This window comes from Brassica napus, chromosome A5 (genome assembly GCF_020379485.1).
Source record: "Brassica napus cultivar Da-Ae chromosome A5, Da-Ae, whole genome shotgun sequence".
Classification (NCBI taxonomy): domain Eukaryota; kingdom Viridiplantae; phylum Streptophyta; class Magnoliopsida; order Brassicales; family Brassicaceae; genus Brassica; species Brassica napus.
Genome location: NC_063438.1, coordinates 8,687,011 through 8,737,861, shown reverse-complemented (window position 1 = coordinate 8,737,861; position 50,851 = coordinate 8,687,011). Strand labels below are relative to the sequence as shown.

At 34.2% G+C, this 50,851-nt stretch overlaps 8 protein-coding genes across 13 annotated transcripts; 2 read left to right on the top strand and 6 right to left on the bottom strand.

Annotated features, from left to right (window-relative positions):
• Positions 1 to 1,009: 1,009 nt before the first annotated feature.
• On the bottom strand, positions 1,010 to 2,586 carry LOC125609466 (putative methyltransferase DDB_G0268948). The gene is made up of 4 exons (XM_048780929.1): positions 2,246 to 2,586; positions 1,497 to 2,123; positions 1,315 to 1,408; positions 1,010 to 1,216 (listed from the first exon to the last, which is right to left on the bottom strand). The coding sequence occupies exons 1-4, from the start codon at positions 2,393 to 2,395 to the stop codon at positions 1,152 to 1,154; spliced, it is 936 nt and encodes a 311-aa protein (XP_048636886.1). The 5' UTR covers positions 2,396 to 2,586; the 3' UTR covers positions 1,010 to 1,151.
• Positions 2,587 to 6,881: 4,295 nt separating this feature from the next.
• LOC125575074 (KIN17-like protein) lies at positions 6,882 to 8,394 on the top strand. The gene is made up of 2 exons (XM_048780927.1): positions 6,882 to 8,248; positions 8,344 to 8,394. Exon 1 carries the CDS (start codon positions 7,006 to 7,008, stop codon positions 8,182 to 8,184), a length of 1,179 nt encoding a protein of 392 aa, XP_048636884.1. The 5' UTR covers positions 6,882 to 7,005; the 3' UTR covers positions 8,185 to 8,248; positions 8,344 to 8,394.
• Positions 8,395 to 9,296: 902 nt separating this feature from the next.
• LOC125609465 (protein MET1, chloroplastic) lies at positions 9,297 to 11,153 on the top strand. Its single transcript, XM_048780928.1, has 7 exons — positions 9,297 to 9,780; positions 9,929 to 10,035; positions 10,127 to 10,221; positions 10,312 to 10,388; positions 10,464 to 10,584; positions 10,658 to 10,717; positions 10,800 to 11,153. The coding sequence occupies exons 1-7, from the start codon at positions 9,401 to 9,403 to the stop codon at positions 10,938 to 10,940; spliced, it is 981 nt and encodes a 326-aa protein (XP_048636885.1). The 5' UTR covers positions 9,297 to 9,400; the 3' UTR covers positions 10,941 to 11,153.
• A 125-nt stretch (positions 11,154 to 11,278) lies between these two features.
• On the bottom strand, positions 11,279 to 14,834 carry LOC125609464 (ruBisCO large subunit-binding protein subunit beta, chloroplastic-like). The gene is made up of 15 exons (XM_048780926.1): positions 14,640 to 14,834; positions 14,058 to 14,280; positions 13,861 to 13,986; positions 13,640 to 13,777; positions 13,467 to 13,562; positions 13,142 to 13,384; positions 12,834 to 13,068; positions 12,578 to 12,747; positions 12,415 to 12,492; positions 12,253 to 12,324; positions 12,068 to 12,172; positions 11,907 to 11,999; positions 11,740 to 11,832; positions 11,532 to 11,655; positions 11,279 to 11,436 (listed from the first exon to the last, which is right to left on the bottom strand). Exons 2-15 carry the CDS (start codon positions 14,271 to 14,273, stop codon positions 11,423 to 11,425), a joined length of 1,803 nt encoding a protein of 600 aa, XP_048636883.1. The 5' UTR covers positions 14,274 to 14,280; positions 14,640 to 14,834; the 3' UTR covers positions 11,279 to 11,422.
• Positions 14,835 to 15,398: 564 nt separating this feature from the next.
• Positions 15,399 to 18,540, bottom strand: LOC125609463 (TATA-box-binding protein 2). Its single transcript, XM_048780925.1, has 11 exons — positions 18,382 to 18,540; positions 17,588 to 18,279; positions 17,171 to 17,250; positions 16,956 to 17,043; positions 16,656 to 16,727; positions 16,501 to 16,551; positions 16,347 to 16,391; positions 16,133 to 16,225; positions 15,935 to 16,036; positions 15,767 to 15,843; positions 15,399 to 15,671 (listed from the first exon to the last, which is right to left on the bottom strand). Exons 3-10 carry the CDS (start codon positions 17,245 to 17,247, stop codon positions 15,769 to 15,771), a joined length of 603 nt encoding a protein of 200 aa, XP_048636882.1. The 5' UTR covers positions 17,248 to 17,250; positions 17,588 to 18,279; positions 18,382 to 18,540; the 3' UTR covers positions 15,399 to 15,671; positions 15,767 to 15,768.
• Positions 18,541 to 27,073: 8,533 nt separating this feature from the next.
• LOC125609462 (E3 ubiquitin-protein ligase SIRP1-like) lies at positions 27,074 to 28,640 on the bottom strand. Of its 3 annotated transcripts, none has more exons than XM_048780922.1 (2): positions 28,459 to 28,640; positions 27,074 to 28,237 (listed from the first exon to the last, which is right to left on the bottom strand). In XM_048780922.1, exon 2 carries the CDS (start codon positions 28,230 to 28,232, stop codon positions 27,225 to 27,227), a length of 1,008 nt encoding a protein of 335 aa, XP_048636879.1. In that variant the 5' UTR covers positions 28,233 to 28,237; positions 28,459 to 28,640; the 3' UTR covers positions 27,074 to 27,224. The 3 variants fall into 3 exon arrangements, with proteins under 3 accessions (XP_048636879.1, XP_048636881.1, XP_048636880.1); XM_048780924.1 differs by having other exon boundaries at positions 28,425 to 28,615; XM_048780923.1 differs by having other exon boundaries at positions 27,074 to 28,243; positions 28,459 to 28,604.
• A 2,247-nt stretch (positions 28,641 to 30,887) lies between these two features.
• BNAA05G13680D lies at positions 30,888 to 34,106 on the bottom strand. 4 transcript variants are annotated; one of them, XR_002664504.2, is made up of 6 exons: positions 33,772 to 34,013; positions 33,498 to 33,691; positions 33,085 to 33,424; positions 32,916 to 33,011; positions 32,584 to 32,814; positions 30,888 to 31,532 (listed from the first exon to the last, which is right to left on the bottom strand). XR_002664504.2 is itself a non-coding variant. In XM_013800966.3 (5 exons), exons 1-5 carry the CDS (start codon positions 33,862 to 33,864, stop codon positions 32,770 to 32,772), a joined length of 765 nt encoding a protein of 254 aa, XP_013656420.1. In that variant the 5' UTR covers positions 33,865 to 34,106; the 3' UTR covers positions 32,210 to 32,769. The 4 variants fall into 4 exon arrangements, 3 of the variants coding, with proteins under 3 accessions (XP_013656420.1, XP_013656421.1, XP_013656419.1); XM_013800966.3 differs by lacking the exon at positions 30,888 to 31,532 and having other exon boundaries at positions 32,210 to 32,814; positions 33,085 to 33,421; positions 33,772 to 34,106; XM_013800967.3 differs by lacking the exon at positions 30,888 to 31,532 and having other exon boundaries at positions 32,210 to 32,814; positions 32,925 to 33,011; positions 33,772 to 34,016.
• An 8,598-nt stretch (positions 34,107 to 42,704) lies between these two features.
• On the bottom strand, positions 42,705 to 44,806 carry LOC106359848 (probable WRKY transcription factor 10). The gene is made up of 6 exons (XM_048780921.1): positions 44,769 to 44,806; positions 44,230 to 44,597; positions 43,744 to 43,894; positions 43,475 to 43,682; positions 43,239 to 43,391; positions 42,705 to 43,152 (listed from the first exon to the last, which is right to left on the bottom strand). Exons 2-6 carry the CDS (start codon positions 44,590 to 44,592, stop codon positions 42,705 to 42,707), a joined length of 1,323 nt encoding a protein of 440 aa, XP_048636878.1. The 5' UTR covers positions 44,593 to 44,597; positions 44,769 to 44,806.
• Between the last annotated feature and the right edge of the window lie 6,045 nt (positions 44,807 to 50,851).

The window sequence follows — 50,851 nt, the reverse complement described above, 5'->3', positions numbered from 1 at the left end:
AACCTTATATATGTCAGGCACGGCCCTGTTAAGAGCTCTGGGAAGCTGAAAGAATCTTTCTAAAGCCATGTTTTTCTCTTTAATATAATTATTCAGACTTTATTATTGATCTTGTGCTCTTTGAATATCTCTGATCAATTTGCTGTTAGATTTAAAGTTTTTCTAAGGTTAAGGATGAATTGTTAGATTGAATAGAATTGTTAAGGTGATAATATAATTCTTCATCTGAATTTTTCTTAATGTTAGATTTAGATTGACAATATGGAATCTCACATTCTTTGTTATGATCTGCAAAAAAATGATATGCGATTCGAAATCAAAGGTGTACATGACCACTGGTTTAGAGTGGAGAAGGCGGACATACGTTTTGACTTTATGTTTATGGATCAGAGTGAGAGCGTCATGCACTTGGAGACTTGAAGTTGAATTCATCACTACTTTCTACCTCTAATGCATCCATGTTTTTTTTTTGTGTTTATTTGATCACCATACAAGTTATGCAAGCAGCAAGCCTCTTTGATATTCTCAACATATTACAACAAAGTTAATTACGAATGTAAGAAAGATATTAGCTAGCTATCTTTCTGTTATAAAACAGTCTCTGTTCTTCAAGCAAAGCAAGGACTTCAACACACATGGGACAGATTGCTCTGCAGCTTCTCAGTTCCGAGTTTTATAATGCAATGATCCATGTGACACGGGATAATCTCGACCTAGAAGCAACACGCTATCATCTTAAATTTGACTCCTCTCTTAAGGCATCTTAGACGTCAAAGATACTATGGCGAATCGCGAAGAGTATGATAATCCCTAACTATATCCATTTCAAGCCATCTAATGTCTATCTTACTCATTAGTCTGTTCTTATATATGGGTTTTGTTTTCTATTTCAGTTAATATTGGAAGTTTGGAACACATGATCAAGAAGACCATAAGCGATATCAATAATTATTAAAACCTTGCACCAACACAATGGTCTATTTAAAGTCACGCATAAATGGGATGGAGATGGTAAAAGAAATGTTCCGTTCAATGACAAACACACAAATACATGACTTACATGTATACATTCTCGATAGAGTTATTAGCAATAGCCTTCAAAAGATTTTATTAAAACGATTCTTGTCCATCAAAAGGTATATATCAATATGTTACGTGTTCTTCCTCGCAGAGTAGGCACAGTAAGCTGCCACTCCAGCAAAAGCAGCAGCCGTCACTACAAGTTGACAAACACAACACAACTTAATTTAGTTAAATCAGATTGTAATGGTTTAATTTAGAAATAGTTAATATTGAAGATATAAAGCCACAAACCTGAAGCAATAACAGCTGAGTTGTTACTATCTTTCAGTTTAGTAACCACACAGTTTGATTCAAATCTCTTTCGATGACGTTCTATATCTGCAGACTGCGCCATTAGGTATAACAAATCAGTCATTAGAAGATGAACAAAACATACTATGAATATCACCAAAGTGATGAATGAATCAATTTACCGAGAGTTTGCCAACAATCATATGAGCTTTGTAGAAAATATCCTTAACATCATCATCATCACCCCAAGCATCTTCGAACTGATTGATCAAATCTTCAGTTACAAGCTCAACACCTCTCTCTTTAGCTTTCATAGCAGGCTGCCAAGATCTCAAGAACCCTACAAACCCTTTAAGAGAAAGCTTATGTGGAATGTCAAGCTGTATAGGCTTCCCTTCTGACCCCATCCCAATACTTTCGAAAGGAAACGGCATCGTCTTATAGCCGTCAAACGCAAGATTCATAACGGGAGTTCTATACGGAAACGTGGAGTCCACGAGACGTTTCATGATGGCGTCGACTTCAGGGGAGATGACTAGGTCGTTGTATACCCAAACTGCGATTAAACCTCCTTCTTTGCGGAGAACACGTTTGGCTATGTTGTAGAATGGTTGGAGATCGAAGTAGTGAACGGCTTGTGCAGCGACGATGAGGTCAACGGAGTTATCTCCGCCGACTAGAGCGACCATTTTGTCTTCGGACAACTCTTTTGGAGTGTGATGGTAGCTGATTCGCTCGTGTTTCACCGCTCGTTTCAGTTGTGCTTCGTTTATGTCTGTAGCCACAACTTTCTCGAAGTACTCTGCGAGCTGTAGTTAAACAACAGAAGAAGTTATGTTATGTTAACTTCACGATCTAGTTCTTGTGTCATCATAATGATCTAGTGAAGGTAAAAAAGGAAACTTTTAGACAGAAGAAAGAAGAAGCTTACACCAATGGCGGCTTGACCATTTCCAGTACCGACATCCCAAGCCAATTTGTGTTGACCGGTTCGAGCAGCAAGCTTCGTGAACCAGTCGATCGGGTACCTTGGCCTTGCGTTCTGGTAAGCATCCGCTAGTTTATCAGACAAAGCAGCCATTCTTTTTTCTTTCTTGATCTAACTCTGTTATTCTTGTTCTTGATCTTGTCTTGCTTATTACATTTTTGAGAAGGGAATATAACACTGATATTTATATTGAAGAATGATGGAATGGAATGGAACCAAGTCAAAGTTGACAAAGTCAGATCTGGCGACGAGTCTTCTTCTTCTTAACCCACGAGTTGGTCTTTCTTCCATATTCTTAAACCAACTGAATGTTTAAAATATCTCGTCTGTACATTGTTGACTTTTCTTCCGTATCACAACTTATGATTGGTGGTAGATATGTAATAACGGGCCTATTCATTTAGTACTATCTGCGTTTTTAAGGTGCTGAACTAATTTTTATTCGAAAATTATTTACTAAAAATTAGAGATTTATACATATATTTTTATAAAACAATTGTTTTTAAAATATAGATAGAGATTTATACATATATTTTTATAAAACACTTTTTTTTAAATATAGATAATTTAACTGAAATTTATTTAAATATATATTTTATGAAAATAAAAACAATTCTTTTATACATATATATATATATATATATATATATATATATATATAATTACCTATGTTTTAAAGCTTAAAATTTCTAATATAATTTTTTTAATATTAGTCAAAATTTATTTTATTATAATATAAATTAATTATATATCATCTAATCTGTCTCATACTTAATAAATATTCTGTAAGAAACTATAGTTTGCATCACATAACATATAAATGTACCGTATTTATTATAATTTTATTATTTAAAATTTAATATTTATATATAATAAATAAAAATAAATTAAAATATATTATTAAATGTAATTTTGGAAAAAATATATATTTAAAAGTATCTTTTAAGACATCTTATTTTGAAAATGTTTAAATACTATGCTAGGCTTGATTGTATAGTTAATAAGTTAGTTATAGAGAAATAATTAAAAGTTAAACAAATATAACGATTTAACTATGATATTTAAAAAAAATTGGTGCTTCTTTTTAATTAATAGTATAAGTGATCTGTAATGTAGCTTGTGGGGCTATAATACTATTTTGGACCTTATTAATACTGAGCTTTAATGATATTATTAGATTTTGACCCGCGCTTGAAAAACGCGGATTTTTTGGATTATATTATAATACAAAGTCTTATTATATCGAAAATATAATTTTTAACAGTTATATAATCTGTGAATTAGTTTATTTGATATTTGATATGTACATTTTTACGTAAATTTCTTTTAGACATGAGAATTGTATCCGGATAAAAAAAACAAACCGAACCGATCCGGAAATGTAGGTTTAGTTCAGTTCAGAGAAGATAACCTATTAGGGATTTTTTTTGGACCCGCAGGTTTTTGTTTGAGTCCGGGTCCTATCCTAGACCCGATCATAAATATGTTGTGTTTATTAGGTATATTTGGATATTTCGAATATGTTTCCAGCAATATGGATATTTTTTTTTAGGTTTTTGGTTTACGATTATAGTTTTTGATTTCAGGTAAATTTTCAAATTAAAAATTTTTTTTGGGTATTTGGATAAAATTTTGGGTAGTTTCAGTTGAGTGATAGATTTTGAATAAAATTTTGAATTCTTAGGTATTTGAATTTTCTTGGATATTTGTTTGGAGTTTCAAGTACTTTTCGTGTTTCAGATATTTTTCAGATTTTTTAGATATTTCGAATTTTCTTAGAATCCTAAATACCCGAACAGATGTGGATCCATTACGTCCATATCAGGTCCAACAACCTTTTGATATAGATTTTTAATGTTATTGTACAAAAACATGGTTGATGAAATATTTTTAGAAAACTCATTTTTAAATATGAAAATATCTATCAAACTATAGACAGTTGAATATAATATGAGATTTTAGTAGGAAATTTTATATATGATATGATTACGTTATTATAAAGGAAAGAGGAAGTTAGAATGTACACATATATGTCATGTAACTTCTCTTGCTTTAAATCATATATTATATGATAAAAGTGATAATATAAAACATTAGTCTCAATGCTTTTATGATTAAAAGTCAAAATGGTAAATATAGTAATAGTAATGATTAAAATTTAGGAGTGATATTTGAATAAATAAAGGAATTGAATAAATTATTGTTAGAGAAATATATGGTAATATATTGTTAGTCTAAGTTTAAGGTAAGACCAAAAAATAATGAGTTAAATGAAAGGGTCCAAACAACTTTCATAGGTAGATTTTTTGAAGACTCCTTCCCTTTTAATAGTATTGATAGGCATAAACTTTTTAGAAAATGGACAAAATAATTTGAACTTTTAAATTTAAACCAAAAAAATCTCTTACTCATAAAAACACAAATTTAATCTTCAACTTTCATTTGAGAACAAATAAATCTCATATTTTCTTTAGCCAAACTATTTTACTCCCCTAAAACCATTTGGTTATATTAATTATAGCTAACAGTTGACTTTGCCATAATCGAGATAACTTATTCAACATAATTATAAAAATACATTAGTTTAAAAATTGAAGATTAAAACGATTTCTTTAAAAATATTTTACTTAAATTTATATCTTTTTCATCTTAATTATAATCACTTACTTAAGCATTTTTCTAAATATTTTAAACAAACTTAAAAATAATTTTTTTAAAATGAATCATATAATTCAAATAAATACAATGATAAGCAATGAATTAGCACAGTAATAGAATAGATGTTCGTTGTAAAAAAAAAACAATGAATGAGCCACCCTCGACGAACCATAACCAACAAAATTAAGATATGAACATATAGATCGAAAAACACATTCTAATAGACTAAAGACCTATTCAAAAGACATGCAAACATAGTAAGAGAAAAGACATAAAATCGGACTGACGCCAGCTAAGAGAGCTTATTCTACCGAATACAAAATGGAGAAATACAATCTTATCCTAGAGAAAAGGAAGATCAATAAAACGAGAGAGAGAGAGAGAGAGAGAGAGAGAGAGAGAGAGAGAGAGAGAGAGAGAGAGAGAGAGAGAGAGAGAGAGAGAGAGAGAGAGAGAGAGAGAGAGAGAGAGAGAGAGAGAGAGAGAGAGAAGAGAGAGAGAGAGAGAGAGATCTCTCGAGAGAGAGAGAGAGAGAGAGAGAGAGAGAGAGAGAGAGAGAGAGAGAGAGAGAGAGAGAGATTAGATAGTGTGGTCTCACTAAAATTCTCATATGAAAATTTAAACTAAATTTTTAATCGTGGGACTATTTTTTGCTTACAAATTTATTAACTTGTTTGTTTGTTCGCTAATAGGTTTAAGTATGGGTGTTCGGTTTTTGGTTTAGTTCCAGTTTTCTTTTTTTAGTTTTGGTTTGGTTCTGGTTTAGTTGTGATTTTTGGTTTTTCGGTTCAATAGATAAAAGAACCATTAGTTTTTTTTATGAATTTGGATTTGGTTTGGGTATTGTTCAGATAACAATGTTAAGAATCCGATAAATTTTCGAGTTCAATTAGGTTCAAGTTTGGTTTCCATTTTCGGATAATTTTGAATAATTCAGATAAAAAATTATATTTTAAACATTTTGGTAAAATACTGGATAAATTTAAATATTTTGGAGAAAATATTTTTGGAATTCGGTTCTATCGGAGAATTAAGATAATCTAGAACATTTTGGATAAAAAGTACTAGGGTAATCCAAAATTTTGGGTAGTTTAGTTTATAAATTGTATTTTACAATATTTGATAATTATAAAACGAAATATAAATATTTATTATTCTAGTCAATAACTAACTTTTTCTGTAAATGGAATCATTACACCAATAGTAAACAAACACTTCACAAGCATAACTAAGATAACTATTATTTTTATGTTTATGTTTAATTCGTTTTGAGTTTAAGCATTTACTTATTATATAGTATGGTTATATATTGTATTTAAATTACTTTATGTGCTGAACAAAACTTTTAATCTTCGATTCAATTTTAAGAAAATATTATTTTAAATTTATTTGAACATATCATTTTAATAAATAAGAAATTCCAAATTTTAATTAAACTATTTTAAATAAAGAATTTTTTTATTTTTTTTATTTGGAACAAAAAATCTTATATTTGTATTGATTAAACTATTTCGGTCATGCTAGAGATCGACCGTTAAACATATCTAACAGAATTAAATATTTGACTTTTGGCAGAATATAATGATTTTGTTAACGGGAGTACCAGATTTATTTGTGATTTACAGAAAAATTAAGGATTAAAATGACGTGGTGAAAGTTAAATTTAAAGGAAAATCGCATAAAAAATCTTGAAAGTGTCACTTACTAGCACTTTAAACCTTGAAGTTTTTTCACTAACACTTTTAACCTTCAAAGTGATATTTTTATCATAAAAAACCTCCAAAGAAAAAAAATGATCTGCTGAACAGGTTAAAAACAGTTTTTTTTTTCAAAAAATAATTATTTAATTAATAAATAAACAAAAATAATAATAAAATCGAAAAATTTAACAAAAAACTCATAAATTAAAAAAAGTGAGAAAAAGAAATAAAGATTTAGAAAAAAAAACTCAGATCGGTCTCTGCTCTCTGCAATAGTTTCCGCCTGAATCGATCGTTTACGTAAACCCTAGATTTCAATCCTAATTAGCTGGAGGAGATTGAGCGATGGGGAAGAACGATTTTCTAACCCCGAAGGCGATGGCGAACCGGATGAAGGCGAAGGGTCTTCAGAAGCTCCGATGGTATTGCCAGATGTGCCAGAAACAGTGCCGTGACGAGAACGGCTTCAAGTGCCACTGCATGAGCGAGTCTCACCAGCGTCAGATGCAGGTCTTCGGCCAGAACCCCACTCGCGTCCTCGAAGGCTACTCCGAGGAGTTCGAGGCGACCTTCCTCGATCTCATGCGCCGTAGCCACCGCTTCTCTCGTATCGCCGCCACCGTGGTTTACAACGAGTACATCAACGACCGGCACCATGTTCACATGAACTCCACGGAGTGGGCGACTTTGACGGAGTTTGTTAAGTACTTGGGGAAGACTGGCAAGTGCAAGGTCGACGAGACTCCTAAAGGTTGGTTCATTACTTACATCGATAGAGATTCTGAGACTTTGTTTAAGGAGAGGTTGAAGAATAAGAGGGTTAAGAGTGATTTGGCTGAGGAGGAGAAGCAGGAGAGGGAGATTCAGAGACAGATCGAAAGAGCTTCGGATATGTTCAATGCTGGTGATGATGGTGAGAAGAAGAAAGACGAAGACTTGAGTTTGAAGAGTGGAGTTAAGGTTGGGTTCTCTCTTGGTGGAGGGATTATTAAACAGGCTGTTACTACTAGTGGTCAAGCGAGGGGGGAGAGCTCGAAACATATGTTTGAGGATGAAGAGGACGAGAGAGGGGAGAAGAGGAAAAGAAGCGGAGGAGACTCGGAGAGGGGATCGGCTTTGGCTGAGTTGATGAGGGAGGAAGAGAAGATGAAGGAGAGGATGAATCGTAAAGCTTACTGGTTGTGTCAAGGGATCACTGTGAAGGTGATGAGTAAAGCTCTGGCTGAGAAAGGTTATTATAAGCAAAAGGGTGTTGTGAGGAAAGTGATTGACAATTACGTTGGGGAGGTTGAAATGATTGATTCTAAGCACGTGCTACGAGTTGATCAGGAGGAGCTTGAGACGGTGCTTCCACAGATTGGAGGGTTGGTGAAGATTGTGAATGGGGCTTATCGTGGTTCAAACGCCAAGTTGTTGGGTGTGGATACAGACAAGTTTTGCGCTAAAGTTCAGATTGAGAAAGGCGTCTATGAAGGAAGAGTCATAAAAGCCATTGAGTATGAGGACGTATGCAAAATTGCTTAGATCTTTAGACATATCATGTTTTTACTGTGCGTTGTACTTCTACGTGAACCTTTTTTTTCTGCAAGTGAGTTTCAGACACTCAATGTTGTAATAAACACAAAGTGTTCAAAATCTCTTTTGTTTATTTTCATTCTCTTTTGTCTGGTCAAATCTTTGTAGCGAACAGGGTTGCATCTCAGAGGTTGAAGCATTTTGATTTCGGACAGATCATCTCATGACCAAGGTACTGCAGATGACTCTATTTCAGACCGTATGTTCTTGACTGGATTATCTTTTGTTTTAATTGGTTTATTTAGTAGCAACCAGTATCTCTACTTATGCGATTTAGTTTCGTATGAATTTAACATCACCATGTAGATCAAATGTGTACATGAAACTTTAATCTGTCAGCATCTTGTGTTTGACGCAGCTCTTTTTACATTTATAATATTAAGACACTGTGTGTATATAGTTGTCAGGGATGTTGTGTTGGCGCCTTCCATATATAAGTTTCCTATTTATGTTGTGTCAAGGTTGAAGCAAATGTTATCAAAGTTTGCTTCATGTAACAAGCAAGGTTGATAGGTCGTAATGCAGAGTATTCGAAGCTCCTGTTTTGGTTTCATCCAGTCCACAAGAAGCTTAGTGAATTTCAGAAAATAATGTGAATTGATCTACGGAGTCCACAAGTATGTTCTTCGGGGAAATTAGAATTTGTTTTTGTCCAAACCGAGAAACTGCTTGAAAAGTGAAAAACTCAGGCGGGGAAATTTGTTATACAAATCCAAGAGGAAGAGGTGAATACATTCTTGCTATGTGATTATCTCAGTATCTTTCCTGAGTAATTGTTTGCAGCCTCAACTTAAGGATCATCATGAGATATTTTCTTTAGAGAGCCAGTGACACTTTCGCTGAACATACCACTTTTTGCTGTAGTGTTGTGTTTCTCTTCTTGCAGAATTGGTCAGTACTTAAGAGTGAAAGCACGATTGGTATTGTAATAAAAGAATCAAAGTGAGGGGCAGATGCGAATTTTTTTGTATGGTAGGAAAAAAAAAAGATCAACCTCATTGGTACCATTACAAGATGACACGTGGCAAAACACACCATAGCCACTAAATCATGCAAACTTGTAATCCAAACCACACAAGGTCTCCTCCATATGGCAAAATCCAAGTAAATCTCTGTCTCTTTACCTTGTGTCTGAGCTCGAACCTAAAGAGGATAAGAATCAACCATGTCTTTAGCTCCGACCAGTTATCCATCTCTCTATTCACTACCAAGAACCCAGCAAAACCCTGCCTTGATCACTCAACCCATCTTCATTTCCGCCAAAAGTCTCTTCCTTTCGAGCAATTCGTGCAATACCCATGTGGCAAAACGCCGGAACTTCGCTCTGAAGGCATCGGAGACAGAGCCCACAGCCAAACCTGAAGCAGGAGGAGGAGAAGAAGAAGAAGAGAAGTACGAAACATATGAGATAGAAGTGGAGCAGCCTTATGGTTTGAAATTCAGGAAAGGAAGAGATGGTGGTACTTACATTGATGCTATCTTGCCTGGTGGATTTGCCGATAAAACTGGAAAATTCACAGTCGGAGACAGAGTTATTGCCACAAGGTTTGCTCTCTTCTTTTCTCATCCTTTGAATTTTGATTACCTTTATAGAGATTGTGACTGGAATCTCAATTATAGGACCTTCGAACTTGGCCCTGTATCTATCTTTGCATTGTGTAACTAAAGAACGTTGAATATTTTGAGTGTGCAGTGCAGTGTTTGGAACAGAGATTTGGCCTGCAGCTGAGTACGGTAGGACTATGTACACCATCCGTCAGCGAATTGGTCCTTTGCTTATGCAGATGGAGAAGCGTTATGGTTTGTTTGTTTGTTTGTTTGTTAACATTCCCAAAAAACTACTCTCTCTCCCTTTTGTGGTTCTCTAAGAAACTTGTATTGTTTCTTGTAGGTAAGGTGGATGATTCTGGTGAGTTAACAGAGAAAGAGATAATAAGAGCTGAGAGAAATGCCGGATTCATTAGCAGTAGGTTGAGAGAGATTCAGGTTAGATTCTTATTGAAAGCTTCTTTAAAAGTATTGTTGTTTATGTTGTTGTTACACCAAAATAATGTATTGTGAAATGTATGGGGGTAGATGCAAAACTATTTGAGGAAGAAAGAACTGAAAGCTCAACGGGAGAAGGATCTTCGTGAAGGGCTTCAGTTTTCCAAGTTAAAATCCTCAAGTTCTCTTGTGAGTTAGCACTCTGAAAGTGAATGTTGACTTGTAATCTCTAATTGATGTAGGAATGGTAAATATGAAGAAGCACTGGAGAGGTTTGAGTCTGTGTTAGGCTCTAAACCAACACCAGATGAGGCATCAATTGCAAGTTACAATGTTGCTTGTTGCTACTCTAAACTTAATCAGGTAAAAAATACTATAATCTTTCAGATATTGCAGCATTTTGAGTTTTTAGAGTTCATAAGACTTCCTTTGATAGGTTCAAGCTGGTCTCTCTGCTCTGGAAGAAGCATTGAAGTCAGGATATGAAGATTTCAAGGTAATCTCGATGACTTGTCATGTTTCCCTAAAAGACATGTTGTTGTCTGTTGAAGCTGTTGAGGGATTTGTTTTGTTTGCAGAGAATCCGAAGTGATCCAGATCTGGAAAACATCAGGAAGTCGGAAGCTTTTGATCCACTCATGAAGCAGTTTGATGAATCTTTCATCAACGAAAGTGCCATTAACGCCATCAAATCCTTGTTTGGCTTTAACAAGAAATAGTTCACCACCTAAAGACTTGCAAGTTTATGTCTTTTTGATGTGATTCTGTTCATAGCTTCGCTTCTCCTCTCTTCTTGGCTTATATATATATATATACTCTTGAGGAATTGTATTCAATCTTAAAGGTGTTCTTTTACCTGTGAATCTCTCTCTTTACCATTGCAGTCTCAGTTGTATTTTTTCTCATATGAAATGAAAGTAAAACTCAGCCTCTTTTTACGACCAGACATGTAGCGTAATGGTTTGTATTAGTATGTCATGCTAAATTCAGATACGCTTATGTGCATGCATTAGTTGTAGACAACATGAACTCAAGATACATACATTATTTCCAAACATTTAAGGAATCATGATTTTATTAATAAGATAGATTCAAAATTTCAGTAAACAAATCACATTCTCTTGGTTCAAAACCATTACACTTAGCGCTCATCTATTGCAAGCTAAAAGGAATCAATATGCGGCAGAGTTACTTGATCCACTCAGTATCCATATCCTGAAACAATAGTAGTAAACAGAATCAGTGATGAGACATGAATTTTTTGGTGGATCTTCACCGGAGATTCAAAGTATCTGAGCGTCTGAACAAACCTGAGTTGTCCATTGGGTTGCCTGCGGGAACTGGCTCAGGTTCCTTGATCTCAACAACAACACAGTCTGACATCAAGAATGTCTTTGCAACCGAAGCTGCGTGTTCCAAGCAACATCTCACAACCTAAATCCAGACCAAAGCATACTCAGGTTCTCTGATGATCAAATTAGCTAGTGAAGACAGTTTATGCATATGCCAACTACTGACCTTTGTTGGATCAATGATTCCTGCAGCCATTAAATCCTCGTACTTGCCGGTTGCAGCATTGTAACCGTATTTCACGTTCTCGTTAGAAAGCACCTGACAATGAATAAAAAGACAGCTCTTCAAGCATCTGCCTTAAACCAAGAGCACGAGGTTATCGGTTAAACTACCTTCTCGCTAACTACGCTTCCGTTGACTCCAGCATTCTTGGCAATCAGTTTCAGAGGGTAACTCAGTGCTCTTTTCACGATATCCGCTCCAACCTGAAGTAAGAGAAGTTAGAAGACCTGAAGTGTTTAGGGATTAGAAACTGAATGCTTGATCAACTTACCTTTTCTTCATCATTTTCAAGGGTGGCTTTAATGGCATCAACCTTGGAAGCAAGGCGAAGCAGAGTACAACCACCACCAACGACAATACCTTCCTCAACAGCAGCCTGAAGAACAATAGACATCCTGATCAGTATTGTTCACGAGTACACTTTCAAAACCTCAGAATAAAAAGAAGATCAATCACCTTTGTAGCATTAAGAGCATCTTCAACTCTCAGTTTCTTCTCTTTGAGTTCTGTCTCAGTTTGTGCTCCCACCTTTAACCAATACAAAGTATCTTTAATTAAAAATCTTTCGAGCATATTCTTTTGTTATATTTAAGAATACCAATTGTGTTTGTAAGTAACCTGAATCACAGCAACTCCACCAGAGAGCTTTGCAATTCTCTCATTCAGTTTTTCCTTCTCATAATCTTGCTCTGCTTGCTGCACAAACCAAACACCACTTTACTATTAAGTACCGACCAAAAGTAATAGAGATTTCTACTACAAGTTAACTTCGAGTGAATACCTCAATAAGATTCTTAATCTGTGTAACACGCTTTTGCACTGCCTCCTGTGTGCTCCCATCACCCACAATGGTCGACGTCTCCTTTGTGAGGACGACCTTTGCGGCATGTCCAAGAACCTCTTTTCCAGCTTTGTCTAGTGAAAGACCAACTTCCTCACGAATCACAGTTGCTGCAAGCACAGATTGGAAAGAAAAAAAACAGGACATGATTAAGACCACAACGATTATGCCTAAACACAAGGGCTGAGCAAGTTACCTCCAGTGAGAATGGCAATATCGTCAAGGTATTGACTCTTGCGCTCTCCAAATCCTGGAGCTCTGAGAGCTGCAATCTTCAGTGTACCTCTAAGCTTGTTAACTACAAGGGTCGCTAATGCCTCCTGCTCAATGTCTTCTGCAATAATTAGAATTGGGTATCCGCCTCTAATGGCATCCTCCAGAACACCAACGAGATCCCTTGCATTGGTGATTTTCTTGTCAACAAGAAGTAACTGCAGTCAAAACAAACAATGCATCAGAACATTCATCTGATGGATTGAGGTCAGAGTTAGGAAACACAGTTACCTTGCAGTTGTCGAACTCAACTGACATTTTTTCACTGTCTGTCACAAAGTAAGGTGAGATGTAACCACGGTCAAATTGCATTCCTTCCACAACGTAGAGTGCGTTCTCTGCACTTTTTCCCTCTTCAAGTGTCACCACACCTTTCCTGCCAACTCTGCTCATTGCTTCGGCAATCATACTTCCAATCTCTTCGTTGTTACCCGCACTAACAGCTGCCACATCTGCAAGTTCACTGTCTTCAACCTACATCAGACATGTCTTACTTTTAAGTGATCATACTTTTGATTCGTATTATAGTAAATGAAAGAAAGATATGTATTATAACCTCCTTAGACATTTTCTTGAGCTCGGCAACCAAAGCCTTGGCTGTCTTCTCAATGCCTCTAGTGATCAATACAGGGTTTGCACCAGCAGCAACCACCTGAATAATACAAATTCCCAGATAAATATCACAATTTTTTTCATCAGAGAAAGCTGAAAGAAGAACGGTATGCATACCTTGACACCCTCAGCAATAAAACCTTGTGCAAGAACCACAGATGTGGTGGTACCATCACCGGCCAAGTCATTGGTCTTGGCAGCTGCTTGCCTGACAAGCTTTGCACCAATGTTCTCAACAGGGTCTTCCAGTTCAACCTACAGTTGAAAGTTTGGAGTTACAAGAGTCTATTCAATTAAAAATATAAACATTATAATCAGAGCGGGTAAGGATTCCATACCTCCCTAGCAACAGTGACACCATCATTAACAATTCTTGGAGATCCATACTTGCTCTCAAGAACAACATTTCGCCCTTTAGGTCCAAGTGTAACACCAACTAGGTCTGCAAGCTTGTTGACACCAGCCTAGTAGAAATGCAAAACCTTTAGTAAACTTTGGGAATACTAAAAGAATAAAAAAAAAACAGAAACCTCACTTGAAGTCTCCTAATGGTAGTCCCGTCTTTGTTGAAATGCAACTCCTTGGCTGCGCATACAATTGCAGGACTGGATCTTCTGAGCCTGGGGCACACGTTCTGCCTCCTTCCGAATGAGCTTGAAGACAACTTGTTCATAAGTTTCTTATCAGATTTGTGACCATTTGGAGCAACCATTGAACCAATGGAAGACGTTGCTGTGAAAGTTGACGCCATTTTGTCACTAAAACACACACAATTCGACAGTAAGATAACATTTCAAAGATATGAAAGAAAACAAAAAATCTCTTCTTTTCGTCAATATTTGGATAAACATAGTCAAAATAAAGGTAAACTGGATGAAAACTCGCAACAATGTCTGAAAAGAAGAAGAAAGGCAACACACATTTCAAAGCAAAGCTCACTAAAAACACTAAGGAAACAATCATTTTTATATCAATGAAACGTTAGGGAAATGAATTACTACTTTAAGGAAAAGAGTTATAAAAAGGTTACAGCAAATTCTCATCCAACATAACAACACCAAACATAAACTGAGCCACTGAAAATGATTATAAATGGTAAGGAAGAAAAGGAACTAACAGAGGAGTGAAGAAGCGAAGCAGGGGAGGAGGTTCTTCACCGGAAGGGTTTTTTCCGGATAAGAAAATTGGAAGGGAAGTAGTAGTAGGTTTATCTCTTTATTCTCGCTCGCTTGGAAGATGCCCTTTTAACGTTCCCTTAGCTCTTCAAGCTTTTGAGTTAATCATGGCCGTTGGTTTCAACGCTCCAGATTGGTAATCGTATCCTGGATCTATTTCCCTGGCCTTTGCTTCAACTTGGGCCTTAATCCTTGGCCCCTTTTCGGATACAACAACAAATCTCTCTCTTGCAAGATATTCACTCTCTCAAGTGTTTTTTTAACTACCGTTTGGTATGCAGCTAGAAGCTCCAGTAAGCAGAGTTTGTGGTCTACATGCCCACCAAGAACAAGGCAAGTCATGTCACTCATCATCATCTTGGTCCAAAAACCCATTTTCTTAGCAAATCATGTGTTTTCTTTTCACGTTTGATGCAGATTTTGGACGCAATCAAGTCGACTTTCAAGTACTAGCCGTTCTATCTGTTTCTTCACAAAACTTAAAGAACTATATAGTTTGTCTATTTACACGGTACTAAGTGTTTCTTGATAAACTAATAAGCCATTAATTGCCTAATACCATATGTGGCCACTAAAAGCTAACAAATAATCGTTAAAAATGATCTATGATACTCGAAACATTTAAGACACTAAAACTGCAAATCGGCTTAAAAGGAGTTTATTACAGAGTCTAGGTGTCTTATTACAAGATGGTTAGCACAGAGGTTCTAAGTTACTATGGTATTACTCAGTGAAACAAACATTACAGGAAACAAGATACGTGGAAGAAACATAGAACAAAAAGAAAACAAGAAGAGAGATTACATTGGCATCTCCTTTCGGTATTTACAGTTTTTGGTTTTCAATCTGGATCAAACCAAGTCCTTGTTGAAAGATGATAACCTCACCAAGCGCTTTTCCACCACCCTGAGATCCCTAGTTCTTGACAATCCAAATGTAAACATGCTTTTTTGTTTCTTTTCATAAATAGGGCTCTGCTTGTATCAAAGGATCATAATCAAACCATTGATTAGTTTAAGATGTATAAAAAAAAAATACAAAGAGAGATATAGAAAGTTGGAGGGCTTACAATTATTGCTGGATTTTCCTGAATTCTGTAAGAACTGGGTAAATATTCTCAAAGGCGGTGTAAGTCTCTTCTCTCATCTGATAGTGATTATCATCAGATGAGCCCAAGTATTTTCATAACAAAATGTGTTTAACTCTTTCTGAGAGAATGTAAGATTATTTATTTTACCTTGGCTCCAGTTATAACAATCTTTCCAGACACAAAAATAAGGAGTACTATCTTTGGTTGTTTCATCCTATATATCAGTCCTGGGAATAGTTCAGGCTCGTACTGGAGAGAGAGAGATGCGAATCATCAGATCAGACATTATTATCTCCAACAAATACAATGATAATACGATTCTTGTGGTTATCAGTTATCACTTACACTTGAGAAAGCACTGTGAGAGTATGCAAGACCTTCAAGCCTAATGGGGAATTTGACATCACAAGACCCTACAATGTTCTGAATCTTGAAATCCTGCAAAGTGTGTAATCAGCTTTTTTAATTACTAGACTTGTTTCGTACAAATTTCTGCTTAGAATGGCGCTGTATTAATCAGTGTGTGTTGGATCAAAACCAGAGATAGATCATTGAATACCTTGAACTTTGCAGGAAAGCCAAGCTTTTGGACAATCCGAGCGTACTGAACAAACAAATAAGACTTCTTTTTAACATAACAGAAAACAAAACACCTACTGAAATTCTATCATGTTTATGACCACCACAATGTTCCTAGAAGACAGAAAAATTACCTTTCTTGCAGCCAGCTTCGAAAGATGTTCACTCTTAGCTCCAGTACACACCTGAAATAAGACAACATAGAAGCCGCGTTAAAACGAGAACAGGGTAGATCGATCAATACAAGAAAAAGGTGAACAAATATGCTGTAAAGACGATATAGCATTACCATTTTCCCAGAAGCAAAGATCAAAGCAGTGGTCTTTGGCTCTCTTATCCTCATGATTACCGCAGCAAAACGCTGGAACATGAAACACACGGAACATTAAATTGAATCCAGAAAAATATAAACAAAATTAACTTTAAACTTCATTTGGCCAATCAGGTTCAGAAAAAAAAAACAAGCAAATGTGACGTGTGTAAAAAAATCATTTCATATGTTAAATACAGAGGTGAAGAAAGACAAATGGCTCTCAGAATCACTTTATTTAATTCAGGTCCAAATCAACAAAGAAAAAGGAATGAAAACCTTGGGGTTATATTCAGCATTACGAGCCTGCAAAGCTATGGCTTTAAGATCAAGCTTGCAGTCCAAGTTCACTGTCGATACAATGTTTCTGAAACACACACACAAACAATGACAAAAAGTTTTACAAAAAATCAATCTTGTCATTTCACAAAGCACAAACTCAAGAATCTAAAAAAAAAGGACAAGAGAGAGAGAGAGAGAGAGAGAGAGCTCACTGAAGAGTTGGAACGATCCCTGAAGGATGCTTGCTAAGGTCAACTGGCTGGCTCCCTTCCATTCCTTGTTCAGCCATTCTCTAACACAAACAAACAATCAGCTAGAGATCTCGACACAGACAGTATAACTGAAACTCATGTGGATCTAAGCCGACAAACATACACGAGACAACAGATGATTTAAATCGAATTCATTGACCAAATAAGGTTGTAATAAAAAAAGGGTTTTGATTACTGAATTTTACGAGCATAGAGCTTATACAATTGTTTCACAATCAGACACGGACCGTTTTTGTTAACAGAGGTATGAAACTAATCGAAAGAACTATGAGATCCAATTCGAAACGACAGCTTAAAAGGTAGGACGAAACTGAAACCAGATCCGAGTAATTGAACCCATAAGAAACAGAATCAGACCTTTCGCTAGTTTGCAGTTCGGAATCTCAAATCTAGGGTTTCGTCAGCCCCAAATGATTGGAAGAGAAAGATTTGAAAAAAGGGGTAGGCTTTATATACAAACAAAAGAAGAGGGGATTTGGAGAGGGAAAAGAAATTTGTAAAATGGGATTTATAAAGGAAGAGACTCGTTTTCTATATCGCTCCCTCTCTCTCTAGAGGCCTCTTGGGGATGAGATTTGTTCTGTGAGGGTCGCGTTTTGGATCTGATGAGGAGCTTATGGACTTCTTTGTTGGTGCCTATATATAATTTCCTAAACTACCCCTCGCTCATTATGTAGAACGAGGGTAGTTCTGGGAAATCACGTGGATATACCTAACATTACTGTCTTTGCTGGAGATATATGTCAACGACCACTCTTTGTCCGCCACGTATTTGTGCTCGTGCGTGTATTCTTTAATTTTTATTGCAATATGTATTTTGGTTAAAATAATCAAATCCGCTTCGGACACTAGTGTGTTGTTATGTAATAAACACGATTTTTACACCATAAAACAGAGTAACTATGATTAACGATGAATATATATAGGTTTAAGAAAACGTTAAGGAGATCAACGATTTTGTTTTCCAGGAGCCCCAGGTCCCTTTTTACGAGCTTGGCGCGATACACTCCCTGAGACCCCCACTTTTATACTTGCAGATATTCGTTCGTCTTGATAATTGTAAAACAAACCCAAAAACATAACAAAAACAAAATGAGATACATAATTGAATATGATATCTGTTTAAGAGAGGAATCAAAGCAGACACTTACTCGGCAAGGTTCGGGCCATCGTTGTGCTGTTGAACGCAGAGAGTAGTAAGAGAAGAATCAAAGCCACTATTGATAAAACCTGACGATTCATCCCTTTGCTTGCTTATTCTTTTGGTTAAGATTACTCTGAGAGAGGTAGCGTTATAAGTTCTATACTTATATAGGGAAGGAGGAGATGATGAAACATTTGGTATATATCAAGTTCGTTAAAGCCGCACCTTTTGTTATTTTTCCACACAGCTTTTTATGAATTTCCAACTACTAATCTAATCTTCACGCGTAAACGCGATCGTTGACTAAACAAGGTACTGCACTGTTAATTAAAGTCAAAGCGCAACAAACACCACAAGCTGACTTTTACAAAATTCTCCCAAGAACTGTTCAAAACAAATGATAAAAACTTCTGTTTTTCAACGACTAGCTAGTGTTCAACCAAATCTGAGAAGCTTTATGTACAGACACAAAAAAAAACAGCTTAAAGGTTGAACCGTGGTCAAGATCATATATCTATAAAGTCTTCTGTTGCCTCAAGTAACGTGTTTCAAGATCATATACCTAGAAATTCTAGCAAATTGACTCATCCAGTGAATCCACGGACCCATGACCCATCCGTGAAGACTAAAATATCATCCGCAAAACTCAAGTATTAGATTCACTACTCGACACTGCGGATGGTACTCAAATTCTCCATTGGCTTCTGCCTCATTTAAAAGCTTGGAAAGAACATTGTTCATGATCCCATATACATAGGAAGAGAGAGAGAGCAACCGATCTGATCATGTTGCACTCGTAAAGAATTCCTCAAAGCTCCCATTAACCGCCACCGAAAAGATGCCGTTGAAATATATACAAACACTGATCCAATGAATAAATTGATCGGGAAGATTCATGGCTTTCAAGTCGAATGTGATAAAAGGCCACCTAATTATGTCAAAGGCTTCAGAAATGTCAAACTTAATAGCACAATGAGGAGATGTAGATGTCTTGTGGTAACCAATGACCAACTCAAAAGCAAGCAAGACATTCTCCAAAAATAATCTTTGTTAGACAAAAGCACTCTGATTAGGTTTAATTGCTTATTGTATTAGAACCTTGAGGAGGCCAGCCAAGACCTTATGCAATAGATTACAGCATGCTATTGGTCTGAACTTTTTCATAGTCAGAGCATTCTCAACCTTTGGTATTAAAGACAAGATGGTAGCATTGATCCCTGTAGGGAAGAAACCATAGAGGAAAAAATATTGGACCGCGGTGATAAACTCACTTCCAACAACAGACCATGCATCAATGCAGAATTCCGTTGTATAGCCAACATAACCCGAAACTTTATCATTAGGGAGGGAGTGCAATGCAGAAAATATCACCTGAGGAGTGACATATGCCACTAAACTTGCATCTATTACAGCGGACCATCTGAAGGTCAACAAATTCTGGAGAGAGGGAATTGAAATATCCTCACTGACATCTTGATATTGTTGGAGAAATCTCTGAAAAATGCTGTACAACTTCTTTTTTTTTTAATATTTTGCGCCAAATTAAAAGACACACCATCCCCATTAATCAAAATTTTGATTGAATTCCTTGAGTTTCTAGCCTTGACTGCTACGTGAAAAAAGCAGTACTATGATCTCTTGCTTGAAGCCATCTGATACAAAACTTTTGCCGAAAGAAATGTTCTTCAATACTAGCCAATTTGTGCCTTACGTTTGAAATTTCATCAGCCACAGCAAAGTTTGAGGGAGTTGGATCTAGTAGGACCTGATTTTACCAGAAGCACAATGCCTCATACGCCTGTTTTGTTCTCTCCGTAATGTTACCAAAGTGATTCTTAATAATTATTCAGTGCTCCCAACTCCTTAAGGAACTTCAACTTGTGATGAAACTGACTGAGAGTAGTTCTAGAGTCGAATAAGGGTTCTGTCGTATCCTATAATGACTGTACAGTAGGTAGAAACTGCTCGCGATCTGCCAAAAAGGTGAGAAACTTAAACGGCCTTCTAACTTCTTCTCATATATCCGATAATAACACCATACATCTAGCATGATCAGAAACTTCCCCATTATTGCACTTAGCATAAGAATAAAGGTATTAATGCATCCAAGGACCAAGTCCCATTTATCAAAGTCCTATCAAGTTTCTTCCCTACTGGATTACCCTCTCTTTTTTTCTACCATGTGAACAATGCACCCACATACATTAAATCAGTGAGGTCATAGTTTTATCAAAATAATTTATTATGCTGGTTTTTGAATTAATAAAAAAATTATGCTTGTATCTGGGGACAAAACTTAAAATTATGCTTTATTTTTCTCATGTTTATTGTTTGGATATAAACATGTACAATAATATGATTTTACAACATAAGCGATAACTATGATGATCAACTATTTGGTGTTCATGAAGGTTAAAGAAAACTTTGAAGAGATCAATGATGCTGTTGTCCAGGACCAGGAGGTTTAGGTGACTTTTTACGAGCTGGCGGCGACACACTCTCTGAGACATCAATTTTTAAACTGGCAGGTACTCCTTCCCCTTGATAATTGTAGAAAATAAAATGAATTGAATAATGAAATCTGTTTACAAGTGATAATAATATTATATAGAGTTCAACAAGAAGGTCACTTACTGAGCAAGGTTCGGCTCATTGTTGTGTTGCTGAAGGCAGAGAGTAAGAGAAGAATCAAAGCGACTAATGATAAAGCCAGACGATTCATTATTTTCTTTTGGTTGAGTATTACTCCAAGAGAGGTAGTAGTGTTATAAGTTCACACAAGTTGTATCTCTTATATACTAAAGCACAAGTCACTTAACCAATCAAATTGTGCCACATAAGATATGTTTATAATTGCAAAAAAAAAAAATCAAACTAGATAATGCTTAAGGAGAAAAAAAACGCTTAAGCAAAAAAAAGTAACCGTATCTATCAACGTTTTTTGAAATAGCCCATGATCCACGATCTTACTCTTTTCAATTTTAATTGCTCCTATATCTTCCAGATTCAATACGTAAACAGAAGAAAAACTCCAAATCAGTCATAACAGAGATTTGCTCATTCTTCTATTTCAAAACCTAATGAATGTTTTGAACTAGAGCACGGTTCAATTTCAGAGTAAAGGGATCTCAACAACTCATATATAGCAGTGACGCTATCTTATTGCTTCATCAGAACAGGCTGGAGATTCATGGTAAGACCCGCCAGAAAGCGAGGAGGAAGAAGATAAATAGCAGACGACGTGGTAAAATCACAGGAAGGCCTTTTTATAAAAATAAAGAGGTTCTATTATTTCACCACCTAAAGGATCAGACTGTTAAAGGATATTTTTACTACACAGATATATCTTGAAAACACTTTTGGATTAACATTATTTCCCTGTAAATTCAATGTTTCAGATTTCCTGTAAATAAACAGGTTTATGTACGGTTGCAGGGACAAGAGAAACGTGAAGTGTTGAAGATGACAATGGTGCTGCTATAGGAACAATGATTAAATTCTAAAACAAAATTAACAGATATCTGTATATGTTAGCTACATGTATGTGTTAATTGTTTCAGTTTCTTGGTAAATTTGTCCATCTCGCTGCATTCAATTTTTTTGTTTGTTTGTTTCAGGTGTTTGATATCTCAAATTATTCTTCAGATTTAGTGCATCCTCTTAAATCCCATAAAATAGGAGTTCAAACAATCAAATTCATAAATGTTCTTAATCTCAAAGGTATTTTGACGGTTCTCTATGTATATAATTTCTCAACTTTGCTTTCACATCAACATACAATTTATATTTAGAGTATTTACTAGAGTCTGCATGGTTTAGTCAAGTGTAATGCATTGCTTATCATTTATCTTATATATTCAGATTTAATTATTTTTCATTGTTTACTGACTTTTACTTCTTGATTTGCTTCATAGATAGATGTTTCTCTATTACATGCTGATATTTTCAGTTGGATTTGTAAGCTTTTTTTTCATTTGAAGATGGAATAGTTAATACATTAATGGATATAATAAACCAAAGAAGCCATAAACTACATGTTAAACATGAAAGGCAAGACAAAAATAAATAAAACAGGAAACTTTAAACTAATATTTGTACTCAAAGATCAAATTTAAATCAATGTGGAATTTTATAAACAGATTTAAGTGATTTTATATGTTTGTGGTTGGTCAATTATAAGTGTGTTAACAATGTATACTCATCTCTTTTTGATAAGCCAAAGTTAGTTATTTTATACATGTAAATTTAGTTATCTATGTATAATTGAACTTAGGTTTTATTTTTAACAAAAATAATACCGTGCGAATGCACGGGGTTAATACTAGTACTATATATATATAGAGAAGTAGATCTGGATGGTCTATAAAAACTACAAGTTCGTTAAAGCCACACCTATGTTGTGTTTTACAAACGTGATACTCTTGGCTTATATGAATCCCCACCTAATAATCTTCACGCGTAAGTGTTTGAACCGAAATCGGTGCTGTGCGGAGATAGACAGATTTCGATGGTGGCGTTAGAAGAGGTCTTCATGCTGAGCTTGAACTGGATGGATAGAGAGTAAAAGAGGATAAAAAGAGGTTTAATGATTATTGCTGGACCCGGTGAAGGGATGCCTACGTACCCCAAATGGGGATCAAGCCAATCGTAGTTCTACCAGGTGGGATCACAAGTGCCTAGATGAAAGCATGTGGAGAGGTGTTTCTCTCTCTAGAAGTAGAGAGAGATGGGAGAAAGGCTAAAAGGAGTTCCCTTTAGAAGAGGAGTGTTTCCTTATTTATAGAAGGAAGAGGTCTAGGGTTTCCTAGTGACCTCTTTTTAAATGGGCTGAGCCCATTATTGTTGGGGGCAAAGCCCAGGTCCAACAGTAAGCCCCCCAGTTCGTTGAGAGAGATGAAATTGATCTCAATGAATTTTACGAAGAGGGTTTATAAGAAAATGGACTCAATGCTTTTACATTTGACGACCCAAGCGAGTAGTACATTTACTAGGCGAGTTGACTGTGAAACTCATGCCTAGGGCGCAAGTTGTACTCTTGCTAGGAGTTGACTATGAAATCATCCTTAGAAGCAGTAACTCGGCCAGTAACTCATGCCTGAGCGAGGGAGAGTAGATGTACTCTTACTAGGCGAGTTGAGTGTAAACTCGTGTCTGGAGAAAGACAAGTTTACTAAACTCGTGCCTAGATAGAGGCGAGTGGTACTTTTACTAGGCGAGTTGGCTAGCGAACTCATGCCTAGGACACGAGTTGTACTCTCGCTAGGGGAGTTTACTATGAACTCATCCCTAGAAGCCGTAACTCGGCCAGTAACTCATGCCCGAAAGAGAGAGAGTAGTTGTACTCTTGCTAGGCGAGTTGAGTGTAAAATGTGCTTGGAGAAAGGCAAGTTTACTAAACTCGTGCCTACACAGAGGCGAGTAGTACTTTTACTAGGCGAGTTGGCTAGTGAACTCATGCCTAAGACGCGAGTTGTACTCTTACTAGGAGAGTTTACTATGAACTCATCCCTATAAACAGTAACTCGGCCAGTAACTCATGCCAATAAAGATAGTTTACCTAACTAATGCCTAGGAACCGTAGCTCGGCGAGTAACCCATGCCTAGTGAAAGAAGGGTTCACCAAACTCGTGCTTGATAAATGGCAAGTTGACGGTAACTCGTATCTAGAAAAAGGTGAGTTGAATGTAAACGCATGCCTAGTAAAAGACGTGTTTTCTCAACTCATGCTTAGTAAAAGACGAGTTCACGACTAACTCGTGCCTAGTAAAAAGCAAATTTGTAAACTCATTCTTAAGAAAGGCAAGTTATACTCGTGCCCTAGCGTAAGTACATAGACAAAGTCGAAATGCAATGAAGCCGAAAGACAAAGTCATACCTAGTGATAGGCTAGTTATGGAAGATGCGGCTTCGACGAATGACGCGACCGGGATCTCGCCTCTGTTACTCGGCAATGTTGATGAGCCCTAAGCGAGAAACGACACCAGGAACCGACCAAAAGCCTTTTGCGAGTAAAAGTGATGGGGTGAAGTGGCCGAGCAAAACGCATTGACCTCCACGTAAAGCTAATTATTTGTTCTTGGTATTGGGCTTATTGGGCTTCAGCTTCTTGTTTCTTCTGCTGTGAGGCCCAAGCTTCATTTCATTTCTCTTATGCCAAGTAAGAATCTTCTTTTTCTTTGGCACTTATGAGCAAGAATCTAACTTGTCGTTTTCTTGAAACAGAATTTGAAGGTGCGTACGTCGTCCCTCTGCTCAAGCTTGTGACCGACAAAGAGTTGCGAGGAGACGCGAGATGAATCTTCTTCTCCACGTCCGAGTAACCGCATGAGCTCTGAACCTCGTGGTCGTGACGTGTTGCGAGAGCCATGATAAATCATGGATTCGCGATCTCAAATCAAACCGCAGTCGACGGAGCGAGAGTTGGCGACACTTTTTTGAGCAGTGACAAGTGATGAAGCTAAAGGTCAAGCCTGGTGCCGAGCATCGACTGTTCCGAGTAAAGCACGTGACGGAGGTGACGTTGGCTAGGCTGCTCCTCGGCATTGAGTCGTTGTGATTGCTCCCAAGCCGACTACTGGTAAAGTGAGACGACGAACTTTTCTTTGGCGAGCTGGTGAGCTTTAGGCGACAAAACGATGAGCTTTGGAGATATCGTTACCGTTGGGATTAGCTTTTAGTCGTCATAAGCTTTTGTTTGGCAAGAGGTTTTAGTCGGCAGGAGCTCTAGTCGGTGACAATCTGCTTGGGAGAGTACATAAGCTCAAGATTGGCGTCATGAAAACGACACAAAAGCTTTGTGAAGAGCTTGCTGTGTAGGCGCTGTGTTGGAGTAGCCGCATGAGCTTGAGCCGAGTAACTTCATAAGCTCGAGCTTAAACTATTGTTTGGCACGAGTTGGAGCAGAGTTTATACTCGCTTGGTGCTGGTGGAGAGTTTGAAGGCGTATACCATTCTGACTTTAATAAATGACGGGATGAGACGAGATGAACTTCGAACTGAGGCGCATGAGAAGAGCTTTAAGCTCTTAAGGAGCTTGTTCTGGTCGCGGCGTGCTCGTCGGGAGAGCTTTAAGTCGGCAAGACCATCACGACTTGAATCTGAACGGATTTTAAGGCCTCTCGTCTCTGTTGTTCTCTCAATTTTGCCGAGTAAAAGGGAAGCAAGTTCTTTTCCTCGTCGCATTCATGCGATAGGTTGCTGAGACATCACATGCTCTGTTTCATCATTTTTTTTTTTTAAGAAACAGAGTTCAGGTTAGCAACGAGCCGCCATTGTTGGAGTTGGAGTTGACGGTCTTGTTTCAGCTATGACGAGTAAAGCGCGAGTCTGTCGTTCGGTGTTGAGAACCGCTGCATCTCGGGTGTCTTTCTTGAAGAAAAGAAAAAGACCCGTTAGAGAGCTTTAAGTCGTCAAGGCCATGACGACTTGTTGAGCTTATTAAGCTTGCTATGACGAGAGACGCGGATAAGCTGGTGCCGAGCGAGTGCTTGTGATATCACACTTTGAGCTGATGAGATAGCCTTCATGGTGAGTTGGGCTCGATGTGGGCCTCTTCTTGTTAAAAGATTGGCCGATCATGGTAGGACCATGAGATTTCAAGAATCAAAATCCTCGGTATGATTTGAATGGCATGGACCGAGTAAAAACTCTTTTTTTTTTGTTTTTGTTTTTTTTCTTGGTTTGCTACCGAGCAAATGAAATATGGTAGGTCCCAGTCAACTTTTTTTTTTTTTTTTGGAGCAATAAAACGCAATTTGTCATTTACTCGCTTTTTGAAAGAGTAAAAGTGACGACTAAAGGACTCAGCTTGTCGTTTTTTTTTTTTTTTTTTTTTTTTTTTGCGACGAGTAAAAGTGACTAAAAGTGCATTTACTCTTTTTTTTTTTTTTATTGCGACAGAACGATCAAGCGATGACAAAACGATCAAGTGACGACAGAACGGTCAAGTGACGACTAAACGGTTAAGTGACGACAAGCGGCCAAGTGACGAGAAACGGCCAAGGTGACGACCAAACGGTCAAAGTGACGACCAAACGCTCGAGTGACGACAAAACGGTCAAATGACGACTAAACGGTCGAGTGACGACTAAACGGTCGAGTGACGACTAAACGGTCAAGTGACGACTAAATGGTCAAGTGACGACCAAACGTACTCCGAATTCAATCTTTTTCGAAGATACTTCCCCATGCCCCACGGTGGGCGCCAATTGTTTGAACCGAAATCGGTGCTGTGCGGAGATAGACAGATTTCGATGGTGGGGTTAGGAGAGGTCTTCATGCTGAGCTTGAACTGGATGGATGGAGAGTAAAAGAGGATAAAAAGAGGTTTAATGATTATTGCTGGACCCGGTGAAGGGATGCCTACGTACCCCAAATGGGGATCAAGCCAATCGTAGTTCTACCAGGTGGGATCACAAGTGCCTAGATGAAAGCATGTGGAGAGGTGTTTCTCTCTCTAGAAATAGAGAGAGATGGGAGAAAGGCTAAAAGGAGTTCCCTTTAGAATAGGAGTGTTTTGTTATTTATAGAAGGAAGAGGTCTAGGGTTTCCTATTGACCTCTTTTTAAATGGGCTGAGCCCATTATCTTATAGGCCTTGTTGGGGGCAAAGGTATTTCATAGGAACGCGATCCTTGACTAAACAAAGGTACTGCACTGTTTCTTAAAGTCTATGGACTCCTACAGTGGTGGTGGCACAAATCATATAACACACATTCATAAGACTTTTGTTTTTCAAAATGTAACACTCAACCAAATCTGGGAAAGCTTATTTACAGACAAAAAACAACAGCTTAAAGGTTGAACCCATCCATGATCATATCAAAAGCTTCGGTTGCCTCACGTAACATTTTCAATCGGATGAATTTCTGTCTTGAGACGAGGACGACGAGAACAAGCTGCTAAACGGCCATGGAATCGAGAATGCGTTCCTATTACCATCATCGTTCTCCTCCTCTTCTCCTTCTCCTTCGTGACGGTTTGCATCGCTGTTCTCAGTTCCCTGGCTGCTGCTGCTGCTTGAGGCAGAAGAAGACTCATTAACTCCATTGTTGTCATTTGTTGCTGAGTCAGCAGTAGTCTTGGTCTCATCTGTAGGTAACTGATACCGACAAACAGGGCATGAACTGTGAAGCTCAAGCCACGGGAGCAAGCAGTCAGCATGGAAGTTGTGCTTGCAGGGCATCTGTTTAGCCTCGACCCCAACCTCAAAATCATCCAAACACACAGAACACTGCAGACTAGGCTCTTGGATTTTGACAGTGGCCAAAGACTCGACATCTTCTTTACGAGCTGGAGGTGTTCCGTATCTGTTGGGATCATTCTCCGCTAAACGCTGGAGCAGCGCTTCGAATCCAGGACCGATGAAATAGTCGCTTAGAGAAGAACCATCAGGCATAGAATCCGTAACGAGAGAGCGTGGGACGGCGATAATCTGATGATGAGGACTGATGACGATCAAGCGTTCATTTGACGGATGGTTGTTGTCATCATCATCTCTGTTACTACTACTCTCAGGTTGGAGTGCTCTTACTCCACGAAGCAATTGCACAACGGAAACGGAAGAACGTCTTCCCCTTCTCCTAAGAATCTCTTGAAGCTGCGAATCCAAGTCTCTACCGTTTCCGGTTTCATTCTCAACAGACTCAGCACTCTGGTTCCTTGTGGCAGAGTTGTTCATCATTTCCATCAAGATGGGAGCCCAGATAGAAGTGGTTGTTGCTCTCCGATCCTCATCCATCTCTTCAACAAAGCCGCTTCGACAAAAGGGGCACTTGATCTCGTCTTCCATCATCACCGCATTCACAGTTTGGGAACACATGTGGCACCAATAACTCGTCGCATTAGTAGCTTCTTCCATGGCCTCTATTCATGTTCATAGTCAAAAGATTACCATGAGCGAGAAAGAACAAGTCTCGATGAAAACCCGTTTCTCAAACTCACCAATTAATCTTTTAGAAAACAAACTTTTTTTTTGGTATTATTTACAAAGAGGAAGAACAAATAAGGCTAGTCACGGAGATTAAAATGACAAAAAAAATAAAATACTAACCAAAACGATAAATGCAAGAAAGAAAGTAAAGCACCTTTTTCTTAAACTCCGAGTCTTCTTCAACAGAACAGCAGATGAATCTCACAGAGACGAAAGAAAATATAAGGAGCAATTTCTGATTATTTTTGAAAATTAGAAGCAAGCAAAAGAGAGACAAAGGGGGTTTAAGTTTTTGTGTGGAGGAGTGCTGATTCCAGATCCTTCTCGGTTTCTCTCTTTTTCTGCTGATTGATTACGACATCATTTAAATTAAAGAGTAATTTACACTCCAAGGCAGTTTTGAGTTTTTTTTTTACAGGATAAGGCAGTTAATGCTACTAAAGTAGTTTTTGTGTGAAAAGTCATAAATTGCCCCTGGAAAATGGTAACTGGTCGCATATTATTGGTTGAGACTTTATTTCTCTGGTTACACTTTGAATTTTAAAAATAACGGGGAAGACCCGATGAAGACTAAACCTATTTTTCTTTTTTAATTTACCAGACGTGTATCAAAATTTCTTCACTTCCCGTAACTTTTGAGATCCCATAGAGAAATTAGAGAGACGGCGAAGGAGAGAGGAGCAACGACGGCGACATCTGAAGATTAAAATTTCCAGAGAGACTATTTGACGAGCGATGAGTGACGACGGCGACGATGTCGAGGAGACGCAGCCGGCATGGAAAGGAAAAAGATGACGATTTGTTATGTGGCGGTAGTTTTTTTCTTTGATGTTGTTGTACCTTTTGCCTTTTTCTGATTAAGTTTTTTTTGCAGAGAGGGTAAAGGTATATATGATGTAAAACAAGGGCAACCGGAGAGAGAAATCCAAAAGTTGTCGAAGGAGAGAAAAAGCGGCAAAGGCGATTTACGGTGAAAACAACATTTAGAGACGAGTTGTGATGGCTATTTGATGGAGCTGGCGTGGAAAGGAGATCGCTGAAGGTGAGTTTTCTGTTGTATTACTGATGGTTGATTTTTGCAGGAGTAAGAACCGATGTGAATTTACTTTTTTGCTTGTGTTTTGCAGAAACGGTGGAGGCGGAGGATGTAAAAGAATTGCTGCCGGAACGGATTTTTGCAACTGACCGGTTCCCTAACAAGAGGGTTAATACAACCGATTATCTTTCGAGGGTGAGAAACGCGCTTAACAATACACTCGAGATGGCAAAGTTGATAGGTTCTTGCTTTGGAGGGCTCTTCAAGTTGCCAGCACAGAGGTTGTTGATGGGGAATTTGTTCATAGCATGATGACTAGGCAAGTCGTTTGTAAGAAAAACATATGAGATGTGGCTGGTTTTTGGTAGGAAACCATTACGGTTCCCGTTGGTGGGGTTCAGAGAAGTGATGGGATTGCCGTGCGGGGAGTTTGAAGATGGTTATAGCATCGATTTTCACTTATCCCATAAGGATGAAAACTATGAGTATTAGGATAGACTAATTGGGAGTGATATGTATGTAGCGGTGGTGGAGTCTGAAACAGAGATGTTCGGGTGGAGGAAACGAATGTTGTGTCCGAAAATTATTGTAAATAGTGTATTCGTGGCGTGTGTACAAAGAAATAAGTGTACACATGTACGTTACACACATGCTGTACACGCGTACGGAAGCTATGTTTGGGCTGGTAGACTTATACATAATAACCATTTTGTGCATGTACGATAGATAAGTATACACTTAGGTGGGCAATTTTGGATGACGTGAACGTTAATCAAACCTAAGACTAAGAATTCTACAGCCAAGCCCTTTTTGAACATTACAGCCAAGCCCTTTTACCATCACACTTAATTATATGCATTCACATGAACATTATATTAATTGTACGTATGTGCTTTTGTTATGTAACGTTTAGTACATTTTGGATGTTTTTTGTAAGTTGTACATATGTAATTTTGTTTTTCTTGTTCTTAAGTAAACAAACTATGAGATACTAATGTTTTTCTTGATTTGTGTTTTGTGTATGTACATTTGTTCGTATATACTGGTACACTAGATGACCATAAGATTGTGTACATAATATTTCTGTAACATACAATTATGGGTGTACACATGTACAATATTATATATTTTTGGTGTGCATATGTACTTGAATCATGTCTCACTGATAAGTCCAAACCTATAAGCTTTAGCATATCAAATTGAACAGCTTTAATACATTTTAATGTAGAAATACATCAACTTTCGCGAATAGAACAACTTTAAAACAGAACATTAAATTAAAATGAAAAAGTGAAAGATGGACTCTTAAAACTAGTGTCGCCTTTCAATCTAATAATAACAAAAATATTCATGCATACCTTTTGATCTTCTTGTATGAACTATAAAACTCAGAGATTATAGCTTTTGTTTTTTTTTATTATGTTCATTGTTCATGGCGTACATGTGTACAAATGATGTCCACATATACACAAAAGTTCGATATCCACATGTACAAGAGAATCATTGTCATTGTTTATAGCTAATGTACTTTTGTTTCATTGTCATTGTACACGGGAATCATTGTCATTGTTTATAGATGTGAATCACTGTACACGAGAATCATTGTACACGAGAATGATTCATTGTATACGAGAATCATTGTACACGAGAATCATTATAGATGTGAATCATGGTACCAAGAATCATTGTCATTGTTTAACCTCCTCTCCACCTTAGGTTACCTGTGGGAATTTAAAGAAGAACATGGGGATGTAAATCAGAACGGAAAATAGTGGCGGAGATGCCATAGAACGGTGGCAAAAATACACAAGACATCGGAGAACAGTGGTTGAGAACTGATAACGGTGGTGGAGAACGGTGGAGGAGACACCGGAGAAAACACCAGCGAAGAGACCAAAGTATCACGCGTGGAGGCGAGGGAAGCACATGACGTTGATTGTATCTATGTTGTCGTCTACGTCGATGTTGCCAACGTCTCATTTTCATATATCTTCATTTACATTTCTACTGTCATCTACGTCACTGTGGTGTGACGGTCATCTACGTCACTGTTACCATTGGCGTTGTGATTGGTGTTGTACCCTTCGTCGTCGTCTACGTCACCGTTGATGTCTTCTACGTTATCATTACACCTCCGTCATCGAAGATTTGACCGGAGAATATGTTATGATTGTGATTAAAGATGATAAAATCTGAAAAAATAAAGAGGTAAACATAAAGAATATGTGAAGATTGAGAAAGAAAATCAATTAAATTGTGTAGAAGATGCAATAAAACCGTTGATGCTATATTGACCAAAAAAATCCAACGGTTAGTGTGTAATGGTAGATATATGTCATGTCACACTTTCTCTACTAAATCTGAGCTGTTGGATCGTGAAACATATATATCAATGGCTGTGATAACATCCCGCCTAAAAGCACGTCTTTGGTTTGTTTAGTGAAAACATAGCCAATTACAAACTAGATAAATTAATACAAGTGGGCTTTGTTAGAAAAAAGTGTGCTAGGAGTACAAAGTGACTTATCCTGACATAAAAAACTCAAAACTGACATTCAGTGTAATATTCTCAAAAAATCAGTCGGCCTTTTTTCTCAAAAAAACTTATTAAAAATCCATGACATTTTTGGGGTTTATTTAATACTTTAATATAGGCTTTTTAGCTCCACTTTCTCTTGGGCTTTATCTTATTTATTCTATGGGCTTTACACGGTGTTGTAGAAAATCCGAACGATGGCAAAGTTTTGCTTTAAATCGTCGGAGCGAACTCTCAATTTATGAAAACTCGATCAAGTCTCCAAACCGCATCTAACATTTCCATATTAACCGGATTCAAAACATGTCAAAACCCTCACATCGCATGGAACAATGTACAATGCAACAATCTCCATCATATCACGTCTCCACAGCATGTAACTACAATCTTCATGCGTATGAACAATCCACAAGATTCGATCTAGTTTTATAAGTATTTTTTTTCTCTTCTCAAGATCATCTCCCTCTAAACTCATATCAAACACACAAGGACAACACCTATACACCCCCCAATCTTTATACTATCTCCATTGAAACCCAAAACAAAACAAAAAAAAAGTAGCTCCATTTACACACAAAAGATAAACCCGGAAAGAATCAGCAGGTAGATTCTTAATCTATAGTCTATTCTAACCACGTACCCCCAAATAAATAAATGTTTTCATACAAAATAAATAATGAAAAAAGCTAAGTAGAAACGGTGCTTACTTGTCGTCAACATATATAATCTTCTTGTCCTTTGTAAGAACAGGCAGATTATTTCATGAATCTCTCTCTCACTTACTTGGGCGTGTGCTTCAAATCCTAAGCCTCAGCTAATGCAAAGTAGACACATGTTTCATGTTTGTTTAGAATTTGCTAAGATAGCACCACCTTTCTTGAATGGAGATTTGCTCATAATGAAGACATCCCCGGCGGTTGCTTCAAACCTTTCTCTTCCTACACAGAATTGTCTTATTAATATGTGATAGGAGAGACGTGAAGGCAGCTTAAACAAGACAACCATGAACCAAAGGAATGTTGAATCAACGGAGACTAACATCAATTACATGCAATGATCTGGATGTGGGGGACTTAATCTGAGAGGCTTCTGCTGCAGATGGTAATCCATTGTTCTCAGCTGAATAATGATTCAGCTACAAAAAAAAAAAAGAATTGGACTGACTGAGTGAGTGACTTATCCCAGACCCCAGTATAAACAAGAGTGACCTGTGTTGCGTTGGGTGAACTCAAATTGGATTGGGCCTCCGCCTCTTCAAAAAGAGAGGCGTAGTAAGCATGGTCGTAGATAGAACCACCCAAGATCTCTTCAGCACCTGAACACTGCCTGTCTATAGCAGGCGTTGGCGGGTTCAAGAAGCTGTTCCGCAAATCAGAATCCGGTTCACGGGGGAGTGAAGTGTCGACAATAGAAGCACCAAGCCTATAAATCTGAAACCACAAGAGAGAGGAAGAGAGCCTCACAAAGAAGCCAACCATCTCCATAGCCATGGTCAGCTTCACTGAAAATACAAAGAAGGTCCCATACGTCTCCGCTGAAATGCTCCTGCTTCATCAACCAAAAGGCATGATATGAGCAATAATAATGTCTCCAGCATAGATCAGAGGATTCACCATCATACCAAATCTCTTGGGTGAAGAGGATGAACCAGGAGATATCGAGGAGAAGAGCGCAGAAGAGGAGAGCAGCGTAGGTGCGGCCGAGGCTTTGGCTATTGCTCTCGATTGCCACAAGCGCAAACAACGCAATCACCAAGTTTATGAGCAGAACTCCATTGTATAAGGCCCCTAGTGATCCTATCAGAGCGCAGCCAATCTGGATAACAATCTCGGATCGATGAACCCTAGATAGACCCAATCGAAACAGATTTGAAGAGAGAGAGAGAGAGGGGTGACCTGAGCGTAGATGAGGATGACGGCGAGAGATTGGAGTTTAACATAGTCGCGAAGCCAAGGCTGTATTCGATCTCGCAAAGAACCACAAAGCATCTTCAGTCAATCTCGCCCCCTTCATAAATATCGATTAAGAGTTTTTTTTGTGTTGGCGGGATCACATCGAATCGGAGATGATCAAATCAAATCATTCTCTCCTCAGAAATTACAAATTCTCTTTACTAACCAAATCAGTATCTCTTAAAGTGAAATTAAATCAAATCAAAATAAAGGACTGGAATAACTCCTCTGCTCTCACTAGGCCCACTTCCTCTTTTCAGTTTCTTTATAATTCTCTAAACTGAAAAAAACAATTCTCAAGAATAACCAATTTTAATTGAGAAATACTATAAGATAGCACAAATTTTTTTTTTATCATAAATATAGACTCTAATAATCAAAAGGGCAATTGTCAATAATAGCAATTTTTGAAGTTTATGTCTCAAAAATAGCACTAGAAGGAGAAAGTCACAAAAATGACATTCATTAAAAGGTAAAATATCCCTAATACCCTTGGTTTAAAATTAAATAAACAAACAAAAATAAATAAAAATAAAAAAATGAATTTTTTTTTATAGATTCAGATTATATATTTTCAGATTCGAAATTTTTATAATTTTTTTTTTGAAAATTTTTTTTATTTTTTTTTCAAATTTTCTTTTTATAATTGAAAAATACTTTTTGAAACTGTTTTTAAAATTTTTATTTTTTTATTTTAGTATTTATTTTTTATAAAATTTTAAACCCTAATTCCAAAACCTCACCCCTTAACTCTAAACCCTAAGGTTTGGATTAATTAACCCAAGGGGTATAAATGTATATTTACCTCTTTAATGAAACCTATTTTTGTGACTTTGAACCTTGAGTGTTACTTTGAGAACAAAAACTTGGTTTGGTGCTATCCTAGTCTTTTTCTCTAATCAAAATGACCAAAATATTTTATTAAAAAGCTAAATATACACTTATTCCCCTAGGGTTAACTAACACAAACCTTAGGGTTTAGAGTTAAGGGATGGGGATTTGGGTTTAAGATTTAAAATTTTATAAAATAGAAAATAAATATTTTTTTTATCACAAAATATCATTCAATAAAAAGTTGATTAAAATAACTTATTTTATTTTGAAAATTTTAATTTTTTAATTTTTTAAAACTTGTAACCATATTCTCAAAATTCCACCCTTAACTTTAAACACTAAACCCTAGGATATAAATGTATTTTTGCTTTTTAATAAAACTTTTTTTAGTCATTTTTTCATTTAAAGCTATTTTATAGGGAAATATTCATGTTTACCACTTTCTTGATACAATTATTCATGTTTACAACTACTAAAGAGATATTTTCAAAAATAAAATTTTCATTAAATGACAAAAGATTCTTATACCCTTGTTATTTAAATAAAAATTAATAATTTTTTTTTTATGTTTTTGAATTATATTTTTTCAACTTTGAACTTTTTTATAATGTTTTTTAAAAACGTTGTTTATAAATCAAAAATTATTTTTTAAACATTTTTTTTAAAAAAATCATATTTTGAAACTATTTATTTATATATTTATGGGGAAATTTCAATTATACGACAAATTTGATACCACTTTTCAATTTCATTCCCGAAGAAGTTTTTTGGAAGACCAAACCGTTTGTGCAGCCTATGTTTGTGATGGCAGTGGAAGGCTTCACCGATTCGGAAATTAACGGTCACGACAACGGCTTAGTGGTAAGGTTATAATCACACACATGGGATGATTGTATTGAATGTTGACTATCAAGAGATATCAACAAATGTATTGAGTTTTGTAATACGATCTGCAAATAAAAAGTTCTATAAAGAAATGACAAAACCACACATATTTTTGTGTGTAGAAGGTTTAACTAGGTAAAACATATTGCATTCATAAATTTGTTAATAACCAATGTTTTAGAAAAAAACATCTTCAAATTAATTTAACTTTTATCGTCGTTACTATATTACGTATATCTCTATTTATATAGTCAACTGTATTCAAAATTTTTGATAAAATATTATTTTCATATCATTGGAATTCCTTTTAAAATATATGTTTTTTTCTTGCAAGTGTTTTTCTTCAAAGAGTTGTATCGGTTTTCGATAACGAAACTTAATATGATCTATAAGATCCAAGTCAGCATTTATGGCTCTTTATTGGGCCTACATCTGTTACCCCCACTAAATAAATGTGGGATGACTATAATGCAACGAGTTGATATATCCGAGTAGTTAAGGAGATAATTTTGATATATGTTGCACTTCTTCCACAAGGGCTACAACCTTGTTGTCAACAAAATTTTATAGTTTTACTTCATGCATATCAGTCAGAGTGCTAGCCACACAGACAATTATTTATGACACATAGTTTTAGAAGACATATTCTCATTTTAAGAATTTTGTTAATATTTATAGGTAAATATAATTTATAATTCTTTTGATAATAAAAATATTTGTAAGAATTTTATCATTGGTTATAGAAATTTTACTAATAAATATATTAAATAAGTGTTTTGTTAACTAATAATTATTTTTCAACTTTTCATATTAACAAATAATTTTAATAAAGCTATAATTGGCAACAGCGAAATGTTTATAATAATATTGACTACTATTGCTATGCAGTTGATTTGATAATTTTGGTTTACCAATCAATCATTATTAGAATTTAATTAGTTTATACAATTTTAATGTGTTTTATATTATATATACAATATCAGATAAAAGCAGTGGTAATCCAAGTATCTCTGTGCTTTAAAATTTTTTTTATAATAGCAAAATATTTAATATGAAAATCTTACAAATTATTATTTTTTTGCTTAGAGCATCCGAGAATGGTAGACTGGCACTGACTTCATTTTGGTTATTTCCAAAATCTTGTGACAATGTCAATAAGCTGATTGAAAAAACACGGCAGAGAAAGGATAATGAACATGAAAGATAATCACAACAGAAACTAGGATCTTGTACCATTCTTTAACTTTGAAATAAGATAAACATTATTCCATTTCTCCACCATGTCTTTTACTACCTCGTGAGGCTCTAAATACACCAAGAATTTAGGGTTACACCATGTTAAAATTTTGATGAATATCTCTCTATCATAGTTGTCTTTTATCATGTGTAAGTGGAGTGATTGAAAAAGAACACGATCCCAAAATAAAATAACAACTAAAGTTTCTTTTAATAAATATATAAATCTTATTATATAAAGCTTGGTTCTTCAAAGTTGATAATTAACATGATCGCGACATGTGTCAATAAATTTATTAAGATTGTAACATATGTCAAAAATATGTTACAATTCTCTTTTATTAGGATTTAAAAAGATTTAGAAAAAGAAAATTATTATTACATTTCTTTGGACACTAGAAAAAGAAAATTCTTACAAAAATATAGTTTATTGTTCATTTTAGGAGTTTAGAAATGAAAAATTACTATTAAATAGTCTTTAACAATTATATTTATATGGTTCTTTTTATAGTCTTTTAAAAATATTTGATAGTAAATTTTTTAAAAAATTCTATAAACAAAGAATAATTGTAATTTGAAAGTATTTTTTTTTCTTTAAAATATTTTGTATATTTTTCATCTTTAAAGATACTAAAGAAAGATATTACAAGAGAAAACATTAATTTTAAAAAAAAAACTTAAATAAAAACTAATTATAAAATTCTACAAGTAGAAGAAATTATTTAATAGAAATCAAATAGAAAAAATAACTATAAAATCAGTTATATTCCTTATAAATAACTAACGTTTTTTAATAGATAATTTTGTGTTAAAAAATTATAAACCAAGATTAACTTCAAATATTTCACCCGATATGATTGTGAAATTTGTACATAAAAAAATTAAATTGTGTATGTATTAATAAAAATCAATCATTATGTGAATATAAAAATTTCCCCTAAAATCCTAAATAAAATAAATTTGGAAAAATATTTTTTTTCTCTTTTAATCTTAACCAAATAATTTTTTTTCCTTTTAAATCATGGCTAAAATTCGTTTTCTCAATATGACTAATATTTTATAAAAATAATTAGTATTTTGTAAACATAATTTTTTTATTGAAAATATATTAGTTGTATAAAAATCTTAAACAAAAACGAATTATAGTTGCAATTTTCCTTTAAAAAATAAAAGTAATCTATTTCTTATTTATAAATAAGTAACTTTTCTCTTTAATAGATAATTATGTGTTAAAAAATTATAAACCAAAAATAAATTCAAATATTTCACCAGATATAATTGTGACATTTGTACAAAATAAAATAAAATTGTAAAATTTTAGAATAAAAATCTATCATTATCTGAAAATAACTTTTTTTCTAAAAATCCTAAATAAAAGAAATTTGAAAAATAACTTATTCCTCTTTTAATCTTAACCAAATAAGATTTTTTTTCCCTTTTAAATCATGACCAAATAGAATTGTAAAAGTAATTTTTAGTTTTAAAATTTAATGATAAATATCATACTGAAAATATTTAATTATAAATAATAGTGATGTTGTGAAAACGAATTTTGAAAATAGCAACTTTTAAAAATAGTTAATATTTGCTGTAAATAATTATCTGATAGTATTTTTATTTTCTAAATCCTAGAAAAAAAATAATTATAAAAGATTATGTAATTTTAATTTTATTTTTTTACACCCTAAAACTGTTAAAAAAATTTGATATTTCTTTTCCTTTACAAAAAAAGTCTTAAACAAAGGAGATTTGTATCATATTTTTTAATTCATAAGCAAATGAGAATTGTAATAAGTTATTTGATAGTTTATTTTAAGAGAGAATTTGATGATGAACATGATACTAAAAATTATTTAATTAAAAAACAAAGTGTAAAATAGTATTGATATGAACTTTAAAATCATAATTTTAAAATTATTTAATAGTAGCTTGAAATAATTATTTGATACCAATAAAAGTTTTCTGAAATTCTAAACAGAAGATAATTGTAAAAGTTTAAATTATTTTCTAAAATCCTAAAAAATATGTAAAAAAGTATTTGATAGTTTTTCTTTTTTAATTGTAAATAAAAACAAGATTTATAAAATATAATTGTTATCTATTTTTTTAAAAAAAAACCTAATAAAAGTAAACATACCTATTTAATAGCATTTAAGACAAAAATTGATGACAAGTATGATGCTAAAGCTATTAAATTAACAAAAATCAAAACTTAGGATGTTGTCGTGATTGGTATTTAAGTGTTTGGTTATACGAAATCAAACACATGTTTGATATATTTATTTTCATGTTTGCTCATAAAAAAATAATTATAATTATTGTCAGTGTACATATGTTTAGTGAAAAACAAATCAAGCTTCATCGTTATCTTATTACATTTTTTTTATTTTTACTATGTAGTAGTTTATAATTCATTTTAATTAAAATGTTTTTATGAAAATATATCATTAATAAATAATGAATCAAGAAAATTATTTAACATCAGATAATAAGTTTAATAAAACATTAAATTAGTACATAAGTAAGTGTATAATGTTGTCATTGCTTCTTGGCCTTATTTAACTTCCAAATTCCTTTTTTTCATTATAATTATTATTTCGGGTTGGATCCGGTTTAAATTTTTACATTTGGATATTTTTTCTATCTCTAACAAATATTAACTGAAACTTGTGTGTGAAAACGAGTTTTTAACTATAAAATAAATTTCATATAACATATGCAAAAACAATTTTAAAACAATAATAAAATGATCTTTTAATATTTTTCTATTAACTTAAAGTATCAAATAAAGTCTGTAGCAACGCACGGACCAAAATCTAATTAAGATATAAAACTTTAAGATTTTACATTTTTTACATACTTCTAAAAACTTTGTGTTAGAGCCATGTGGAGCTCTCTACTATACTCTAAGCACAACACCTAAACTTAGCTTACAATCAATTATTAAAAAAGTTCAAATAAATTACACATTCTATTGGATCATTTTCTGAATCGAATTTATAATTTATACAATACATTAAATTTGGGAGACGTGTGGAATTCCCACCCATGATAGCATCCAAGCTCACACCCATCAAAACACAAGGTGATCCATGGTCGCTGACATATAATAGCTGTGACCGTCTCGCTTCGACCAACAAACAATGTATGTCCCAATCCGAGCCAATGAAGACCTGCAGTTGACACGGCTTGCTCAGCCATCTTGGAGCTCCAGCTGTCATGCTCACACAGTTATGGACATTGAGCTTCCTCAACTATTTGCTTGTAGTCAGCGCCAGCCTGTATCGAAGAATCTGTCACGTGGAAGCAACTCCTAATACTTCAAACCTTTTCAGGAGCGATGCGAAACCAATTAATTAACGTCGCTGAGTTTTGGGAACCCACCGAGTCTCACTGACTCTAAATCTTTGCAAGTCTCACTTATCTTGCGGGTTGTAACAAGTTTGAACTAGGGAGAGGCTTGTAAGTTGGTGACAAGAGCCCAAAGACTGAAGCGCAGTGTAAGTCAAGTCACTGTCAGGAAATAGCTCTTTTTGAGGATGGTCTCCAGTTTGACAAGTTGAGGAAGGGAACCAGTTATAGTTATGTACAAACAAAGAGATCTAGAGATGTGAGAGAAGGGGCGGAGACGCAGGCGACGGAACAAAGGTTCTAACGCTTCAGTATTTCATCCGCTAACACAGAACTCCTCACTTCCTCCATTCCTTCTATCTTCTTCAATTCAATCCCAGAATCTTCCCTCCAATTCTTCTGAGCTCTGTTGACACGAATAAAAGATGAGGCCTGTTTGGACGCAAAGTTAGTCATATCCTTACCCATTTTATATTAAACAACCCGGGTTGTGCTCTTTAACCGCTCAATCACTAAGCCCACAAGCGGTTCGATTTATAGCTGTCAATTGGACAGACCGTCCATGGTAAACCCAGTCTAATTCATTTTGGAGGGGTCACAGTCGCATCCAATTACATATTGGTCTATTTAGGCTAAAGACCTATTGGTATATAGTCTAACTGAATAAATACCAAATTGATTATGAGCGTCCATGAGCTTACCAAAAACATACTTTGATGATTTTTGTAGAAAAAAATGTAATTCCGCAGTTTTGGTGAAAAATTAAATTTTACGATTTTGACATAAAACCTAATCTTACAATTTTGACGAAAAACATAGTTTCATGGTTATGGCGAAAAATCAAATTTTACGCTTTTGACATGAAAATATGACTTCACAACGTTAGTGAAAACATAATTTAACTGTTTTGACAGAAAATATAATTTCATAGTTTTGATGGAAAAAACAGAATTCTACGGTTTTGGCATAAGACCTAGTTTTGGATTTTGGTGGGTAAATTAATTTTACTATTTTCGTGGAAAAATATAATTCTACCATTTTGGCGAGAAACATAATTTTATTGTTTTGGAAGAAAATCATAATTTTACGGTTTTACGGAAAAAATACAGATTTAGTGGAACCATAATTTTATGTTTTAGGGGAAAATCTTAATGCTACGGTTTCGTGGAAAAAACATAACTTTTATGGTTTTGGTAAAAAACACATTTTACTGTTTTGGTGTAATTTTCCAATCGATTTTGGTGGGAAAATATAGTTTTACTGCTTTCGTGGAAAAATATAATTCTACCATTTTGCCGAGAAACATAATTTTATTGTTTTGGAGGAAAATCGTAATTTTACGGTTTTACGGAAAAATTACGGATTTAGCGGAACCATAATTTTATGTTTTAGGAGAAAATCTTAATTCTACGGTTTCGTGGAAAAAACATAACTTTTACGGTTTTGGTAAAAAAACATATTTTACTGTTTAGGTGTAATTTTCCAATCGATTTTGGTGGGAATATATAGTTTTACTGCTTTCGTGTAAAAACATAATTCTACATTTTTGGTGAAAAGCATAATTTTATTTTTGGAGGAAAATCGTAATTTTACGGTTTTACGGAAAAATTTATCGATTTAGTGGAACCATTAATTTATGTTTTAAGGGGGAATCTTAATTCTACGGTTTTGTGGAAAACCGTTTTTTTACTGTTTTGGTGTAATTCTCCGATTTTGGCAGAAAAATGTAGTTTTCATAGTTTTGGTTGAAAAAAACATAATTTTACAGTTTTGACTTGAACAAAATAAATTTGTGGTTTTGACCAAAGACCTAATTTTACCTTTTAGTTATGATTCGTGCAGACAGCTCTGATAGGTACTGGACGTTTAACGGATCAACTTCTGGTTCAATTCATATACAGTATAACCTCTTTAACTTAATACTCTATAAATTAATATACACTAAAAATCTTTATAAAATAATATAATTTTATAGTCCCAAATTGAGTTTTTGGTTAATATCTCTATAAATTAATAAAAAAATTATAGTTTTGGTGTAGTCCCAACATTATTAATTTATAGAGGTTTCACTGTATTTCATGTGTCGGTTCTTTTTTATTTTTGAATGAAGGATACTCATTATAACCAAGAAAAATTACATGGCAATATAGAAAACGGATTTGGTTAAATTACATGACAAAATACAAAACAGAAATCAGAACTTTAATTCTGTGCTTGTTTTCAATTGAGTTATAATCGAAAATTTTCTCTCACTCTCTTTAGCTTAGTTCGGATTGGGTTTGTTTTAAAAATATAGTTAGAATTAAACAAAAAATTAGATTTTTTTTGCTAACAAAAAAAAAAATTGTTTCGTTCTATTTTACTTTGGATAGGATTGGTTCCAATTAACAATATTAAGCCTCTCTAACTGATAGAAATTAAATTGGTCAAAGTCCAAGAGTAAAATGTATTAAAAATCATAATAAAGCTGATGATGAGTACAAGTTTTTGGATATCTTGTATTATTATTGTATATCACTACGGTATACGGGTAAGGACAGAAAGAAGGGGTGACATCAAAAGTTTACGATCTAAAGGTTGAGACCAAAGTTGAGATTAAGGCGATCCCTGATCCCTTTGAATACCTCTGTACCGTCCGGTATCACACGATCAATCTCTGGTTCATCATTCCAGTTCATCAAACCATGGTTCTGGTAAACCGGTAAACTCGGCAGCTTAGCGAGTCCAGTCATATAGAACTGTGTCATATCCACTGGTGGGTCCAACGAAGAAGGGAAAAACCTAAGGGCTTCAGAGGCCGAAGAGGAAGAAGGCGGCACGGTTCGGTGATTGTTATGGTCTTGAGACACTGATGAACTGTACTGGCCCTTTAGACCGGAAGAACTGCTACCACGTGCAGCTGGTGGATCGTGCTCGTGTATCCCATCGTATGTAACCAATAGAAACTTGACATCTTCTGCTCCTCTCTCCACATGCTTCTTCACATCACACGCTGTGTATGTGCATTTGTAGTAGCTTCTGCTCCAAAATAAAAATATAAAAATCTAACATAATATAAAATCTAAGATAAAAAAAAAATTAAGAGCATAATGAAAGAAACAAACCTTGGATTTGGGTTCCCTTTGACAACTTTCTGACCGTATTTCCTCCAGCGAAAACCATCGTCAGGATTGTTTTCTTCAGTTTCCATTTGAAGGATAACTCTTTGGCTCTTACATGATCTTGTCGCTCCAATCATGGTTGATTCCCCAAACTTCCTGCAAAAGAATTATGTAGTTTAGGTTAATTTAATCAAATATATTAAGTTTATTGTTATTAAATACTGATGTTATCTTGGGACCTTCTCTTTGGAGATGAAGGCTCAGCATCTAGCTCATCAACAATGTTGTGTTCTTCGTCTTCATCTTCCTTGTATTCCTCTTCGTCCTCGTTCTTCCTATCGATTTCCATGTTGATGAGATCGGTTTCGTTAAGGGCTGGACCAGATTCAAAAGCAGCGACTATAGGAGCATCAATGGAATCAACATGAGATGGGATATAAACGGAGTCTTTGGAATATCATCAGAGCGTGTTAAAAAAATACTAGGAAAATCCAAAATGGAAGCAAACTTGAGACAGAAGCAACTCTATTACCTTGTTGAGGAGGCAGAGCAACGTGCATCGGATCGTTGTTGGATATCATCATCGTTGCATGGTCGGCACCAGAACTTTCAACCGCCTCTGGAGGCCCGCCATTGGCGACTGGAGACGGAAGGATCATCTGAAATATGTTTAAAGAGCGACACGTTAAATATAACAAAGTATAGTTTTATGGTTCATACATAAACTTTGTATTAAATTGTTATCGAATTGAAAATTGTAAACGCAAATAGAGTATGTATTCAAACGTGAACAAAAAGGAAATGATAGATTCTATATCGTTAAATAATATTCGTTAAGAAACACGATAAATAATACTCACTTTTTACGCCTAATTGTTTAAAATATCATACATAATAATATTCCGTTGTATGTTGTCCAACCACATTTTTGTTCGACTGTTTATCATATGATTATATATCGTATTATGAAAGAATCATAAACATTGTTACTTACGTGTGAAGGATCAATGAACGTGTTTGGAAATTGCAACATAGCAGATGGGCTGAATCCTGGAGAGATTAGGACGAGAGGAGAAGGAACGGTGGTCGACGGGTTCCTGAAGAAAGCAGCAAATGGACGGTTGTTTTGTGTCTCGAGCGGTGGAAGATTGAATTCAACTCGTGCGGCTACTCTCTCGCGGAGACTGGATCTTTGTTCAGGCTGATGGTTAGCTTGAGGGAAGATCTCGTTGATCTGATCCACAACATCATTGTTGTCGCCTTGATTCAGCATTGCTAGTAGCGATCTAGGGCTAGGACTAGACGGTGCAGCCCAACACGTCCTCACACCTCTGTAGGTTCCATCAAAAGCATTCATTTCTCCTGAGATGTCAAGAAACAAGACAACATTAATAAAAAAAAAAGTTATGCAAAGATCGTCGGAAACGGATATCTAGTTGAAATAACGATATATTTGGGATATATATTTGAATGATTTAATTGGTAAACGAATGAAAAATGTATTTAATTTGCAAATAGGGGTGAAGGAGAAACCTTTTTTATTCAGAAGAAGCTAGCAGGAAAAGAAGAAGACAGAAGAGATGTGTGTTGCATAAGAGGGGAGATGGTGTTTATATAATAAAACTAGTAACCTTTTTACTTTGGTAAAAAAAATTATATGGTCAAACTTTTGTCATTTAGGAAAGAGACTTTTTAATAAATTTTTCTTTCATTTCTATATTCTGCTATATAATATTTTTTATCAAATCAGTAAATTAATATATAATTTACATAACCAAAATAAATCAGATTTAAAACCAATCTATTGTTCTTTAACAAAAAAACATAAGACCAATCTATTGTATATTATTTAATTATCAGTTTTGTAACCAATGTCATTATATTTAGTTTTGATATCACTTATAACGCCCGATCGTCCATGGCTAATGGACCTTCCATGTCTCGCTCTCGGTCCATGGACCTTATTTATTCCGACGGAACGTGCGTTAATTTTCAGAGGCTCAAAAATCTTGTATACTGACTTTACAATCACCACATGATCTTTTCCCGCGCTTTAGCCTCACTCGCACGATATCGTGAATCATTTTCCGATAGATCACCCATCTTTTCACTATTTCAAATTCAAGCACACTTAATCTTGGAGTTCTAAACGGATGTGTGAATGAAAATATAAATGTACTTTGGTGATATAGATAGCTAAACTAATTTTGTTAAGTCTTTTCCCACGTATACCAGAAATCGGGATATTACCGTTGTATGTGCTAAAGGTAACTGGTTTTTATTGAGTCAGTTAAGACAATTAGTTTGGTTTCGAATGTTTTAATGAAGTTAAAACATAGGCGTGTCTTCGTCTCGCCAGACACCAACAACTTAATTTCTAATGGAAATCAAATCCATAAATGATAATTTTATAATCTATCTCCGACCAACCCTTGCTATGAAACTACTACTACTACTACTTCGTTAGTATTTCTTATATAATATTTCTAATTTAAAAATGAATTGAGGTTATTCGTATATTTTAATCATTTTTAGATAGTTTTAAATCGTTATTTCTGTCAAATAATAGTCATTAGTATAATATATTTAAACCAAATATAATATTTTATGATTCTGTATTCATTAATATCTTTGTACATAGGTAATATATATATATATATATATATATATATATATATATATATATATATATATATATATATATATATATATTAATCAGTTTTAGATCATACATTTATTATTATCTTGTAAAAAAATTATTAATACAACAAATTTATATATAAATAATATTACTGTGATTTTATATTTATTGGTACTTGTATTTTAAAAATTTAAGATTATACTTTAATTATAATCAGTTTAAACTGTTTGAAGTTTTTTTTTACTTCGATATGAGTCAAGCATGTAATCAGATTATTGATTAACAAATCAGTATGATTAGGGTAACTAACGACGGTCAAACAGATGACATGATTAACTTTGATCATTGTTGTTAGAATGACATCGATATGGAATTATTTTATTATTTGTTGACTGTCAAGCGATATCAACAAATGCATTGAGTTTTGTAATGCGATGTGTAAATAAAAGTTGATAGTCACACCTAATTTTGTATAGAAAGTTTGACTACGGAAAAATAGCAAAGTAAAAAATTTGTTAACAAATAAAGCTTTAGTGAAATCATCCTCAAATTAATTTTATTCTTATCCTCTTTACTGTATGACTAGACGATAATCCGCTCATGCGCGCGGAATAAGTTTTTTATACTAATGTGTGTTAATTAAATAGTTTTAACATTTTGTAATACTACAATTTTTTATCGATTGTAAAATGACGAATACAAATGGTGGCTTCTTAAATGTAGCATCGTTGTTGAAGCGTTAACGTATTACAAATCATTTTAATTATTTTTAACACTTCATATGCGTAAAAATAAATTAAGTTTTGCGGCTGACACAAATCACAAAAACAAGATAGGCAATATCGATTGTAAAATGACGAAAAAGGATTATATTTTATGCTCTCGATTTTTTTACTATTGACTCTGTTTTCATTTTCTACATCTATAAAATTGTGCTTTTGTTCTCGTGTCTGTTTCACTGCTATGAGTTATTTTTTTTTAACTTCTTATGTGAATTCGGTGAATTACATAAGTGTTAATTTAAAAAGATGGACATATGTAAAAAATAGTTCCACTCCAGATACATATCTAAGAATCAAAATTTTGAAGAAAATCACCGGCAAACTCTATTCACATGTTAGTGTTCAAATCTAATATATCAAGCCATTATAGAATATAAGTGAAGACTTAAATATAAATGTATGTCTGGTATATATATTCACCAGTTCGGTCTAAAAATCATCTAATTCTAGATGAACAAAAATAAATTACTTATTTTATTAACCTACGTTTTTGAAGTTTAGTTACTTAAGAGTATACCAATAAAAATATACATATATAATACTTTAACATTCTAGTATATGTAAACAATGTATAAAGTAAGAAGTGTTTGATTTTGAAATTAACATATTTTTATATTTTTATTTATTATATAATTTAATTTAAATGATATTAGTATATATATATATATAATACGATGTCTAATAATGAGATTTCATATTCGTACGATTTATGATCATTTGTATCTTGCTTGAACAAAAAATAAATAAAACCATTGATCACAAAATTTTCAAGGGACATTTGCTAAAACCAACCCAAATATTCAAGTCAAATGTAAAAGTGTACCCCACTTTCAGTCAAATGCAAAACCAACCTAAAGGAGTAGTGAAAGTACTATTTCACCCTTATGACCAAACAAAAAACATAAATGTATTTTACGTTTCTATCCTTTGGAAGTCTACACGTAATAAAAGAAGTCTACATATATATAGACTTCCTACGAAGTCTACTTTATAGACTTGTTTTGTAGTCTACACTCTAATTTGGTCTACTAATTTAATTTTGAAAATGTATAAAAATAATTATTGTGATATTTTTAATTAATCATCAATATAATGGATAATATGAAGTAAATAAATTAAAATTTCATATAATCGAACAATTTTGAAGAATATATACTAATTTGGTTATCATGTGCTAGACTATGTTCATAGTTTAGAAACAAAAGGTTCTAACATGTTATGTCTTTTAGTAGTTGATTTCATAGGGTTAGATTTTAGATTTTGTTTTTTTTTTTGTTTTATTAACTTAAATCTGCATATTAATGTTTAGTAGTTTATATTTTGTATAAATGAGACTTTTTGATTATCAAGCAAAACATTTAGGGTTTGATATTTGTGGTTTAGGGTTTCGTAGACCTACAATAAAGTCTATTTATCTGAAGACGTCTTTTTCAGTCTATATTTTTCAATTTGTTTTACAAAAAATCATTATATTTAAACTAAGTTAAGTTCCTTAAGAATAAAAAAGTGAAATCATATACTATAACTATTAAAAAATAAAGAAATAAATTTAATAAATCATATATTAAAATTATTAAAATAATAAAGAATAAACAACAATAATTAAATTATTATAGTAGACTTCCAAAAAGGTCTACTATGTTATAGTAAGATCTACTCCAAAATTTTAATTTTAGTAGACTTCAAACGAAGTCTACAGTATCGTAAATTTTAACCTAGTTACATTTTTGTCTCCCTATATAAACAAAATTTATTCAATCTCTCTCTAAAGTGGCTGCACAAGTTCTTAAAACTCTCTCCCTTCTCTCTAAAACTTTCTCTCTTCTCTCTAAAATTCTCTCAATTGTTTCTAAATCTCTCTCATTATCTTCTTTCTCTCTAAAATTTTCTCAAGTCTTTCTCACAATATTATCTTGTCATTTTAGATATTATGATTCATGGTTTTCATCTTCTCCTTTAAAAAATGTAAGTTTTAGATCTATAGATTTTAAATGTGTATTTTATGTTTATTTCTCACAATATTATCTTTTTTTGGTAGGTATTATCACTCATGGATTTCATCATCTCCTCTAAAAATGTAAGTTTTAGATTAATAGATTTTAAATATGTATTTACATGTTTATATTCAAATAAATTTATAGATCAAGCTCTCTACATTAATTTGCTACTAGTTTACCTTATAAATTATATTATGTAAAGTATTTTCAGATTTAAAATTATTTTCACATTTCAAAATATATAGATTTTTTCAGATCTGAAAATTATCAGACAGTGTAGACTTCTAAAGAAGTTTACTAAAGCTTGCAGACTTCATATGAAGTTTACTAAACCATAAAGTTTAAGCAGACTTCATTGGAAGTCTACAAAAATATGACTTTAATTTTTTTTCTATGTTTTTTAATAATTTTATCTTATTTTGCAGGTATTTTCTTCCATAGTTGTTCTCTTCTCCTCCTAGAAATGTAAGGTTTACATCTATAGATTTAAAATATGTGTTCTAGTATTTATATTCAAATAAAGTTACATATTAAAATTCATATTAATATGTCTTTAATTTATAACTATTTTGTCTATTAAATCATATTTTTAAAAGTTTTTTAGATTTAAACTTATTTCATATTTTTAATGTATTATTTTTCAGATCTATTTTTTTTGATAGAGTAGACTTCATTTGAAATCTACTTAAAACTTACGGCTGGTAGACTTCAAATGAAGTCTACTAGCCTTGAATTTTAAGCAAATTTCATTAGAAGTTTACTCAAATATGATTTTAATTTTTATCTTATTTTTTAAAATTTTATTTTATTTTGCAGGTATTCTCTTCCAATATTTTCAAATCATCTTCCCAAAAATGTAAGCTTTCCATATATTCATTATAAGATATTTTGTGTTTATAATGAACTAAATTTATAGATTCATACATTATCTTTTTGCTTTGTTACAAGGATGACAAAAAACCATTTTTGAAATATTTTCCAGAACAAAGTATTTTCAAATTTTCTAAATGCACACTTTTAAATATGAAAATTTTCCATTAGTGTAGACTTCAACTAAAGTCTACTAAACAATAACTTTACGTAGACTTAATAAAAAGTCTACTAAAATATGATTTTATTTTTTATCTTATGTTTTTCTCATAACTCTATCTTATTTGGCAGGTACTTTTTCCAAGACTTTATTTGAAGCATCAAGATTATGAAAAATCAAACATACTCAAGAATACTTTTTAATATATTGCTCTGTAATAACTTTCATAATAAAATATTAATTTTTAAATAATTTTTTAATGCATAATCTATAAACATTGTATTCATTTTTAGTTGTTTTCACTTGTATGATATTATTAATTTTTTGTTAGATATCAATTTTTTCACAAGATCTAACCAACCAAACAAGTAAAACCACCATAAGCTAAAATAATAACTAACACACATGTGAGAAGAAGAAAATCTATACAAAATTTTCCCAAAAATTTTCAAGAATAATACTAATCAAAACAATTTGCAATAAGTATCAAGTGTATAATTATAACACATTAAATTGTGAAATTCATCCAAGACCATTAAAATTTTACTAACATACACTGTAAAATAATTAAATCATGAAAAAATATGATGAATAATACACAAATACACTTTTAATAGAATTTACGACGTAGACTTCAACTGCAGTCTACATTTGTAGATTTACAAAAACGTCTACACTTATTATTTAACATATAGTCAATCCAAATTTTTTAGTGTATTGGCGCAGGCTTGATACACAAAGGCGTACAAAGTGTGTCTTAGATAACTCGATCAAGTTCCGTACTTGTCGATTATTCGTGACAGGCATAAGAGGAGTATATTCCTATTCGGAGTCATTTGTTTTAAATGATGTTTGGTAAGGAATAGGTTAGCACCATCTTCTCAATTTTGTTGTCCAGATCATAATCTTCTTGTGTCATTTCAAGAAGTTTACCATGTGTACAGCCATCATGCACAAGGAACATTCTTCAACCTTTCCGATTCTTCATCTTTTTCGAATATTTTGTCACCCAAAATGTCTTTGGCCCATACTTCACACTCGCTCTAAGTTTCCAACCACATCCTTGAACACGACACTTAGCCACATACAGAGTTTTTGTTGTCTTATATGCTGAAAATGTAAAATTATATTCCACAGTCACCGACTTCAGCTTTGAAACAAGCTCA

Bases quoted from the DNA above. Each gene is read 5' to 3' on its own strand.
- LOC125609466 (XM_048780929.1), bottom strand. From the start codon at position 2,395: ATGGCTGCTTTGTCTGATAAACTAGCGGATGCTTACCAGAACGCAAGG. The intron at 2,124-2,245 runs GTAAGCTTCTTC...GTTTAACTACAG, and splicing joins ATGGTCAAGCCGCCATTGGT to CTCGCAGAGTACTTCGAGAA. The intron at 1,217-1,314 runs GTTTGTGGCTTT...GTCAACTTGTAG, and splicing joins CTCAGCTGTTATTGCTTCAG to TGACGGCTGCTGCTTTTGCT.
- LOC125575074 (XM_048780927.1), top strand. From the start codon at position 7,006: ATGGGGAAGAACGATTTTCTAACCCCGAAGGCGATGGCGAACCGGATG.
- LOC125609465 (XM_048780928.1), top strand. From the start codon at position 9,401: ATGTCTTTAGCTCCGACCAGTTATCCATCTCTCTATTCACTACCAAGA. The intron at 10,389-10,463 runs GTTAAAATCCTC...TAATTGATGTAG, and splicing joins GAAGGGCTTCAGTTTTCCAA to GAATGGTAAATATGAAGAAG. The intron at 10,585-10,657 runs GTAAAAAATACT...TTCCTTTGATAG, and splicing joins GCTACTCTAAACTTAATCAG to GTTCAAGCTGGTCTCTCTGC.
- LOC125609464 (XM_048780926.1), bottom strand. From the start codon at position 14,273: ATGGCGTCAACTTTCACAGCAACGTCTTCCATTGGTTCAATGGTTGCT. The intron at 13,987-14,057 runs GTGAGGTTTCTG...CATTTCTACTAG, and splicing joins CTACCATTAGGAGACTTCAA to GCTGGTGTCAACAAGCTTGC. The intron at 12,493-12,577 runs GTATTCACTCGA...TGGTTTGTGCAG, and splicing joins AGATTAAGAATCTTATTGAG to CAAGCAGAGCAAGATTATGA.
- LOC125609463 (XM_048780925.1), bottom strand. From the start codon at position 17,247: ATGGCTGAACAAGGAATGGAAGGGAGCCAGCCAGTTGACCTTAGCAAG. The intron at 16,728-16,955 runs GTTTTCATTCCT...TTCATGTTCCAG, and splicing joins ATGCTGAATATAACCCCAAG to CGTTTTGCTGCGGTAATCAT. The intron at 16,392-16,500 runs GTAATTTTTCTG...TTGTTTGTTCAG, and splicing joins CGAAGCTGGCTGCAAGAAAG to TACGCTCGGATTGTCCAAAA.
- LOC125609462 (XM_048780922.1), bottom strand. From the start codon at position 28,232: ATGGAAGAAGCTACTAATGCGACGAGTTATTGGTGCCACATGTGTTCC.
- BNAA05G13680D (XM_013800965.3), bottom strand. From the start codon at position 33,864: ATGCTTTGTGGTTCTTTGCGAGATCGAATACAGCCTTGGCTTCGCGAC. The intron at 33,425-33,497 runs GTATGATGGTGA...TGGTTGATGAAG, and splicing joins CTCTTCACCCAAGAGATTTG to CAGGAGCATTTCAGCGGAGA. The intron at 32,815-32,915 runs GTTAGTCTCCGT...AATTCTGTGTAG, and splicing joins GATCATTGCATGTAATTGAT to GAAGAGAAAGGTTTGAAGCA.
- LOC106359848 (XM_048780921.1), bottom strand. From the start codon at position 44,592: ATGAATGCTTTTGATGGAACCTACAGAGGTGTGAGGACGTGTTGGGCT. The intron at 43,895-44,229 runs GTAAGTAACAAT...AACATATTTCAG, and splicing joins CGTTCATTGATCCTTCACAC to ATGATCCTTCCGTCTCCAGT. The intron at 43,392-43,474 runs GTCCCAAGATAA...ATTCTTTTGCAG, and splicing joins CCTTCATCTCCAAAGAGAAG to GAAGTTTGGGGAATCAACCA.